Below are 72,089 nucleotides of genomic sequence, written 5' to 3' on the forward strand. Positions count from 1 at the left end.
TCATTCTACTTTGAATAATAATTGTCAGCGGGAATCTGCGTTATTCCCTGATCTATTAGATCATATTCTATCTATTCATACATATGTTACCTTTATAATTCGTCATTTATCGGCGCGGTTCATAGTTTTCCGTAATTTATCTCGATGTAGGTTGTTGTCAGCATGCTGTTCTCCGGTGCGTTGCTTGTGCTATATTTAACAGGGATTCCCCTGATTTACGTCATTACATTATCTAGGTCAATTTTACGCACATCTGTTTACGTTTATTATCGTAGTGACTTAGTGCTTTTACAAGTGTAAAGCGGTATTATTGGATGTGTTACATAAGTGAATTCAAGACTATACTGAAATATATTTAATCTGAGTAATGTGACATATCTATAGAAGTGAGTTTGTGAGACTATTCAATGGCCTATCACAAGGAGACTTAACACGAACATACCGCAGCCTCCCAAAACACACATACGCACTCACAACACGCATGCATGTCGCACGCACGGGAGGCCGTCCTTAAATGACCTTAGATGTTAATAGGACGTTAAACAAAATAAACCAAACCAAACCATTGAGTGAACGATAATTCATTGTATCCATTTATTACTATCATTCACGTTGGTCTGTGGTGTTTACAGTCAGCATATACTTATGTATGTTAATAAATACTTTATTGAACTGTTTATTCTGGCCTTTGTTGTAACTGTCACTGAGTGGTGCAATACTATATGAATCGGTAAGAGCCTTGAGGCAGAAGATTAACTCCGCTAACCAGGAGTTGAATTCTGGTACCAAGAGTTGTGGTCCGTTAACCAGGACCTTTTGAATATCCTTATTAGCTCACTCGGTCCGAAGGACCAAGGTGAGCTTATGCCATACCGTTGCGTCTGTCGTCCGTCCGTCCGTCCGTCCGTCAACAATTGACTTCTTCTTCATAACCACAGATCGAAATTTGACCAAATTTGGTCAAAAGCATCCCTATGGGGTGGGGACTCAAAATTGGACAAATGGTGAGGCTAACCCCCCCAGGGTCTTAGGGGCGGGGCCGAAAGGGGTCAATTTGGCTAAATTGATATAAACGACTTCTCCTCTGAAACTAAGCAATGGATATTGCTCATATTTGCCTGGTTGCATCCCCTTGGGGTAGGGATTCAAAATTGTACAAATGGTGGGGCTGACCCCCTGGGGGGCTGAGGGGCAGGGCCAAACAGTGTCAATTTGGCTAAATTGATATAAACAACTTCTTCTCTGAAACTAAGCAATGGATATCGCTCATATTTGCCTGGTAGCACCCTCATGAGATAAGGATTCAAAATAGTACAAATGACGGGGCTGACCCTCCTGAGGGCTGAGGGGCGGGGCTAAAAGGGGCCAGTTTGGCTAAATTGATATAAACAACTTCTTCTCTGAAACTAAGCAATGGATATCACTCATATTCGCCTGGTAGCATCCCCTTGGGGTAGGGATTCAAAATTGTACAAATGTTGGGGCTGACCCCGGGGGGCTGAGGGGCGGGGCCAAACGGGGTCAATTTGGCTAAATTAATATAAAAAACTTCTTCTCTCTAACTAAGCAATGGATATCGCTCATTATAACTCGCCTGGTAGCATTCCCTTGGGGGTAGGGATTCAAAATTGTACAAATGTTGGGGCTGACCCCCGGGGGGCTGAGGGGCGGGGCCAAACGGGGACAATTTGGCTAAATTAATATAAACAACTTCTCTAAAACTAAGCAATGGATATCGCTCATTATAATTCGCATTTTAGAATTTCAATAAAAGCAATGTTCATGTATCCATATTAAATGCATATGATATTTGGTTTGGTTTATTTTGTTTAACGTCCTATTAACAGCCAAGGTCATTTAAGGACGGCCTCCCGTGCGTGCGACATGCATGTGTGTGGTGGGTGCGTATGTGTTTTGGGAGGCTGTGGTATGTTCGTGTGAAGTCTCCTTGTGATAGGCCGGAACTTTTGCCGATTTAAAGTGCTATCTCACTGAAGCATACTGCCGAAGACACCCAGCATCACACCCCACCCGGTCACATTATACTGACATCGGGCCAACCAGTCGTCCCACTCCAAAATATGCTGAGCGATAAGCAGGAGTAGCAACTACCATTTTTATAGACTCTGGTATGTTTCGGCTAGGGGACAGAACCCAAAACCTTCCTCACAGCGGCGAACGCTCAACTAAAGGCCAAAAGTGAGGCATTGTCAAGGGAGACATTAGGAAGAAGAAAGTTATCAAGAAAGAAGAGAAAAGATAAGATCCCAAGTTTAGTCGCCTCTTACGATCATCATGCAATGGGGGCAGCAGGTACAATTCTGATATATTGACAGCAATACCAGTGACAAATATACTTAAGCATCATTCGTGTTTCATATCTAATGAAACCAGGTGATCCATACAGGCCCTCTGGGCCTCTTGTTTATTGAAAGGAGTTGAAGTCTATCAGACCGGTAGACCCGGCCACGTTACAATCTTATCTTTTCTCTTCTGCATTTTAGTAAATGGATAAACAGGCAAGGTAGAAAGCAGTGTGAACAATCTGCGATTGTGAACTTTAAAATACAACACATAGATATGTCACCAGAAATTAGGCCATCAACATTTACCATTTTTGATCATTTTCGAACAAATAAATGCAAAGAGAACTCAGCTGCCAATGAAACCAGAATATGCCATCACAATTAACAAATCATAGGGAATGACAATTACAAAACTCGTTATATAGGCCTATTCTGAAAACTGTTTCCAACCTGGTCAAATAGGACCAGAGATAGTCTGAGAGTGGTGAATTTAAAGAGCTCTCTTGCCAAAAAAACAGGCTCAAATGTAAGCAATAAACAAGTTGTTGACTTTTACTCTCGATTTCAATCGTATGTGTCTTCAAATGATAACATATTATTATTGTTACAGAATCCGGCCCTGGGGTGTTATATAGCAGTGTTTATTGGTAGCGTGAGGCCGTACCCAGCATCCAAGTCACAGATTCTCTCTTTCGCGCTGATTTATATTTAATACGTGGTTCAAGTCCAAACTATTGCTTCTCTGGAGACGACTAAGAAGACTCAAGCCAACAGTACAAGTTAAACAATATATATTACAACTGAGAAAGTCATGTGTTTAAATTACAGATTAACAAATGGAATATCTCACTTAAATATATATATACCTTCAACACCATGCTCATCCTAATATTCCATTGCCCTGCAAGTAGGGCGTAAGAATCGTTCCTGCTGCCCCCATTGCATGATCGTAAGAGGCGACTAAACTTGGGATCTTATCTTTTCTCTTCTTTCTGAACATCTTCCTAATGTCTCCCTTGACAATTCCTCACTTTTGACCTTTAGTTGAGCGTTCGCCCCTGTGAGGAAGGCTTTGGGTTATGTCCCGAGACATACCAGTGCGACTGCGTATGTGTGTTTTGGGAGAAAGCGGTATTTGGTTTTGTTAAGTTTGGTTTGGTTTATTTTGTTTAACGTCCTATTAACATCTAAGATCATTTAAGGACGGCCTCCCGTGCGTGCGGTATGTATGCGTGTGGTGAGTGCGTATGTGTGTTATGGGAGCCTGTGCTATGTTCGTGTTAAGTCTCCTTGTGATAGGCCGGAACTTTTGCCGATTTAAAGTGATATCTCACTGAAGCATACTGCCGAAGACACCCAGCAGCACACCACGTAAGAATTGTACCTGCTGCCCCCATTGCATGATCGTAAGAGGCGACTAAATTTGGGCAATGATCGTAAGAGGCGACTAAATTTGGGATCTTATCTTTTCTCTTAATAACTTTCTTCTTCCTAATGTCTCCCTTGACAATGCCTCACTTTTGGCCTTTAGTTGAGCGTTCGCCGCTGAGGAAGGTTTTGGGTTCTGTCCCCTAGCCGAGACATACCAGAGTCTTTAAAAATGGTAGTTGCTACTCCTGCTTAGCGCTCAGCATATTTGGAGTGGGACGACTGGTTGGCCCGTTGTCAGTATAATGTGACCAGGTGGGGTGTGCTGCTGGATGTCTTCGGCAGTATGCTTCATTGAGATAGCACTTTAAATCAGCCAAAATTCCGGCCTATCACACGAACGTACCGCAGCCTCCCAAAACACACATACGCACTCACCACACGCATACATGTCGCACGCATGGGAGGCCGTCCTTAAATGACCTTAGATGTTAATAGGACGTTAAACAAAATAAACCAAACTATTGCTACCCCACCCCATGTCCCAACTAGCCACCGCTCCATCATCAAGCACAATCCCTCCACCACCCAGCGCAACTAGCCTGCCCCCTTGGGCAAACGCTCCAAGGTTACCCATGGTGGACCTGAGCCAAAGAATAAAACTCAGACATTCAACCCAAGATTTATAGCTACTACACCTGACGATGTAGACGATTTTATAACAGAAAATGAAAATGCGAGCACAAAAAGAAAGACATCTGGTCATGTAAAGCTGCTCCGAGATTTTTTATCAACACAGGCAGAAACCCGTGAAATCTTAGATATTCCATATAGCGAGCACGATCAATTTATCGCTCAATTTTTCATGAGTGTTCGACAAAAAGATGGCTCGGAGTACGAGCCAACAAGTCTCAGAGGAATGTTAGGAAGCTTTGAAAGGGTACTTAAACAGAGGAAATACGGGGAAAGTTTGATAACATCTGTTTGTTTCTCAAAAACAAGGAACACATTAACCAGAGGGATCTTGATGCCCACCATTGATTGATCTTTATAGGTTCCATTTCAGATTGACCTTTTCTCTACTTTTCCTTTCCTCTAAGTCTTACTAATCTGTGTAAATTCAGAAACAGCCCTCTAGTACTTTTCAAACAAGGATAACCTATATATAAAATTGAAGATTTAGCGATAATGGCTGTCTGTTGTTTTCGGATTGGTCCCAAAATGCAACACCAGGGACCAAGGGGAACCTACATATGAAATTTGAAAAAGATCCCTTCAGTACCTTCTGTAAAATAGCGATAACAAACTTCAATTGTCAAAATACAAAATGGCTGACTGTCGGGCATGTTGTTTTCTGACTGGTTTCAAAATCCAATATGCATAACTAGGCACAGAGGGCAACCTACAAATGAAATTTCAGAAAGGTCTCTTCAGCAATTTCTGATAAATAGTGATAACAAACTTCAATTGTCAAAATCCAAGATGGCTGCCTGTCGGCCATGTTGTTTTCCTATTGGTCCCAAGATGCAATATGCAGAACTACAGACCAAGGGGAACTTACAACCAGAGGGATCTTGGCGCCCAACATTAAATGATCTTTATAGGTTCCATGTCAGATTGATCTTTTCTCTATTTTTTCCTTCCTTTTACTAATCTGTGTTAATTGAGAAACATCCCTCTAGTACTTTTCAAACAAGGGGAACCTACATATTTGAGAACGATCCCTTCAGTACTTTCTCAGAAATAGCGATAACAAACTTCAATTGTCAAAATCCAAGATGGCTGCCTGTCGTGTCATGTGGCCTCAGACTACAATTATACTTCCGTAGTACATATTGAAAGGACTGTTGCTAAATATTTTTTCCTGACTTAGCTGTTACAGATATGGACATAATTTTAGCATAGATTTATAGTGCAATATTTAATCTAGTGGCAGAATTTTGTTTTGACACCATTTCCATGTTTGTTTGTGAGGCAGGACACGGGGAGTTATAAGGCTTGAGTAGTAATATTTTGTGATTTTCCGGATTTTCCTACAATATAGTAGGGTGGTTACACTTAAATATAAATATCTTTGTTAAATGCCGGTCATGGGGTACTTTCCAGCTCACTGTTTGTTCAGCTTGAATAGTTATACACGTGATGTAAAAACCAGATTTTTTGCAAACTTCTGAAATTATTTTATTTCGATTTTTCTTTGGTAGAACAAAGAGGGAAATTAATTGTGGTCTGAGGCCTGCATAGAACGCAACTTTCCGATGTAAACATTCGCGCGTGGACTTAAAATTAGAAAGATCGCGAACTTTTAACATTTCCTGTGCAGTTGTGTGTATTTTACCTATATGCAGATGACATTTCACGTACTTTCTGTGAGTTTTTTTAATTAATGACAGCTTCATTTTAGTAACTACACCCCCAAAACACCTCGTTTCGATGATCGTTTCTATTGCGGATCCTTGTCTCAGATCACACTGGACATGTTTGTCGAGAAAACATGTTGGTATTTGTGTTTGCTACACATTTCTAGTATACGCTTTGAGGTTACTTTAAAGTTTCAGATGTGTACTAGCACTGTTTATGAAGATAAACGGTTTTGCGCTATATTTTGGTATAACTTTTAGGGTAAAAACCGTAATACTGTTAACCGCAGTTTTGCTCATTTCACTATTTACATGTACTGTACAAAGTCAGGGGCTCTATTTTCCAATAGTACATAGTGTGATGACATGTTAAATGACTGGCCACATAGCAAATGTAGATTATTTTGTAAAATTGTGATTGAAAAATCATGATTACTATTTGAATTAATCACAAAATCTTCTAAAATTTCACATTTTCTGTCAAAAATCTTTTCTACATGCGACAAAGCAGGTGCTGTTGTTATAAGCTGGGCATAAAGTGTAATATATGTATCTTGTGATGTACTGTAGTGGTTTAAATTAATTTTAATTCAAAATTTGAAAGAAAACAACACGATACTGTTTCCCCCTCCCAAATAATTGAATTTCATTCAATTTGCTATAGTGTATACATTCTAATTCACAATATTTCAACACATTTTTCTCAGAACAGGTTTTTCCTTTATTATTTCCTTCGTTCTATGTAAGCGAATGGTTTAAATATGTTTTTTGGCATTTTAAACACAGATCATTGAAAATTTGGCATTCATGCAAAAACAGATGATAGGATTTTGCCCTGTCCAAGGACATGGTCTCACAGAAGGACACAATTGTCATAATGTAGATGTACAGTGAATTTTTACATCAGACTTGTGAAACTTTAATTGATAATTAAACATTTCCTCTGTCACAAAGGGAATTTGTTCAATTCTGACCTTTGTTTTCAAGTATTCATGAGTTTAAATAGGTTCAAAGTTTGTCCGTTAAGCCACTCCAGATTTGGGTCTGAAAATTAGTCAAGTATGAGGCATACCTATGCACATTAAACTCACTGTAATTTCAATACTTGTGCAAATATATTAATTGTCTTTGCATATTTGAGTACAGCTTTAGTATCACTTTATATAATTGAAGTATTGGTACAAACATATCTCAGGTTATTATTTTGGGAATTTGATCACTAAATGAAATTAATATACTCAATATATTTTAGACAGTTTACTAATATATATTTAGTTGTGGATAATTTCTTATTGATTCCCACCATTCTAGATCCAGAAAAAAGTGTATAATGTATATGTACTTTATATTTGTGTTTATATAGCATGATTACTTATGTCATTTCAAGACAGCATGCGGTTATGAAATCCCATACAAGGGATGGGTGAATAATTATAAATTTATGCAATATATATATGTGTTTTGTTTTATTGTGCATTTATTAAGATTTTTTTTTCTGAAGGAGCTTATAAAAAACCTGGCCGCAATTTTTCAATTTCTCGTCAGATTTCAGTGTTTTATGAAAATTTCTGGAAGCAGTTTTCATATTTAAAGAAAATGAAAAATGTCATATTACTTTCTACACACAGTTTATTAAATTTCCTTTTTATTGAAATATAAATGCATCTCAATTATGAATTTCTGATGAACAATTTCTGGAAAAAGTCATTGTAGGGAAAAGCCGGGAGCTGGCCCCATGTTATGTGTCATCAGGTAAGTTTGTTTGTAGGATGTGTGTGTTTGTCCATGTGACTTGTATCTTGTTACACTTACTCAGTATAGTACTGAAAATAAACTTAGAGAAATGTTTATGTGCATTTTGTTATTCTTGAACTACCGAACGCCCAAGCCAGAACCTGGGCCAGGTGTGTAATAGGCAATACGCCTACACACTCAATATACAGGATGTGATTAGTATTGGAGAAGCCTCTTCGATCTTTTTGCGCTAGTAATTCTGTTACGAATAAAATGCTTCATGTGTTCCCATCTGTACTGCAATGCCTCATGCTCCCTCTTCTTCACCTCTAGGAGGAGGTCCTTCTCTTGTTACATATTTGAAAAGATGCTTCAGGACTGCCTTCTATTCACTGTGTGACCACATTTTTCTCTGATGTTTGCATAAAGCTGTAGGTTAGAAAAAGAATATATATATTGTTCTATGCACAATACTGCCACATACAATGAATAAATGTTCATGTATAATATATATAAGCCAGAAAAAAAGATAATCATTGTCTATGTAGTAGCGTGAAAACTGTTTATTTTCAAATGTAACTTAAATTTTAATGACGGTGTAGTCCCATATAAATGACAAAATATAGCCTAATGGCTCTATTCGTCATTCAGCTATACAAATGTATGCCTATGGTTATTTCGTAGAGGTTAAATAACTTGATTTGAGCACTAAGTACATTGAATTTCGTTTTAAAATTTCATGCTGCATCGATAACACCAGTATCATCATCCCCATTGTCAAAGAGAGAAGCAGCACCATCATCAACTTCATCCTCCTCCTCATCAGTGCTGTCTCCATCACTTTCTTCCTGTATGAAAGAGAGGGAATCCCAAATATTACAAATTAAAATATTATTAAGCAAGATACTTTTAAAAATAATTAGGTCGAAATTCTATCGTTATTTTTGTTTCGAAAAATCATCTGGTATAAGCATATTAATAAACTTTAGCCCATAAATCAGTTTGTGTTTCCGATTCCAACATACATGTATGATGATTATGATTTTTGACTGATTTTACAGCACTACTTTAAAAAAAAAGAACAGCACAGATCTCCTATTGCTGATGTATATTGCAAAGTTCAACAGAAAAACAGGGATAGTAAAAGTTTGATCAATTAAACCAAGTGTAATTAAGCTATTTTTCATCCCTAGAGTATGTAAGTATGGTTACGATAGCAGCCTATTGATTGTGGAGGTGGAGCACTTCAAAAACTTGCCCAGAAACTTTACCCTCCAACTTTGTTAAACTGCAGTAAACTTTATTTGAAAATATGGTTCAGAAAATTGCTTTTTAAAAATTAAGAGAAAAATGAGGCGTCAACAGAAACATAATCTGAACTCAAAATTGATTAAACGAAGGGGGAAATTATAACCATAAGGAAAGATTTACATAGAGTCTTGAAAAAGTACAAAAGAATAAGACCGGGTGTTCCAAACGAGTCATCCCCATTCTGCTTCATCAACGACACAGGACCGTTTATTATCCCCCGCGAAACGCGTTTGCAGGGGATATTAAATTGGGCTCCGTCGCTCCGTGCGTCCGTCCGTGCATCCGTCCGAGATTCTTTTCCGGGCTATAACTCCATAACCGTTCAACGCAGCTCCTTGAAACTTTCTGTATATATCAGACTAGTGCTCTAGTTGTGCCTTTTGCTATTGCAGACCTTCCATTTTCGGTATTTTTTCCGTCACCATGGAAACTTAGTCAAAAATACCAAATTACTGTTTCCTTTTGTTTCCGGGCTTTGCCCTGCAGGTAGGGCGTGAGAATTGTACCTGCTGTTCCCATTGCATGATCGTAAGAGGCGACTAAATTAGGGATCTTATCTTTTCTCTTCTTTCTGAACAACTTTCTTCTTCCTAATCTCTCCCTTGACAATGCCTCACTTTTGGCCTTTAGTTGAGCGTTCGCCGCTGTGAGGAAGGCTTTAGGTTTTGTCCCCTAGCCGAGACATACCAGTTTGGTTTGGTTTATTTTGTTTAACGTCCTATTAACAGCTAAGGTCATTTAAGGACGGCCTCCCGTGCGTGTGATGAGTGCGTATGTGTGTTTTGGGCGGCTGTGGTATGTTTGTGTTAAGTCTCCTTGTGATAGGCCGGATCTTTTGCCGATTAAGAGTGCTACCTCACTGAAGCATACTGCCGAAGACATCCAGCAGCACACCCCACCCGGTCACATTATACTGACAACGGGCCAACCAGTCGTCCCACTCCAAATATGCTGAGCGCTAAGCAGGAGTAGCAACTACCATTTTTAAAGACTCTGGTATGTCTCGGCTAGGGGACAGAACCCAAAACCTTCCTCACAGCGGCGAACGCTCAACTAAATGCCAAAAGTGAGGCATTGTCAAGGGATACATTAGGAAGAAGAAAGTTGTTCAAAAAGAAGAGAAAAGATAAGATCCCAAGTTTAGTCGCCTCTTACGATCATGCAATGGGGGCAGCAGGTACAATTCTTACGCCCTACCTGCAGGACAAAGACATACCAGAGTCATTAAAAATGGTAGTTGCTACTCCTGCTTAGCGCTCAACATATTTGGAGTGGGACGACTGGTTCGCCCGTTGACAGTATAATGTGACCGGGTGGGGTGTGCTGCTGGGTGGCTTCGGCAGGATGGTTCAGTGAGGTGTAAAATCAGCTAAAGTTCCGTCCTATCACAAGCAGACTTAACATAAACATACCGCAGCCTCTAAAAACACACATACGCAATCACCACACGCATGCATATCGCACGCATGAGAGGCCGCCCTTAAACGAACTTAGCTGTTAAACAAATAAAACCAAATCTAAAGGATCTTTTATTCAGCTATCGGTGGTAGTCGCCGACCGACATCCATTTCAGCACACACTGTAGTCGATGCCTCGTTTTCGTAAGTACATTCGGCAAATTGAGCGATCCGTAATATGGATCATCCAATCTACCAACCGTACAGCTGGGCGGTATTTATCGCATAGTTGTGCGGTTTGGATCGCACATCGCGAGGTCTGCACTGCAGTACGAGGAGGGTGATTTGGTACTCAAACGCTCACAGAGCGTTGATCCGCGCAGCCATCCGCTCAGAATTTGAGCGGGTTTGCAGCGGGATTGCCGCGAGATTTGGGCGGGCTTCGAGCGGGCTTGAGCGGGCTTCCAGTGGGTCCGCTACATGTCCGCTCAAGCCCTCTCGGATTGTAGCAGACTTGTAGCAGCCCCGCTCGAGCAGACATGTGTTCTGTCACTTTCATTAGATAATATCTTTGCCTATATTGATATTTACCCTATCAAAATATCTAACGAGCGTACTGTTTGTGCATTTCGCATAATCTGGTTTGTCTATATTTGCTTATGAATTGTTCCTTAATTTGAATTTCAACTTCATAGTATTTTAAAAATTCTCCGTTTTCATTCATTTAAAGAATTCAAAGTTTGATTTCAGTAGGAATTTTTGATGATATTTTAGTAAGTTCATGAATGATGACGGGAACTGGGGTATTGGTGTTCCTTTTAATATTTTACCAACATATAGCTTTTGAAGCATGACATTTTACATAAAGAATATCTAGATAAAAATATACAGTCGAACCCACTTAATTTGAAATCGGATATATTGAAATATCGTTTAATTTGAAGTGAAATAAAATCCCCGTCACAATGCCTTCTTTGTCTTTGTATTGTTTCATCGGTTATTTTGAAATCGGTTTATTTGAAATATCGCTTTATTTGAAAGGAAATTATTGCCCCTGGCAATGCTTAACCATTGTTTATGTACCGCTTAAATTGAAAGTCGCCACGACAAGCGTCCGATCAATAGATAGGTAAATATGAAATTCTAATTACACAATACAAATATATTGTGACTTTTAATCATTAAATGCATTTGTTATGAGCATGAATCTGTATTTGTTTATGAATATACATCGAGGGACACAGCTTATTTTGCCTTCTGCTACATATATACATCTAAATCGACTCTCATTTCACTACACGCGAGACAATTACAAACGACGAGGCCATTCTTAGGGATTCGACAGAAAATGAAAACAACGTAACCAGACCAGTGATTATGACAACGACCCTCAAACAATTCGTGAAAATCCATCAGCGCGGTACTGAAATATGCCGGCAAAAGGCTGGATCGCGGTTATATTGAAAACCGGTTAATTTGAAGTATTTTTTCATTCCCCGAGCATTTGAATATAACCGGGTTCGACTGTATATCTATCTCATAAGAGGGAGTGATTAAAAACAGCTAAATGCATATGTTATTCAGCAAAATTAATATCAAATATTATTATCAAAATTATTATTCTGAAATATGTGGGAAAAAATGTGCTTTTAAGTTCTATTGGCAGAATTATTTATCAGAAATCACACAGCATTTGAAGATATTCTATATCTTAATTACATGTACTTGTACATGTATAAAATGTACAATTTTGTAAATATGCTGTTCGAAATTACCGATTATTGTTTCTGTATTTATTTCCATTGACAATTATATGTTTGTACATTGAACATAATCGCGAAGTTTGATAAAATATATACGGTACATGTTTTTAAAAGTTAATTGAAAGCTTCAATATCTTGTAATTCCTGCGAATATCCCGTCTGCCAAGCGAGGGTTGTCCCACACGGCGGTTTATAAACATCTTGTACATGTACTGTACGTTGGAAGTTTATAGCGATGATTTTCCAGTGAGAACGAGATATGTTTACTACCGAAGAAAAGTACACACAACTGATCGATGTATTGATCCTATGTCCACAATCAAATCGTTCAGAACCCAATACAATCTTTTCAAAGTCGGATGTTGCAGAATAGTTAGAACCCATTTTAAATACGCCACATACGCACCAGTTCATCGTTTGATAAGATACGTTATTGTCGCGCCACATAGTCGAATATAACATTTACATGTAATTTATTCTATTTCACAATTATCTAAATATCAATCACCTACTGTACATGTACAATACGTTGGTCTTGTCTCTTTTTGTTTAACCTTCCAACAGGCAATCACGTGATAAATAACTCATAGGTTAAAGCGTTTTCGAGACAGTGATCAATCATGACGTCAATGACCAGTGTTTCTGTAGCCTCAACCTTCCACTCCGTGTGTGAGAATAAAGATAGTTTTTAATGATATCACATAGCTGAATCGGATATGTAAGAACAAATAGAAATGTCAGCATATAATACCTAGTTCAATTTCGTAGATACATCTTACTTGAGGATAGGTACTGAGTGTTACGTCATTTGATTTTACCGTCACGGGCTTGGTATCATGCTGGGTCACATAAGTCATTTGTCTGACTCAACATGCAATCTGTTCTATGTCGGTTCCTGTGTGGCATATGATTATTATTATTTGGTTGAAATCTATACACGTGATTAGTCCTCAAAAACTCGTGTAGACCTGTTATTCAGTTAGTATACCATGTACGATAACGAACTTTTGGACTCTACACGGAGAATAGTAGTAGAATATATGTCTCTAGTAGTAGTGGTGAATTTGAATTGAGACAACACGAGATGGCCGTAATCAGTTAACAATATTTAACACGCATGGACCTTAGTCTGAATCGATCCAACAACAACACTATATATAGCGGATCAGATAGTCAGAACCCTTCGGACTAACATGGACTTATGATAGATACTCATTAAATCAATTCGACATCGTAAACAATTTGTCTCACAATCACCTATCATGTTGTTGACTCATATTACGGTCATTACGGTTTATTTTGGAACCATATAATAAATCAATTATATGATAGGATATTAATTCTTCCAGGTACATATCACATTATATTCGCCAGCACTAAAGTCCATGATTGTAGATTGAACATAAATTGTTTAAACCATTTTTTAAATATGTTTCTTATCCTACAGTAATGATGTAACAAGAGTAACTGCATACCGAAATGACAAAACCAGAATAATGTCTGTGAAAACTTTAAAGAATAGAATCTGTACGGCCAACATTCATCTAAAATTCAATTTCGACCGGTGTTATTCGACGACACTTGTTTTGATTTGACTATTACATGTAGTTATCAAGTACAAAATATGGAAAATTTGTAGACAAAAATATAATAAAACAATAAATATCGGCCTTCTTCATTAAAGAAACAAATAAACATCAGAAAGACAAGTAAACAGATGGAGGTACACTTTATTAACATGAATATGCATAATAACAAATTATATATATTGAAATGATATCTTATCGATTTAGTAATTGATTATTAAGAGAAATAACTGGCTAACTCAATTTATAGGGAAAAGTAAAATTTCAGACAGAGGCAAAAAATCAGGACACATTTATAGATGAAGCTATTATTTAAATTCAATTTCACGTCGTATAGCTTATACAGACATAATCAATATAAATAAGGAACACGAAAAGACACATACACATATCAAAACAACATTAGAATATGACAAAAGAAATAAAATGAATTACATGCAAAAGTCGTTTCAGGTTTTTCTTTTTCTTAGATATATATTATGAATCTGATAAATCATGATTAAGCTATTTCTGGAAGAATACATGTGTAAACGATTGTCATTTTGAATGAAGATCATAAGATCATGGTTTCAAATTTTGAATTAAAATTGCGATATAACATATAAGTATAACAATATTTTCAGCAAAACAAAAAGAAAAATTACAAAAAAAAAACAAAAAAAAAAAAAAAAAAAAAACGACAAAGGACAATTAAGTTTATAGTCAATATAATGCATAAAGACTGTATGTAGTTTGTTAAGAAAAAAATATTTTCTAACACTGAAGAAATTGCATGGCATGTTTGTTGGTTCTATGCAAAAATTTAAAGTTTGTAATGTTATTGTTCCTACTAAAATTTCCAAGAAACACTACACTGGGGTTCATGTTTACTATGCACTATGCACTCATCACTCCTTCCTTTGGTTGCTTCGTCTCAGGTACTCGTTTATCTTGGGCACAACTTTTGATTTCCACATATCGGCGTCCTTCACATCCGGATGAAAATACAGAACATATCTAGCCAGGTAGCTTTTCCTGACATGATCCAGTTCCTTTTTCTGTAAGGGTCCACCACCGAAAAAGGAATATTGGTAGCGCAGGTTGTCTGGGCCAAATAATTCAGGGTAAAGTTTGATACATATATTCTTGGCGAAATTTCCTGGTCCAGTGCTGTGTAAGTTAATTTGCTTCAGCTCAATTAAGGAGAAGCGCCACTGAACAGGGATGTCCAAAAATTCATCGTCCGATACACTGGTTTGGGGGAGTGACTGGTTGTCCATATATTCCTCCTGGTGAATCGGAGAGGCAGCTGTAGTTGGGAATATCCGTAAAACCCTGTCTAACTTCTCTATTCGTCTCAGAGAAATCTCCATCCTGTCTTGTCGCCTGTTCATCGCATCCAGTTTCCTTCCAATCATCTCTGACATGCGTCTCTCACTCCGAACTGGCGATGGTATTTCAGCCTCGTCAGCAGGCGGGATGGATGGCGACGATGTCCGAGATGTATTAATTGTGGGTGAATAGATTGAGAAAGGTAGTGAAGAGGTTGTTAGAGGGACTGAGGCAGAGTTAGAAGAACGTACGGAAGTAGAATATGGGATAGACTGAGAAGATAGAGACTGGTCAACAGAGAAATATGGACAAAAGGCAGAGTTGGAGAAAGAATGTGAAGAGGATATAAGAGGGATGGAGGCAGCAGTAGAGAATGACACGGAGGTAGACAGTGGCCCAGCTCTGTTAGTTCAGGATAGTTAGAAGAATAGTATGGGCAGAAGGAAGAAGTGGAGGAAGAATGTGAAGAAGCTGGCAGAGGAGTGAAAGCAGAGGTAGAACAGGATACGGAGGTAGACGGTGGGTTCTGCGTTAGGTCTGGCTGGTTGTATGTTTTTGGAACGTTGTGCGTTCAAACAACTGTAATATCACAAGAAACCTGTGATTTATATTGTTTATTTCAATTGATTATAACTTTCATCCTAGCAAATATTGATTGATAAAAGTTGCTATTACTTTTTTCGCAATTGTTGTAAAATAAATAAAGTTTCCAAAATGCTCTACAAAAGAGTAAAGCACAATGAACAAAATTTGTTGGTTGTAAGAATGTTATCAAAGCTACATTAAATGAACTCTTCCTCAAAATAGCAATCTCTTTACTGTTTCACTGTATCTCTTGTTAGCGACAGGAAGAATTTCTATACAAAAAGTGTTTTAATCGATTTCCATATCTAAAAATTAATTTCTACATTGTCCATTAATCAATGTAGAATGCTGTGTACTGATGTCCTTAATTCAAAGTAAATAGTTCACTTTTTATACTTTCCACAAAACAGTTCTGACAAGGGATGGTTGTTATCTGTCAGGACCTTTTGTTATTAAGGACCATCATCATGATGGCATGCACTTGTATATCCATGTTAGGCTTGCACTACAGCATGATACAGTATGTTGTTGTTTTGTTCATGAGGACTGGTAGGTCAGATCTGATATGTATGTTGCTTGTGTTTTTTTTTTTTTTTTACTCTTTGGTCATAGGCGGCCGCGGTTTGTTTGTTTGTTTATGTTTTGCGGCCCATCGACAACTAAGGTCATTTTGGGCCAAACAATATACTAATATGTTTTATTTTTAATGTTAAAATCAGATTACATTTGTCATTTTTAAAAGCATCCGTATTGTATATTTAGATCATTATGATAAAAAAATTGGTTAAAAATGGTAAAATATGTATATGTACGAATAGATTATGTGAACTTTGTTATATAAATAGAACGTCAAAGACAGTAACGTAAAAGATATCAAAGTCTATAAAATAGATCGATTTCTTTCAAGTAGCTAATTATTGTTTTTGAATCCACGGAACTGAAAAGGGTTTTCATATGCGGGACTCCAAAGTATTTATCACGAATGTGTTTGAAATCGGAACATTCTATTAAAAAATGCTCCACTATGAATTGAGCATCACATGCATAACACGCCGGTGGATCCTCTCGTTTCAAAAGGAACGAATGAGTAGGATATGTGTGCCCGGTACGGAGCCGAGAGAGGACTATTTCCTCCCTACGATCCTTCCGACTTGGTTTTGATGTTTTAAGTTTTGGTTGTAGTTTAAAAAGTTTGTTGCTCGTCTCGAGAGACCAGCGTTGCTGCCATTTACTCTGTATGGCAGAACTAATTACAGGTTTGAAATCTGTATATGGTATTTTAATATTTGTTTGTTGCAGATTTAGAGCAAGTTTTGCTTGGCGGTCAACAAGTTCGTTGCCTTTAATTCCGACATGGCTCGGAATCCAAAGTAATGTTATTTTGCATTTTTTTAAGATACGAGATATTCGTAAAACAAGGTTTTCTATGAGTATATTCTTTGGATCTCGTGATTGTAAATTCTGAAGGACAGATAGAGAGTCGGAACAAAGTATTGCCTTTCTAATGCGTTGTTCTTCGATATGGTCGAGGGCCAAATCGATGGCACATGCTTCCGCAGAAAAGATAGAGGCATCATCTGGTAAGCGGATTGAAGAGCAATGGCGATCGGAATAGCATGCTGCGGAGACCTTTGCTCAATCTTTTGAGCCATCAGTGTAGATCTGAACGTGATCGGAAAAATCTTTAATGCATTCCCGAAAGGAGGATTTGTGTTCTTCGGGTAATGCACTCTATTTTGCCCTCACGTGTAGAGTAAGGTTAATATCAGGTGTTTCGACAAGCCATGGCGGTACATCCGATACGGTGTATTCGCCTGTGTTGTCTAAGCTTATGTTAAGTTCATGAAGAAAATTCGAAATTCTAATGCCAAATGTTGGTAAGAGTTTTTGGTTTTGAGTGAATATGTTTCGGTATTGCGGATTGACAACAAGATCAAAAGCCGGGTTTTTCGGGTTGGATTTCAATTGGGCGGCATATTGAAGCGTAAGTTTTTTCCTTCGGTCATTTAAAGATGGTTCATTTGCCTCTACATAAAGGCTCTGCACTGGTGTTGTTCGGAAAGCACCAAGTGCTAGACGTAATCCTTGATTATGGATAGGATCCAACATTTGCAGGTAAGAATTCCGTGCCGATCCATAAACGATGGACCCATAGTCGAGTTTTGATCGAATAAGTGCCCTATAAAGGAGCAAGAGCATTTCACGGTCCCCACCCAAGTCAGTGTGGGATAGTACGCGTAAAATATTCATTGCCTTTGAGCACTTATCCTTTAGGTGTTTAATATGTGGAACAAAGGAGAGTTTTGAATCGAAAATTAGTCCGAGGAATTTGGTTTGCTCTACAACTGGAATTTTGCTTCCATTTAATGTTAGATCGGGATCATTATGTGGCTTTCGTTTTTGGCAGAAGTGCATGCAGACAGTTTTTGATCTAGAAAATTTAAAGCCGTTTTCATCTGCCCATGTTTGTAGTTTGCCCAAACATTGTTGAAGTTGTCGTTCTATCGTGTGCATGTTCTTCGACCTATAGCAGATCAAGAAGTCATCAACAAATAGAGACCCTTCAGTTGACTTACCGAGACATTTAGTTATACTGTTGATTTTCAGACCGAAAAGAGTTACGGAAAGGATGCCACCCTGAGGGACTCCCATTTCCTGTTTAGCTGTTTCAGAATACGTTGAGCCAACGCGAACCTTAAAATGTCTGTCAGATATGTAGTTTTAAATGAACTTTGGGAGATTCCTACGTACACCAATTTCATGCAGGTCTTTCATAATACCATACTGCCATGTAGTATCGTATGCTTTCTCCAGATCAAAGAACACAGCAACAAGATGTTCCTTCTTTGCGAAAGCTTCTCGAATAAAGGTTTCTAATCTGACCAGGTGGTCTACTGTTCCTCTGCGGTTTCTGAACCCGCTTTGGAGTGGACTCAAAATATTATTGGATTCAAGGAACCAAACTAGTCTATTGTTTATCATCCGTTCAAGTGTTTTACAGATGCAGCTTGTTAGAGAGATAGGGCGATAATTATTTGGTTCATTGGCGTCCTTACCAGGTTTTGGAATCGGAATAATTGTTGATTCCTTCCAAGACTCAGGGATCTTACCGGAAGCGAATACTTGATTAAAAATATATAAGAGACATCGTAATGATGATTCTGGTAAATGTTTCAGGAATTGGTACGGAATTTCATCTGGCCCAGCTGCTGAATCGGTCGATCTTTTTAGCGATTCAAGCAAATCCTGTAGATCGAAAGGCTTGTTGTAACTTTCTGTGTTGGATGATTTAAAGTTAAGACGTTCCTTTTCTTTGTCTTTTTTGAAAGTTTGGAATTTTTTGGAGTGATTTTTGGCGGATGAGTTCTGAGCTATACTTTTAGCAAATGCATTTGCAATTTCAGATGTAGAAGAAAAGATTTGGTTACTGTTGATAAGATGGGATGCTGGTGCCGTTTTTCGTGTTCCACTTATTTTTCGTATCTGATCCCATATCGTTTTTGATGATGTGTTTGAAGATATTTTAGAAATGTATTCCTTCCAGCTATTCTTTTTGTCGGACTTAATAGATCGCCGAGGCTTCGCTCTCCAAATTTTAAAATTATTGTAATTTTCAGTTGTAGGGGAAGTCAGGAATCGTCTTAGAGCTGCCTTTCTGCCGGATCTATTGATAAAAGATTCTTCAGGTAAAAGGAACTTTGTAGGTTTTGGGACGGACTTTGGTATCGTTTTTGTGGCAATAGAAGTAATCGTTTCATTGAATGTTTTAATTGGGTGATCGAGGTTAGTGAATTTTTCTACAGTAAGCTTCTCGTTGCACAGGTGTTGGAATTGGCCCCAATCTGCTTTGTGCACATTCCATCGAGGAAGTGGTTTATCAAGAAGGTTCCCAATATTCTTAAGAAAAATAGCGAAGTGGTCACTCCCACATAGATCATCATTTACCCTCCAGTCATAATCGAGTAAAATGGATGGATGACATAATGATAGGTCTATGTGGGTACGGGAGCCTGTAGCAGGGTGTAGATATGTTGGGGTATTATTGTTAAAAAGACGCAGGTTGTTTTTATCTATAAATTCCTTAAAACATCATGTTAAACATCATTTGGGGAGGTCAATCATATTTTATATGAGTGAGATTGGTCTGACCCCTAGAGCCCGAGATGGGGAAATTCGGTGAATAATATTTTAAAACCTTACCCCTCCTAAACCATTGGGATGATTATACTCATAATTTGTATGAAACATCTTTGGGTAGGACAATCATGCTTTATATAAATGAGACTAGTGTGACCCATGGGGCCCGAGTGGCGGGCCCCAAAACGGCAATTCTGTGAATTTATTGTTTGACAACTCAACTCCTCCTAAACCTTGGGTGTAGCACATTCATATTGATTGTGAAACATCATTGGGGGAGGGCATTCATATTTTATATAACTGAGGCTAGTGTGATCTATAGGACCCGAGTGGTAGGGCCCAAAAATGGGAACTTGACTGAAATTTCACTTGACGATGCTACTCCTCTAAGCCAGGAAATAAAAAAAAAAACTAATTTGATCTCAAACACAACTGGCTGCTGCAATGTATGGTAATAATGCTGGATTGAGGGGTGTGTCTCTGCTGTTAGTGTTTGTCTCGGATGACTGTTAAGGCCCACGGGCCTCTTGTTGAATGATACATTGCTTATGAATCCAGTTGATGAATTGATTTTGTAATTATGTCATATATGCACTGATTTATAATAGTGTGTTAAATGTTAAACGACGACTGAACGTTGAATGAAGAAGTTATGAATATTGAATGATATATGAGATGTTAAATGAAAATTAAACTTCAAATTCAAAATGGACTGATTGATAATATTGTGAATGTTAGTTTAATTTGATTAAAGCGACTATTCGGGGAAACAAACTTAGTCTAGATGCATTATCTGGTCTTCCAAAAGTTCTATCACAGCAATGCGATGGTCAAGTTCTGCTTGCATTGTCCAGTTTTGACCACTTTAATTCGGGAAAAGCCCTGTCCTAATATAACACATATCTATTTTTATAAGTCACGTGGTATTTCGAAAACGAGGCAGTGAGAAAACGTCAACAGAAACACGTGAATTTTTAGAGATGTCCGATTCATCAAGCAGTCAAAGCAGTAACACGGTACGTAAACACTTAATTAACATGTCATATATGATGCATGTGTGGGACTTATGCCTAAAGATTGTTTTCATATGACTTAATACATGCAATAATAACAATAAAAACTGAAATCGGTGTGAATCGGCATCCGATGCAGAGATGGGGCCCAATGTGGGGTAATCTAATGTATGTCATCGTCACCGGTGATATCGTGATCAATTCATTTACACTAAATCAATAGTTGTGTAGGCATATATATATATATATATATATATATATTAGAAAACAATCAAGACATATTGTTATTGATTTAACAGGATATGAGTAGATGAGGTGAATGCTTACAGTAATTTAAACAATCAAATATCATGCATGTAGACCTACATGTATTTCTCGACAGAAGTGAAGCTTCGGGAAACGTTTCAATTACCAATATGTTATACATGTATACATGCACATGCACATAACGGCTATTGACAAAGCCTCTTAGCTCCAAGATTCTTACTTCCATGACGATATGTGTTTTGTTTTCTCATCAGTTTGAAGAACTTCATGTAATGAATTGCCAATTCAACCTCGAGCTCCCTGTTTAGGATGGAGATTCCAATTTTGGACAGCTCAATTTACTATTATCAATTAATAAAGCTAAACTATTTGTATATTTAAAGATCTATTGATTCTTTATAAAAGAAATACTCAAAATATGCCATTTTATATTGTTATTTTATTTGTCTCTATATATTGAATAAATTTCAATTATGTTTAATTTTGAATAATGAGTTCCCCCATGGAAAGTTGTAATAGTTTGCATAGTACTGCTGTATGTATAACATTATTTAAATTTTGCACTTGAAGAATTCTTTTGATACCAAAGTCTTACCCCCATCATTACCATTTAAAGGAATGCTGCTGTCATTGATCACCAAACATAATCAATATACCAAATAGAGCATATACGTATATAGCTATAGACTAATCATATTTTCATACCAGGCTTATGTGATCTTGTTAACTGAAGTGTATTAGAATACCTACTTTTGGTTGCTGAACATGCAAATTTCTTTAGTTTTCTATTGTTACACATATATAAATGAATTAGTATGTACATGTATACAAATATACATGTATATACAAATGTATTTATATTTTGTCTTCGATATGCATAGCAATATAAAATTCATCAGTAAACTTTTCTGTTGCATTGCATTGTAAACTTTTTCCTTCAGTTTTGCTCTTACAATAATTTCTTGCTTTCTCATCAGATAGATTATGAATATGCACAAGTCCATACATCCCCAAGGAGGGGGAGGGGATTAAGGAGGAGGGGAGGAACCTGTGGACGGCTAAGGGGTCGAGGAAGGGGTCTCGGGGCAGACAGCATTCCAAGGATGGAGAGGGCGAGGTAGAGGAAGGGGGCCAAGGGGTGCACGTGGTACAGTTGCTGTGCTGCAGCAGGAGGATCGGGCCAGGGTACTGACATTGCAACAGCAAAGGAGAAGGGATCTACATGAACCTTGCGCTCCTATCATACAAAGCTAATAATCATATTTTTGTAATATTAGTAGTGTGACTTTCTGTATGCTACTGTTTTATGAATGTTATCCACAATTTACTTCATCATTCAAATTATTTTGACTAGTTGATAATCAATTACAAAGTACTGTATTATTTCTTTTCATATCTTTTTTATTTTGATATTTCTTTGGCATGTACACAGACAAAAAGAACAGTAGACATTTTACCAAAGCATTCAGGAGACAATTTATACTATTACTCACTGAAAGTGTTAAATTTTACCAAAAATGCACAGACCCTCTCACACATCAAACATACTTCCCATATGTGTATGAACACCTAATTTTTAACCAACCAAGTGAATGGTATGGTTATAAGACCTGTTTCTCTAGGTAGGTATTTACATTACACATGGGGGTATTTCATTTTAGTTCACAGAATATTGAAAAAATATGCAACTAGACACTTGATTAACACATTTATCAGAATGAACCATCTATGAACACAATGTTATTATAAGTTAATAACAACTACACACAATGTTAGTACACACGTGCACCTCAAACACATTCTCACAAGTGAACACTTCGTATACACACTGATATAATTGAACACTTCCTACAAACTGATAGTGAACACTTCCTACACACACTGATAATTGAACACTTCCTGCAAACTGATAATTGAACACTTCCTACACACAATGTTGAAAGAACACCTGCATTTACTGTCAAGTGAACACTCTCAAAACACACACTAGTACTGAAATGTAAACACCTGCAATACACCATTAAGTGAACACCTACCTCCTACATGTTCTGAAATTGAACACCACATTTACACAATACTTACTTCCACAAACAATTATCAAAAAACGCATACATACCTTAAATAAAACCTTAGTAGAAAAATTTGGGATGAAATTTGAGGGAAAATAGATAAGTTATACAAGTGCATTAAAATTTATCAACTCAAAAACCAAAAATAAGGAAAAACAGTTATTTTTATACATTAGAATGCTACAGTACTCCCACCCACATGGATTTGTTCTATAATAATTGTTTGATGTATTAGGATATAATCAGAAGGATGGACCCAAAGCCACTGATAAATTTAGTTCTTCAGCTAGTGTATCGTCAGCCAGGCCTAGTTTTTGACCTTTGCGAAAATGTAGGTGAACCAGAGGATCCAGGACTAGAACCAAATGCTGCTCCTCCAATTCATTTCAACTGTACTGCACATCCAACATATCTCCATTGGAGAATGATATTTGCACCACATGCTTTTCTTTGACAAGTTGTGGGTATTCGAACTGACGTGAGTTACAACAGGGCACCTTGGAAGCATATGGATTTCCTTTCTTCAACACTATCATTTTGAGTGTCTGTTTCCACAATGTCTCCTTCATCCTCTGCAAGCTCATCATCAACATCAACCTCTTCCATTTCTATGGGATCTTCAGCCATTGGCAAGTGTTCAGGTTGATGTGTCTGAGGTATACTGGATAGTAAAAGATAATGTACAATGTAATTCATTTAAACAAGAGGCCCAATGAACCTGTATCGCTCACTTGGCTATACAGCAACTTTGAAGTTATCTCAGTTATTTCTGAAGATACTATGAAGATTACCGCTTTATCAAAATCACAGTAGGCTAGGTTTATCAATAACAATTAACTTCCAGCATACAATTAGGTTTCAGAGCCTCTGCTAGTGAGAAACCATTTTTTTTAAAGATTAAGCCTATATTTAACCCAAATTACATAGAATGAATGTCATTCATTTTGAACAAACTTGGTAGCCTTTTACACCAGCATGCTACAGGCCTAATATCAAGTCCCTGTGCCTCTTGGTTATTGAGAAAAAGTTGTTTAAAGTAAAACGTGGACACCGGACGGCCAGACAGAAAGACAGCGGGACAGACGTCGGATGCCGCCCCAGTACTCCTCCACAGCAGCATATTACAGTTATAATTATATGTTTCTTGGTTATTGACAAAAATGTCCTTTTAGTTTACTATTGAGGATGTTAGACCTGTGTGACCTTGAATGACATTGACAGCAAGGTCATCCATTTACAGACTGTGTGCAGGATGACAGGTGACAGAACATAATGTCCTGCGGGGAAATTGGGCGTACCAATACCTCTTTACTATATATACAAGTAAATGTATTATTATAGCAATAAGAACACACCATCAAAAATAACACAACATACTTACTCAATAAATGAGGTGTCATCCTCTTTAGCCTTCTGTTGGTAATGGGAAAGCAAGCTGGCATTAATGTGACTCTGGGAGTCTGATTGTAATGCTTCCACACAAGATAAATCAGACGAGTGTGATGACTGAGCTCTGAAATATTAAAATTATGAAAAATTACACAATTCTTTTAAAAACAAATATATATGCCTGAAATGGTGTATTATTTATTCATGACATGCAGTAGCAGAGCATGTTTATAATTACAGAATATAAATTTAGTATGTTTGACTGCTCACCCTACCATACAATATGGTGCTGGGTCTAACAGTTAAAATATGTTGTAAAAAACAAAATAGTAAAAACATTTATGGAATTACAATGTCATATATGTGTGACCTGCTACAGTTTACTTCAACACGGAACGATGAACACTGAATAAAAAAATTAAGATACATCAATGTATATTTTGAGGGGTTATAAATCCAACATAGTTAGATCCAAGAACTTACTCTATATCTGAGACATCGGAGGTCTATCTATAGCTATAGGTTCTTTATGGGCATGTGCAGGCGTAGATGTTACTGGTGTAGGGGTGCACACATGTGATGGCGGTCCCATAGAAGTTTCAGCTGGTGTCGGGATGTCTTCACCTGCATGAACTTCTTGTGTCAATGAAGTGCACTTGAAAAATATAAAAATAATTATGTACTGCATGCTAAGTTATAATGATAATCTTTTCCCCACAAATCGTAATTTTTACCACATTTCAAAGAATGGAACAAAACAGCACTTGTATTTGAAGCCATACACCAATATTATTTGCAAATCGTTTATATTATGAGTCAACTGTATATCTGAAACATATAGGCCTATATGCCTACATGTAATATGATAGTCGTCCTGGAAGTCCTACTGAACTTTACACATACACCATTTTGTATTTAATAAAGAAAACAGTAAGCTTGATAGGTCTGACATTAATCATCAGTCATACATCAATTTATAATTTTTCATAATTAAAATGATAGTGGCATAAATATAGCCTATAGCTGTGATATGCGAACAATAAAAAAAACCGTATAAATTACCCCTTACGGGGCCCCATAAAACGGAGGTGGAATGTGTCTATCTCTTCATTCTACACATCATTTTCCATTTATGTTGCTTGAAACTAATAACCATTACACTTAAGCAACATACTTTATGCATTGTTTGTCAACAAAATTAAGGACATTTACGAGTTACATTCTGATAACGATATAAAATGTGCGGCAATAGAATAGAACTGACCCTACGCAGGCTACGCCTACGGGCTTACCACTTATCCAGAAGAATCCGTGCTGCATGCTCGTTTGTAGAGAAACTATTTTCTTCATTGAATGTCTTCCACCTAGTGTGTTGTTTCCCTCAGTCGTATAATCGGGTTGACCTGTGACCATTTCTATTTACGTCGCTATGTTGCCGAACTCGTTACAATTCTAGGCCGACATCTCTTGGCTTCGGAAGCCATGTTTCTGCCGCTTATGTTTACGTTCTACTTGCCTAGATTCTTGCGCATGCGCCCAAAGCGGGAAATTTGCATTTTATCTCGTCATTCGACAGTGAGAGGATTCCCCAGAAAATTATTATTTTTTAATTCTAGGGGTTACATATCGCCAAAACTTCAATAAGAATTTTTCATAAGAGTGTATTTTCTTTATGGATTTGCCGTTTTTTCAACTTTGACCTATTTCTTCCCCGAATAGTCGCTTTAAAGCCAGTTAGAAACTCAAATCCACATACAACATTAGCCAAACGTAGAAATTGTTAACGAGAACAGAGAACGATATTGTTGTTTATATTTTCATTAATTAGTGTAATAATCAACGGAATATAGACATCAATGAATCCACCTGCGTTACACACTAATTAAATATCAATTGAAGGGACAAAGTACAGGAAATAGAAGAGACGTATAAGATGAATGATGATTACAAGTAATTTTCTATCATTAAAACAAAATGTCATATATCAAAGTATATGTATACTGCGTAATTCTAATGTTTAATGTAGCAAACAACTTAACAACTGCGTCATCAGCTAAAATTATGCTGGTTACTATCAATTGGCCATTTTTACAGTCGTCTGTCTAGTCAGCAAGGAGTCACCGCCAACGTAATGAAATATCGAAAAATACATACATTGTTACCTTTTGTTTATAATAATACAAGGAAGCGATACGGGACAGGCATATCATACACAAACTAGACCTCGACACACATATTTTTATGGGTGAAATGGAAACTCGCAAAAGAGATGTTGGTTTTGCTTAAGTGAAAGAAGTTTTTAATTTAAATGCATCTTAATGTACCAGGTAGACCAAGGATGTTGTCGTCTGCATACGTGCGTATCTTTATATCCTAATGTTGATTAGTCGCGAGGGAATAAATATTGTTTGCGTGAGGCGCAGCTGGTATTTTGTATTTCTGTTTTATCACCCAGGTTTATTACATCCACCATGTGTTTCCTATCAAGTAGAATCAGCAGAACGACCGTAAAGTTGAAATTCAATACAAAAGAGATATATATACAAACAACATTATACAATTTGTATAACTACCGATTGTCTGTGAACAAATAAAATATAGTTCTACTGCAGCGAACCCTAGTTGTTTACTTTGTAATCCATATTTGTTGTAATAAATGGGATTTCATCTTCGTGTTCTTGATATTTTGAAATTAGTTGTTTTTGTTATTGCGGGGTTTACGTCATTAATCTGTGGAATATCTTATTGCTGTTTTGTTATTACCTGTACTCGACTCTTCTTTAACATAAATATGCATACGAGGTTGGATGAACAGTCTTGTTATTGTGACTCCTTATGCAAATAAAACAACGAGTGCCGTTTTCATGCAGAAGATAAATTAGAATACAACAAAAACGCTTATATTTTATTAAGTCATCTAGCTAGCAATGGCACAATAGAATATAAAACCAAGGTAAAAAGGTTCATCTTGTTTCGAATCTTTTAGTGTTAAAGACGACATACAATATAAATGTGAAAACAATATATCTCGCGGAATCGTGTAACTGAAAATACGTTTAGTTACAAAATGGGTTGCATAATGGATGTCATATTTGTAAAACGGTAACCAAAGGATAAAAAAAAGACACCACCTGTTCCTATCTCGTGGTGCCGCATACGTTCATCATGTCAAATAGATTGGACATCTCGTAAAGACTATGTAAGTTCTTTCCAAATTATTATTATAAACAATATGTATTTACATGTTTTATTCTGTAGTGGTATACACTATAACATGTAAGGGGAGATAAATCCAATTTTATTTTATAACGTAAAATCAATTTATTATATCAATTGTCTTCATAGTATTGATGAAGATTGATTGGTGAACTGCCATGAATAACTTTTGGGGAAACGGGTCTTACAGTCTCTGTATAACACATCCGCCATATGCCAAACAGAAAAGCATGACTATTCATCAGTTACTCTGCGTTTTATAGTACTTCATATACGATATGTTTAGGTTACCTAACGTTTCGAGTTTACTTATACACAAAAAGTATAGAATAATTATAAATAAACATTAAAATCTACAATGCATTATTGTTGCCACACGATCCATCCGGTCCAGTCAGTAAAAAATTGATATTGTTGTTGAATTATAGTTTGCCTCATGATAGTGTTTAGGTTCATAATTCCACACAAACAATGGTTGGGTGTCATTTATACATGTTTAAGTTTTTGAGGTATATAACATATCATTTTTTTTAGTTTTGTATATATACATGTATATATATTACAATTGTTAAGCCTTGGGTAACAACTTCCTAGGGCTTCCCTGCTTCATCGGGACAATGATTTGACTGTTTCCCCAGTGTCAATGAAACAAATGATTTATTACCTGACTCTCTGGTAAGGGAACTTAATAACTTTCATTCCATTGTATATTAATGAGTGTATTTGAAAAATATTTGAAATCATGACGTATAACGAAATCAATATGTCCCTTTATCTCAGTGTTTCTGTAATCAATACCTTATTGAAAGACGCTACTTCTTGCTGTACAGATATCCTTCTTTCCTTCGCATAGCAAGAACAGCTGTATCCTGGACATGAACTCCGGCAGGCTACTAATGGGAGATCAGGTAATCCCTCTCACACCTTACAGGGAGAACTCACAGGAACCACCCATGGTGTCCACTGCTCAGACATTTTTCCCTCAAACTCAATAGGATTTTGTGATGTCAGCTGGAACGAGACCACCCGGCAGCCGGTCATGGTCCAGCCCAACTCCAGTGCGATGGGGCCATTATTTGGCAACACATCAGTATCCTCAGTGGTGGATCATGCCATTATGAAGGTGGTCAGTTACTTCAAAATTGCAAGCGGGAAGGACGTCATGAGATAGAGACAGTGGAGCCCCATATGCCCCTTCCTGTCAGGGAACCACACACTGAGCCCCTAGGAGAAGCCCATTCCAACAGAGACGTGTCATGGAAGACCCAGAATGATCCGGACCCAGGAGGTGGATCAGAGCTTCTTAAAAAGGTGTCGGTAGTACCCATACGCGAGAACGCGCTGAAGGGCCGCTATCCGCTGTGTCGTGGGATTTCGCGCCAACAGACCCAGGGTCCGCTGAGTATGTCCGTCAAACCATGGAAGATTGACCCTGGGGGTACCTACTCATGCAGTCTAGGGGAAGAATGGGGGCCCTATGACACTCTCCTATACAGGGAGACAAAAAATCCCCATAGGTTGGACATTAAGGTCCATTGGGAAGGGGAGATACAGGACTAGGGGGCAAGAAAACATCAGATACTGGGGTTGAATCTATTAGTGTTTAGCTCCCTTACCCCCGTCAGGCAATCATTCTGTTGCAGCATGGATTTCCAGTAAGAGGGGTTTGACGGCCTTCTGTGGGAGGTCGAGGGTTTGGCCTCAGCAAACACAAAACCTGATATCCACCTTGCCACCGCTTTCTAGGAGCTGGAGGTGACGGTGGAGCCCCTAATATCCAGAATAGAGAAATGCCTCCTAGGGTTCCAAATCATTTGTAGAACCTCAAGGGGGCAAGTCTTTAAAGTTTATGTAACCAGTTATGTGCACCGCGGGGTTCCAGTGGAACCTCAGCAGGCAACATCCCTGTTGATATATATATACTGGGATATTGGAATTCTCCAATTCTCGGAAGGAGGGTTTAGAGTTCAAGGCACTTTGGTGCTGTTGGAACTTCAAGTCCCTCAAGGGGGGCGTGCAATCGGCCAGAGATCTCTCCTCAGTTTGTGGATCGGAGAGCCTCTGGGGGTGTGCACGCTCCCACAACACCAACAGATTGATAAGGTGTGAGGTTCTATACCTCCACCACAAGTTCTCAAGGTCACCGCAGGCCCCTCCCTTGCGTATTCAGGCGGAAAGGGAGGAATCTGTGGAGACTAGTTGCATTAACAGGTATATAGCTTACCTGTGAGAACCACCCCTGAGAACTAATACATACATATAATTAAAAATCGATCAGGTTATCAGGTAGCCATTGTTCAAAGAGGCCACACCTCATCTTAAGAGAGGGGGTGATGAATGGAGTACACTTCTAATATAAGTAGTGTTTTTATCAAGAGTGCTCTCCAGTAAAAGGGGGGAGTACACTTCTAGTATAAGTAGTGTTTTATCAAGAGTGCTCTCCAAGAAAAGGGGGGAGGGAATGGAGTGACTACACTCCTAGTATTTTTGTCCTATGAAACTATCAGTTTTGGTTTAATTGGTTAAGATACATCTAATGTATATAGGATCAGTTATGGCTTAAGTACTAGTGTTGCCCATAGAACCGTCGGGTACTTGGACCTACCAATTAGTAGTGGAACCCTCATCCGAACTGGGGCTCAACCCTATAGCAACCTAAAGCCTTTCCTCAGATAGGGGAATGTAAATATTGTACATATATCAGTTGCACAGATAGTTATTCCTCATCTCAGCAGATATAATTTCGTAAAGTAAGTTGCATTAATCCACAATAACAATCCCTCCACATTGAACAGTAAATGGTTGTTCAAGGAACCCCTTGGTTTTCTCAGGTTGGGGCCTTCGGAACAACCCAAACTCCCTTAGGTTTGGATATTTAAATATATACTCAGTTATAGCTATAGGGTTAAATGTTAGGAAGTCTTGAGGTTTGACCCTCTGACCGTCGTCTAACACAGCAGTTATATAAATGGCTGCTAATAGGAAAACAAAAATAGAATCTTAGGAATTAGGATATCGGCTATTCTGAAAGAATATCCCATGTCAGTAACGGTTCCAAAGTGCACCGTTTTCAGTCATGGGAGTTAGACAACAAACATAGGATTAGATCTAGCTTAAGGAGGCCCACACCCTCGTCGTCCCTCGGAAGATCATTAAACCCTGGAATCTGGAGCCCTCCATGCCATTGGATCCATGAATGCTAGGACACCCACCAATTATTCCCAGGGAGTGTACAGAGTCCAGGAGGGGGCCTTCATAAAACAGGGAGGAGTGTAGTGAAAATCGGGGAGAGTTATCTCCCTTGGTTGGAACTCATTTCACACGTGAGCTAGTATTTAATCCCGCGGGGTGTCAGAGAGCGGCCTCTTTGATCCTGAACCCCGCAATGTATACATACAGCCACTACACGTGAGTACTTGTCACTACATTGTATGGGTTTTGGGATACGGAAGCATTCATTAGTCTTCTAGAGAAGGCTGGTGAGAACCCACACCAGTTTTCTCTACACTGGTTTAAAATATGTTGAAAATGTACTATCAGTTTTAATGTTAATTGTAAAAACTGCCTCAATAATTTCATGTTTGAGGATAAAACGATGTAATTGTAATAATTTGTTTTCACACACCTACATACGTTTACAACTGGTCAATCCCAGAAAAAAACAGTAAGTAAAACTACAGTGTAAAGTATCTATACGTACTGTATTCACTGTATGGGTATCCAAAAAGTGTCGTTCACATTAGGATTTACGCATAGCCAATAGTAAAAAGATATTGACATAGACCAACATTTTTTACATATTTGACAGAAAACTAACCTACTTACAATCCGTCACATAAACCTTGTTATTACCGGAAGTTTACATGTCAAAGCGAGGTTGTACTAAAACATTCTGAGCACCGTGAAAAACAACTCAACACCATGTGCACCTTGCTGCACAAAGAAAAAAAATAATAGGATGCTTCAGTACCTATGTCAGCTACAAACCAGTATTTTTTATAAGAAATGCATTAACATGTCCAGCCCCGTCGATCCTTGATACAGGCTACTAGTTTTTTCCCGTATATACAGTAGATATGTGCGTCATGTTACGAGGAAACTTCCATTGTTAAATCACAGTCTTCTTTTGTCATTCGGCCTCCGTCAAAAAATGACGATTACGGCTAATGGGAGGCGTTGCCAATGCTCTTAAAAGAAAAGGTGCAGGGATTCTTCAGTCCTACCTTATTTCGCCAACACTCAACACAGCGACTACTTACAACGAGTATGATATACTGATCTGTTATGTCAGATTTCCAATTAAGAAATCTACAAAAAATTTACAGAATGAGTGGACACATTCAAAACAGTAAAAACTTACTTTAATCGTCAAGGGATGATGGAACAGTCGGCTTCCGGAAGTTGCCCTGGTACATCGAGGTTGTACTAAAAATACTATGAGTATGGAGATACAGACCGACAACGACCATCCGGCATGCATCCACCGGTTCTTCCACCGTGCGTTTTCTTATTTCCACCGAATTTTATATTCCAAAAAATATATTATGAATATAACTGAAATATCAGACAATCATAGAAGAGTTTCTTTCGAAGATATATTTTGTCAGATGCAGTAATTACTAAGTGTGGGTTGTGAAAAAAAATAAAAAATAGCATACAATAACTAACATCAATGTACCGTGTCAGGTCAGAACATTTTGACTTTTCATACATTTTTACTGACATGTTACTGTTGGGATATAAGTATCTGTTAATAATGTGTCAACCTTCAAGATACACTTCAACTGAAAAAAATATATACAGTGGCCCAATTAAAATTGTAGTTGCACTTAATCAACTATACACTTCGACAGTTCATCCCTAGGACTACCAAAAGTTATCAAGTAAAAGTAAAAATATCAAAATTCCATAGATTTCTGTCCCGTCTCTTCGAAAATGTCACTGGTTTTTAACGCCTCTTTTTCCACTAAGTCTACAAATGGATACTCCTTCATATAGACTAGTTTGTATTTACTTTTCTCTTAGGGAGACATCCTCCAACGCTTCTCTAGTAAAATGGTCCGTCGTCGACTAACACTGTTAGGTAGATCTGGCACTACACTGAATCCGGAACCCCTAGGCAGTTTGAATGCGGCGTTCATTATGTCTTCACGATCAAGGCTACTGAGACGAATAATAATGTTCCGACTACTTTCGGAACCTCCAGGGAGCCGATGAACCGCTGTAAGGAGAACATTTTTGAAAATGATTCTTCCATTTTCAATGTTCTCCACAAAGAATCTTCTAACAACATTCTCAGTATTTCTGGGGGATTCCCATAGGTCGCCCCTAACTCCTCTTATTACCAAGTTCCAATTACGTCCCCACATATCCAGCTTAATTCTTTCATTATCAACAGTGTTTATTGTATCCTCTATATTTGGAATCGTTTTCTCATGTATTGTCATTAGACTGTCATTTGTGTGCTCAGCGAATTGCTCTAAATTAGAGACTGTTGTCTTGAGGTTACCGATCTCTTCTTGCACGCCTGTTATCTGTAGGTGCAGTTTCAGGAAATCATTTTCCAATGTCTTCAAAACCATTACACGAGTACATTCCGGCCACATCAGTTTGTTTCGCTATTTACGAATGTTGGACCAGGTTTACCACCACTCCCGTTGGGAGCCTCACCACTGAAGTCCATAGGTGAGTTGGCCCGGTCAGTCAGTGCTTTTTTACCTGTACCTGTCATTGTGACAGGAATTCACACGCGTACGTACAATATGTGGACAAAGACAAGTTCAAAATACACCACAATAACAACGGCAAAAATTCCGTTTGTAGTCAAAATATGATGAAACACTCAAAATAAACGACTGTTCAAAAACTGAGGTATATTCATCTAGATTTTTTCAATATAATCCTAGAAAAATACCGGAGCAGGTACACACACCGCTTCACTGGTCAGCCATTCAACCGGAAGTTCTATAATAATCCCAAACTTGTGTTCGATATCAAACTTTTATTGCAACGGTTTGGAACTTGGTAGTGCACATTTTCGCATTGAAACTAATCCACACCGGTGCGTCGACACTGACACCACGATGTAAACAATTAGTCATACTAGATCGTTTCTGGATAAAATGTATCAATCTATGTATCCAATGTATGGGCATTAACCCAGGGCATCGTTTTTCACTCATGTTCTGTGGAAATTTTGCAAAATTTGGTTTGGTTTGGTTTATTTTGTTTAACGTCCTATTAACAGCTAAGGTCATTTAAGGACGGCCTCCCGTGCGTTGGACATGCATGCGTGTGGTGAGTGTGTATGTGTGTTTTGGGAGGCTGCAAAATTAAACAGGATAAAGGCAAAAGTTTGGAAATGTCGGTAGGAATGCGCATCTCCTTGAAAGTAAATAGCAATATTGTATGTTTTATATGAAAAATCTGCATGAAAACACCGTACTTATATAAAGCTTAATACTTCATAAAACCGTGAGTTGAATATAGAGTTGTGACAACATGCGCATGATGTTAAAATAGCACTAGTTTGAACCTACTCTTTTGCTTCTTCTGTTTTGAGGCATATATACCGGAAACCGATTCAAACATCGTTGCCGTACTTGTTGCACTACAGAGATACCGCAAGTACGAATTTTCAAGAGGATGTTTACGACGATTTAAATGGAACACTCATTGATGCTTTCAGATGTGGTTTCCTATCTTTCAGGACATAATGATCTAAATATCAAACCGTTACTCCAGAGAACAGTATTCATCACAGGACAATCATCGTTTCTGTGTGCACATTGGTATCTCTGCTAGGCTTGCTGCTATATTGCATGGTACAGTATTCTATTGAATGAGGAATGGTAAATCAGATATGATTGAGTTCTTGAGCTTGTACTACGTGTCCAGAAAGGTTCCTTGATTTTGCCTCATCTTCACAGATAAAAAAAGGTTTGTGAATGGCTTGGTATGCTTCATTACTTTGTATGACTCCTTTGTATCTATGTCTGTGATTTTTTTTTGATTTTTTTTTTGCTTGCAGGAAAAAGTAATAAACGTAAAGACATTCATCAGACAGAAGAACATATTGAAGAAATATTGCCGTCGTTGTTTCATCTACAAAAACAAGAGTTTGTTTTTATCTCCGCTAGAGAACCGATATGGTGGAAAAGTATGTCCTACGTTTTTGCCTCATTAACTACTTTCGTTTTTCCGATATTATTGGTGATATATGGAAACATGCTTTTGTTTGCCTGCATGCTATATTATATATCATTAAATTGGTTTGGTTTGGTTTATTTTGTTTAACGTCCTATTAACAGCTAAGGTCATTTAAGGACGGCCTCCCGTGCGTGCGACATGCATGCGTGTGATGAGTGCGTATGTGTGTTTTGGGAGGCTGTGGTATGTTTGTGTTAAGTCTCCTTGTGATAGGCCGGAACTTTTGCCGATTTAGAGTGCTACCTCACTGAAGCATACTGCCGAAGACACCCAGCAGCACACCCCACCCGGTCACATTATACTGACAACGGGCCAACCAATCTTCCCACTCCTAATTTGCTGAGCGCTAAGCAGGAGCAGCAACTATCATTTTTAAAGACTCTGGTATGTCTCGGCCAGGGGACAGAACCCAAAGCCTTCCTCACAGGGGCGAACGCTCAACTAAAGGCCAACAGTGAGGCATTGTCAAGGGAGACATTAGGAAGAAGAAAGTTGTTAAGAAAGAAGAGAAAAGATAAGATCCCAAGTTTAGTCGCCTCTTACGATCATGCAATGCGGATATATCATTAAAAACTTATCAACTATATCAACTAGGATTCAAGATAAACGATCTTTGGAATGATTACGTTTTATCATACACTCATCGCCATTCAGAATACCACATCAATACATCAATTGTGATGATTTTTTCTTTGATTTTTTTCTCAAAATTTTCTTTAACTTTTACAAAATTATAGAATTCACACTTAAAGTTGAGTGATAGGGTAAATAGATGAATGTATTATTGATTCTGTAGATTTACGGTTATTCTGGCTGATGAAGGCGACAAAATACATTGTCAGCATTGACATCAATATCTATCATAAATTGAAACATGTAACTGTTATGTGATAATAACAGAAAGATGAAAACTAGCAGCTAAGTTCAAACATAATTTATTATTATTTACACAACTAGGAAGATACGGAGATAGTTTACAAGTACAATTAGTGTCGTACAAGTTGGCGTATTAATTCAATACGGTTAATTACTTATCTTGATTGTCCTTCAGTAATCCTTTCCTGTTTATGTATCACACAATTCACAGGTCAAGGCAATAAATAATCCAATATAATTCACATAGCTTTTCTTAGCAGTTGCGAATCAATTCTCCGTATCAGGCAATTAATAATCCAACAGAGTTCATATAGCTCTCCTTGACAATTGTAAAAAAGTTCTGAATAACAATTTGTCTTTCGTGGTATTTATACTATATTGCCGAATCTTTTAAGTAAATTCTTCAACCATATTTTTTCTACATTTTCTCAAACAAACCTCTTGTAAACAGCCACTTGTTAATACACACTTAGAAATTATATAATGTATATCCCGATTGTTCCAGGTAACGTATTACATCGTAAGAGGTATTAGATCGTAAGAGGTATTTTCCTTGAGTAAACTATATACATGCACATTACATTTCTGTAAGGGTTGTCTCCCTTAATCAATGGTATATCCATGTATATCATAACTCCCCATTTGATAGAATATATATCACCGGGTTCAATCGTACTGACCGGGCGCCGGTGCTTACACCTGGGCGTCGACAAATTTTACACCCGGGCAACGATAATTTCTATCAGGAAATGAACACCGAATACGGGACCGCAGGAGCTGTTATTGTATTTTTTCTTTTCTTTTATGTGATAATGCTGTCCTTGAAGGAAAATAACCCGACCACGGACAAGGATAATGGACAGGACGAACACTTTTTGCTAATTTACCCAAAGTGTAGGCGGATATGACAAAATTATGCCCCAATATACGAATTATGCAACATATACAGCAAAAACTGCGATCGATCTGACTAAATCTCACAGTTTATCGGAATTTTATATTTTGATATTATCAAGTCTTATAGAATTGATTGGTAAGAGTTAACTAGGAAAATTAGACATTTCCGTTCTTTACTCATGTGGTAACGAAGACGTTCTGGAGCTTCACATCCGGGCGCCGCAATTTGATGAAGATGTAGTGATGTAAAAAATACCAGAGTTGATCTTTTTAGTTTTGTGAAATTTTAGGAACACATCTCATATGGAGGCAGGAGCATTGATGTGTTTCACACATTCCTTGTAGTTTAACAGTAGTTAAATTGTCACTTGAAATGATTCCAGCTGTAACTGTGATATGCTATGGTAGATGGTCGGAAAGATCCCATAAGTATTCATGCAATGCTCTTGGTGGGGTAGCGGTAATAATTGGTGCAGAGGCTACTTCACATCGGTATCAGGAATAAACATTGTATCATATGTAGTAGAGCGGAATCACAGGGATGTAAATCCAAAGACCATGAATGTTTTAAGAATGTGACAGATTCTAGTCAGAGTATGGAATCCGATAAATTAAATAAATAAATGAAAATACGAAAAAAGGAGCCAATAATTATTTACATGTCTGGATAAATACACATGAATTATTTATGTGATTCAGAAACATATATATTTCTGTCTGTCCAGTGTCTGATCGCAGAATGTGTGAATAAATAATTTTCTTTTATAATAAGTGGGCTTATATTTAACAAAGAAATAGGATTTTTAGCCCACCATCATCAGATGGTGGGCTATTCAAATCGCCCTGCGTCCGTGGTCCGTCGTCCGTCCGTCCGTCCGTCCGTCCGTCCGTCCCTCCGTCCCTCCGTCCCTCCGTCCGTCCGTAAACAATTCTTGTTATCGCTATTTCTCAGAAAGTACTGAAGGGATCTTTCTCAAACTTCATATGTAGGTTCCCCTTGGTGCCTAGTTATGCATATTGCATTTTGAGACCAATCAGAAAACAACATGGCCGACAGGCAGCCATCTTGGATTTTGACAATTGAAGTTTGTTATCGCTAATTCTCAGAAAGCACTACAGAGATCTTTCTCAAATTTCATATATAGGTTCCTCTTGGTGCCTAGTTATGCATATTGCATTTTGAGACCAATCGGAAAACAACATGGCCGACAGGCAGCCATCTTGGATTTTGACAAATGCAGTTTGTTATCGCTAATTCTCAGAAAGCAATGAAGGGATCTTTCTCAAATTTTAAATATAGGTTCCCCTTGGTGCCTAGTTATGCATATTGCATTTTGAGACCAATCGGAAAACAACATGGCCGACAGGCAGCCATCTTGGATTTTGACAATTGATGTTTGTTATCGCTATTTCTCAGAAAATACTGAAGGGATCTTTCTCAAATTTCATATGTAGCTTCCCCTTGATGCTTAGTTATGCATATTGCATTTTGAGACTAATCGGAAAAACAACATGGCCGACAGGCAGCCATCTTGGATTTTGACAATTGAAGTTTGTTATCGCTATTTCATAGAAAGTACTGAAGGGATTTTTCTCAAATTTCATATGTAGGTTTCCCTTGATGCTTAGTTATGCATATTGCGTTTTGAGAATAATCGGAAAACAACATGGCCGACAGGCAGCCATCTTGGATTTTGACAATTGAAGTTTGTTATCGCTATTTCTAAGAAACTAATGAAGGGATCTTCCTGAAATTTTATATGTAGGTTCCCCTTAGTGCCTAGTTATGCATTTTACATTTTGAGACTAATCGGAAAACAACATGGCCGACAGGCAGCCATCTTGGATTTCGAAAATTGAAACTTGTTATCGCTATTTCTAAGAAACTGATGAAGGGATCTTCCTGAAATTTCATATGTAGGTTCCCCTCGGTGTCTAGTTATGCATATTGCATTTTGAGACCAATCGGAAAACAACATGGCCGACAGGTAGCCATCTTGGATTTTGACAATTGAAGTTTGTTATCGCTATTTCTAAGATAGTATTGAAGGGATCTTTTTGAAATTTCATATGTAGGTTCCCCTCGGTACCTAGTTATGCATATTGCATTTTGAGACAAATCGGAAAACAACATGGCCGACAGGCAGCCATCTTGGATTTTGACAATTGAAGTTTGTTATCGCTATTTCTCAGAAAGTACTGAAGGAATCTTTCTCAAATTCCATATATAGGCCCCCCTTGGTGCCTAAATCTTAAATGTTATATAGGTTTCCCTTGGTGCCTAAATCTTAAATTTTATATATAGGTTTCCCTTGTTTGAAAAGTACTAGAGGTTTCTTCTGAATTTACACAGATTAGTAAGACTTAGAAGAAGAGAAAAGTAGAGAAAAGATCAATCTGACATGGAACCAATGAAGAACATTCAATGGTGGGCGCCAAGATCCCTCTGGGATCTCTTGTTAAATTTTATCATAGAATGTCATTTTATACAACTAAATATCTAATTTTAATATATGGTTTGATTTATTTTGTTTAACGTCATATGAACAGCTAAGGTCATTTAATGACGGACAATACATAGAATTGAATGTAACCATTATTATATTAATGATTTGAACTCCATTTACAGATATTAATAAAGATTAAAATAATATATTTGTGTCAAATACTAATGTGATTTTTATTTTATTGAACAGAATGTCTGAGAAAGGCATGCGTATAAGAGCTGTAGCCGAACAAGTTTGTGTTGGTAGAACAAAGATCAATAGTATTTTTAAAAGATGTGTTGAGCGACTATGAAAACAATACAACATTAGACGAAAGATAGGAAGACGGGTAATGAAGGGATAAGACTCCACAGAACGATCAATGTGTGTATCTGGACATATACTTCGTGAGAAAGCTCTTATGTTTGCTCAAGACTTGGACATTGACTCATTTAAGGGATCAAATGGGTGGATGGATTGTTTTATCCATCGTCAAAATACCTTGTTTAAGACAATGAATGCTGAAAGTGGAGATGTAGATGCTATTGTTGTGAGTGACTGGAAAGCCAAACTGAAGGTTGTGTTCAATATGGATGAGACTGGTTTAATCTTTAGTGAACCGTCGATTGAGTTTTCGTCGTGTTTAAAACCACCTGTTACAAATGGCGCCCATGTAGATTGATAGACTATCTCTATGCCTCCAATTCCAATGAAGTTTACTACCAATTTTCCCGCCAGTCCGGAACTAGAGTCCGGAACCTTGAAGTTGACTCGATGACTACGCCATACATCACTACTTTCGAATCGTGTTTTGAAGTGTGTTTATCAACAATGACTTCTGTCCGTTCTGATGTGTTGCTGAACTTTCAAAAGTGTTTCCAGTAATTGTCATTTCTAGGATCCAAGGTGAATATTGTCATGACTACATAGACAATTCATTTGTTTATATTATACAGAGACTCTTGTCTATATTCGCATGTGGGTTAATGTTGCATTTATAATTAAAAAGAACAAAAAACGTCATGTTTAAATATAAATTCAATATTTAATGATTTCCCGGTTAGTTCTGTTTGTTTTCTTGATCGGATTTTAATGTTAGGTGTCCAACGTCTTTATCGGGATGTTTTCGTCGTTCATCGTGTTCTCGCGTGGTCACGTGACCGGCACGAAGGACTACATTAACACTTGGTCGGTAAATATGGCCAGAGCACCCGACTAACGTATTTTGTCGTACAGACAAATATGATACACTTATTCATCGTGCTAAGGAACCGAGAAAAAGTGCTGTACATTCTTCTATTATTCAAGTATTGTTACATAACGGCCGATTAATTGACTACTTTTTAAGTAATTTTGACGATGTTTGTCATTTTCGTAAGAATGTACAGCACTTTTCGTTGTTCTCATACAATTACCTTCACGCTCTTACCTGTTTCATAAGTATTGATTTAGGGTAGTCGGGTGCTCTAGGACGATTTATAGAGCAAGTGTTAATGTTCATTCTCCAATGTTGGAACTCTTCAGTGTTTTAAGTATCGAAATCGGCATATCGAAACGAACAAACGTTAATAAACGAATGCAATGGATCGTAATTAATTCAATTAATTATTTACAGATGATTTCCAAAGACATAAGGTATAGTAAGAAGTTTTTGGCTGTACACATGCAAGTTTGTAAATTCGTCATAGTGATAAAACCACCGTCCTCGTCGTTGCCATGACAGCCGATCTTTATTCCGATCTTGACATTTTTGTCCAAAATTGTAGTATAACAAGTTTGACACTACTTTTGTACTAGGCATGGCATGACGGGGCTACGGTCCAGCAGTCAGGTGTCGATGGCAATCCTCATTGCATGGATCCAAACTTCAGCGGGTGGTTTACAAGATCGGGGTACTAACAGTAGGGTATAGAAACAAGTTTTATCAATTTCGGACAATTATCCGAGAGTCACAGATAGCTGTATCTTTAAGTGGATTCGCAACATTAAAACTTTTGTCTTTCATATTGAAAGAAACTATTTCTGTTATTAATCTTGAAAATTGTTAAACATAAAAATTGCGCATATCCACATTTAATCATACGAAAAAGTAACTCTGGTAGCATGTAAATCGACATTTAAATTGAGATCAATATTGGTATGTAACAACCCATGCCCTGTAAAATAAAGGCTATACAAAGGGTAACCTCATTACCATGTTTGATTTCTTATTTCGTTTTCCTTTTAAAAAAAGCAGAATTCAATATGATACTGATAGATCCATATAGATACAGATATAGATATAGAATATGGATATTAGGTATAAAATATAGATATAGAATATGGATATTAGGTATAAAATATAGATATTATATATTAGATATAGATATTAGATATAGATATAATATATTAGATATAGATATTATATATTAGATATAAATATAGATACAGATACATAATCACTAGGAAAGATTTGATCCTAAAACATCATAGGATGGAAAATTTTGCGTTAATCTCCCCTGAATACGATCATGCGTGTTTACAATGTGCTGGTCATGGTGATGGATTTTCTTCGATATGGACGATGATGGCTTTAGCCAATGTTATTGATTCTCCAATCCAGTCTGTTTACCCGTGTGTTAATGGAGTAAAGGACTTTTATTTCACACAATTCAACAAACTCTTTACCCAAACAAGATTGAATCCAAAAAAGAAGCAATGAAGGTGTTGTGGACAAGCGTCTTCCCTCCCAGGCCTGGTCGGGAATGGTTTCCAAACCACTTCGTCCCCCTGCTACCCCCGGAACAAATTCACACACCACCAAATCTGACATCAACGCCTATATATGTACCGCATTTACCACCAATACAACCAAAAGAAAGAAAACCACCAGTGCCCAGACAAAATTATATAGAGGCATCATCTTCACAAACACAACGACCAAAACCAACAGATTTCCAGCATAAACGAAAAATGCAACTCCCCGAAAAAACAAAAACATCTCCCAAATGTTCTTTGGCACTGGAAACAAACATCAACAGAGATCCATTTGAAAGTCCCAACAGATTTCAAATTTTTGAAAGTGAAAGTGACGAAGAGCTGATATCCCCTGTTTCTAGTCCGTCTCCGCCAACAAGTCAACCCAAACCGAAAAGACGAAAGATTGTTAGAGTTTCAACTGAAGAGCCTATTTCCCCACCTCAAACTCCAGAGCCGACATCTCCCTTTAGACCAAACAGTAATACAACTTCACCTGCTACTCAACATACCCAACCAATACCATCTCCCGAAGCTGAGTCCGAGTGTCCCTCAAACTGTTTACCAAATCCAGGACATTTCATGCACAATAACGAAGTTTTAGACAATCTCTTGAAAAACCCCAAACCACTGAATTCAATTTCAGTTGGTACCAAAAACAATGTTTTCTTTGTAGTTGACAATTCTCGAAACGCTAACAAATCCAAATCAGACTTTCCTGATGATCGTGGTGTATGGTGTGCGTCTTCGGGAACAACAGCAAATCAATTATACGCTATTTCATACAACAAACAATTAACAACAGTTTTTGAAAAAGATGGTCTGCAGATTGTTGATAATTCATAGATATTACACAAATTTAAAAGGGGACAAACTGTACAAAAAAAGAATTACAACCATAACACAATGCCCCACAGATATGCAGGCAAGTTACGAATGCATGTTCTAAAAACAATTCTTGAGATCTTTCAGACCTCAGACAGGCTGGACTTCTTTATTTCTTTAAAGCTGTAGGGATCCCCACACTATAACCATATATAGCATTGCTTTTACAAATAAAACGACATTATTTTGACATTTGGTTTAATCTAACCAAGTGAGCTATACATGCCCCATGTGCCTCTTGTTTAACCCCTTAACTCCCAACTACGCCAAACTACGCCAATAGCACGTCGGTGTTAGGGAAATGGTCGTATCTCCCTTTTTTTTACCTATTGAGATATCGAATATACTTAGTAAAACAGAAGAAAATATCCAACAACATTTGTTCGTTGTAAAACTTTTTTTTCGACTATTTTGAATTGTTGACGTGTTTCAGCCGGCGTAATCGTCCAAGGGCGGATTCGATTTTGTATCTCACATAACTTAAAATATAGCGAGAAATAATGCCTGTAATTCACAATAGTGGTAGTCAATACTCTCAATATTATGTATATTCCACTATTTTTCGGAATCCTCCAAAAAGTGATGTTTTTTGTCAATAAAGTACATATGATGTATGGTTCTATACCGTACGCAGCACAAATCGACAAATTTTAATGATTTTTTGCATAAAAAATAGTAATCATTATATATACAATTGAAGCCAAGAAAAAAATGACCAAAATGCACAATTCTATCATTCATAACGTACCAAATAAATTATTAAAAATTTCCATAAATCCGTATTATTTTAACGAAACACCGCGGTAACTTGACGTCGTGCAAGAGCGAGTCGATAACGCAAGCACCTGCGCGAATATACGATCGACAACTTTTAGTTTCTGCTGTTTTCATAACGCAATATATGGTCTTGGTTTCATCAGGAAACATCACTTTTGTGGCACTTTTGTGATAGCACATATTTTGAATACAAATAATAAAAAAATGAATAAATAAAAATATAGCCGACGACAGTAAAATCTATTTATAGTAATCCGGTATTTCCTAGATGATCACTTTCGGTTTCTAAATGGTGGGATAGACATGTGCCTGGTGCCGATTGTTTTCGCGGACCGAACATATTACCGATACAAATCGTCAACCAAAACAATATGCAGTGACCACTGTCAACTCAACTAACAAACTGTGAAGTGACTCTGGGCATTATGAAGAGCTGCGGACGTACCCTGTATATGGACACAAACAGACAAACAATCATGTTCAGATAGGCCTACAGATGCACATAACGTAGGTAAGGTAAGTACATAAAGTGAAGTTCTATATACACGAGAATACAAAAAGTACCAGCAATATCTTATATGTATTTTTTACAAATGTATATCCATATCATATGTTTACATGAGTAACTGCATGTAATATTGCTGCTTTAATTTCATTTATTGCGTTACAAGATAGGGCTACATATTTGTATATTGGCTCCAAATGAAATATGACCAGTTAAAAAAATATTCACATTAAAATCAATGATTTAGTTCTTGTTTCATTTATTTTTTATTTCATTTTCTTTGTTTTTCTTTTTTCTTTGTTTGTTGAGGGTGTGGGGGATGTTACAATAAATTTCATCATTACTGTATTTTGTATCAGAATTATCAATATTTATCTCTATGGGTTTAATTTCTAATTTTACTTTACATCAGTATATTAAATATGTTTGTATGTACAAATAGTAAAAAGTTCTTGATGTTTTTGCCAAATTTCTGTACATGCATGTATCAACTAAAATTAAATGAATTTGCTTTTATAGCGTTTCACATAATGGAAAATACATGGGAGATGAAAAAGTGAGACTTATTAATAGAATTTCTGTTTTGCAACGGTGGTATATAAATTCAGAAAAAAAGTCGCATGGTATGGTTGATAAAACAGGTGATAGAGGATTACTGCAAATACCAAATAGCTGTTCTTGAGTTTAGCTGGTTGTGAATTCTACAATATTTGGATCATGGTGTGCTGATATAGGTTAGATTCTTATATATGTATTCATGTTAGGGCTCATATCCCTACCCCCATATATATATAAAGTGTTTTTATTGTTACTGTGCTTACTACAAATGGATGAGGACCAACATGTGACACACCCCAGCTTTTGTCCGAATTCAAGCATTATATGCTGGGTCAGACTTTTTTGATGTGAAGTAGACCGATACATGTATAAATGTATACAGTTGTAGAGATATATGTAGTTGTACATGTTTCAGTAAGTATTCTATGCCAGTAAAGGCTGGGAACATTGTTGAAAGCAAATACTTTGAATAAATCAAAGATAGACAGATACTTGTGTGGGCGGATATAATGCTGGTTAGCTAGTAATTATCATTTTATGCTTTATTATGATTAATCCTCTAAGGATGCACACAAGACAGAAAAATAGTAATTACAAGTTTTCACAGTGAGAAGTGGGACACTGAAGCAGGGTTATAACATGTATTTCTCTGTTTGAGAGTAACCCGAGTTTCCTCTGACCTAAACACCAAACATAAGACACTTAGAGAGATGTCCTTTATGAGACATAATGATATCAATCTTACCATCAAAATGTCTAATGTCTGGCAGTAGGGCACGAAAAAACTCATTGGTGTGCTTATTTGGATTTTCAGAACAATGTTACGAGTATTTGAAACGCAGACTTGGTTTGTGGGATGGGCAAGTTTGTTTAATTTTCTAAAAGTTCATTTCAAGGCTTTTTAAAATATTTCACGTTAATAATCTCTCAAGTTTTTTTTTTTTTTTTTTTTTTTTTTTTTTTGTATTTTTTAAACAGGACCATGTGAAACAAGCAATCAACAGCATTTGAATAAAGTTTATTTTGTATTTCAGGTATTCCCCTTACTTGTAAGGTCTGGAGCTGTCTCAATTGTACTAGCAAGCTTGGTGTACATAATTTAATGTGAACATTGGCTTATGGATGATTCTGCCTAATACATGACATCAAAGGTAAGCTAATAGATTTATCTGAATTACAAATTCATTTCAATTAAAATGTTTATTATCTTATAGCTTCTGAGGATATTTGGTTTTGTTTAAATTGATCATTATTTTCTGCTTTTCTATATGTATGTGAGCTCATTTCATATACTTCATTATTGACTGTTTCATTTGAAAGTTTGAAGTGAGCATTATAAATTACCATATTCTTCAGAATAAATCTGTAATGCCTTGCAAATAAGATATTTTATTAGTGTATATACATGTATCTGGATGCTTATGATATTGATTTTCTCCCATTTCAAATTTCAGGTACATCAGCTTTAGGACTATTTATATGGATATTTGTGGTGTGACCAATACTAGAAGATAAATGCCATCCCTGCCACCAGAGACAGCAGATTTAGGCATAGTTGCCATTTAGCTACCATCTCCCACTATTCTATGTCATTGATTAAAATTACATAACCTAATAGGATTAAAATTACATAACATAATATTTGTGTTGGTGTTGTTTTTCAACTGCTACCAAGTTGAATCATGTAATTTTGATCTTAAGTAAATTATTATTTTCAAAAACATGGTATATCAATATATCAGTTATACCAATTATGGCTTGCCTGGCCATCGTAATAAATATAGTTCAGAATTCTTTATAATCCATAATAAACATGTAACCGACCATGTTCAAGTGTTTATATCAATCAACTTGTTTGTCTGCCAAACTGGATTATTCAAATTTCATCAATAACATATGTTCATTTGGGGAACTTGGACTTTCTTCCCTTGTCTATATTTCTTCACATCTATTGTCTATGAATTAAGTCTAGGATTTCTCAACCAGGAAGACATACACACACAGAATGATGAGCAAAGATGATTATAACCATTTTATTTGCATGCCTTCAATAATTTTAATTTTTATCAGTAAATCTGTTTTTAGTATACTAGTAGTACCAGATGCTAGTTATTATGACCCTTTTGTTAATCATCCTATATCCGTGAACAAGTGGCTAATTATGATAAGTATTGAGAAACTTGAACAAATGCAACAAGTGAAGAAGATCTGAAACATCAAAATGGTCACCTGCTAAATTGGTAGCCATAGCAACCAAAAATAGATACAGAATGTACATAGATTCTACATGTTGAAGAGAGGAATTGCAATTTTACATTTTCTGCAATGTACATTTTACATTATGGTAAAATTCACATTGATAAAATCAGCTTCAATGTCATGATTTGGAGACCCATGTGAGCTGTTGACTAAAACCATAAAATAGGAAAGGAATAAATATAACTAAATATAACTTTTGAAAGATTGATTATTAATGTTAAAACCATGAAAACAACAACCTACTAATGCATATGATTAATGATTAACATTTATAATCCTATAATCCTACAGCAATCTAAGCTGCAAACAGTTTTACATTTTACATTTTTATTCAAATGGGAGCACATGCACATGTTTTTCCAAGTAAAATATCACATTTTTTACGTATTTTCACTTCTGGTTGCCATGGTTACGTTTAAACAAAAAAAAATTAGAAGTTTTGCCATAAAACCTGGATAGGTCCTCTTTACAAGATTCAATACATAGACTGCTGACTAAACCATTATGCCTGTAATATAAAATCAAATTTCTTACAATGAAGTCTAGGCAGATAAAACGGAAATAAAAACTTGTAACAAAAATCACTGCTTTTAATTTCAGTCAGTAACTATGACAACAACTGCAAATAAAAAGAAAATACTACTTTTTTGTGTTAATCCTCCTTCCTCAAGAGTCGTATGTATCATTGATTTTATAAACTAGCACTAAATTCACTCTCATTGGCTTAAAATGTATAAACATATGAAATAAGTAATTATTTTCATAAAATCATAAAATTTGGTTACCACGGTAACGTCAATAATGCAAAAACACCACTTTTGAAAAGGTTTTATTCTCAAGTTTCTAAATATATATGGGTTGTTTACCAAAAATATTGACGCAAAAGTGTGAAAAATCATGATGAACCAAAATGTCAGATTTTTTTCAGTTCCATTAAAAAATCCTGGGATTTAAGGGGTTAATGTATATGAATGCGTTTAATATTGTGGCTATTCGTTAAAACGATCTGAATTATGATTGATTAAGTTGATTGTAATTGAAATTATTAAAAGCCTAATTCGACATGAAAACGGGCATTGGAAACGCTGATTTGAAATCCTCAGATGGTAGGGAACCCGTAAGTTGGTACCAGGTAGGCCTTCTTAACTTGACGTTACGAACTACACGGCATCAGTGTAAGCATACTGTCAGTCCGTGGTGATGGCTTCATTGTAATTGCAGTCGACATCACTCAATAATACCTCGCTGATAATGGTTCCTAATTGAGGATTGCTTTAGTCGGCCATCCATATATTATGATATTGCAATAACGAAATGCTGAATGGCTTAATTTGTCGATATTGTACTTCATGAGAAGTTATAAGCTCGGTGCTATCATGAATATCGGTGTTTTGTCAGACCATGTATCTAAACTGCAATATACCGGCGTTATTATTTACATAAACATCAAATGTTTATGTGTAGAGCAATTCAAAAAATAAAAAAAAATGAATAAATACAATACAAAATGTCAAGTCTGAGGTCGGTATTAACCTTGATTAACCAGTTTGCCATAAAAACTTACTACCCGAATAAACCTATCTATACAATTGTAAGTAGGACGATGTCGTTTGTCTGTGTGGTTTGTTCTGTTGTTTAACGTCCTATTGACAGCCAGGGTCATTTCAGGACGTGCCAGGTTTTGGAGGTGGAGGAGAGCCGGAGTACCCGGAGAAAAAAACAACGACCTACATTCGGTACCTGCCAACTGCCCAAGGTTTCGAACTCACAACCCATAGGAGGAGGGCTAGTGACAAAGTGTCGGGATACCTCAACCACTCGGCCACCGCGGCCCCCTAGCTCGGCTGAGCAATATGATCGCGTTACTTCATCAGTACAAAGTGTTACTGTGGAATTATGAGAGACACTATAGTTAGTTCCGAGTATTTGATGTTGAGATGGATATATGAATATTCCTACATCATGGATGTGAACTAAAATGATTTCATTTTAACTTTTTCGTAGTAGTATTTCTACCATAATTATCTTCCATCCAACATTGATATTGACAGGATATCGTAACCGAGAAAAAGCTACAAATTATCCTTGAGTCGGTTCGTTATACTCTTTCTCTTATGGTCGTATTCCTCGCCGATGTCATTAACAAAACACAAGAACATCATATACGCTTGCACTAAATGCGTTGTTGCTGAACAAAAACAACACTTATTGTAATCCGGAACAGACTAGTTTATTTACTGTAAATGGCAACGACAATAACAGCATTTAAAATGAATATTGTTATTTTTACTTTGAATTGAAAAATCGAAAGCCGAAGTACTACAAGAAAACATATATTTGCGTGGGAACCTTTAAAAAGTACAACAGGACCAGAAGTTTCGTAATGGAGGCGTCTTCAACTTTATCGACGACTCTCACAATGCAAATCAGGATAGAATTAGATAAATACTGATAAATAAGCTGCGCATATATATTTTCATTAGGGACATTGTTATTGTACATACATCTATATATTACTTATATCTATCTATATATATAATATAACACATTAAAACTACGACAGGAACTTTAAATCTTTACCTTCGAAATAACAACACATATGATAAATTATGCTAATGGTTAGCATAAGACGAGACAATGTGTATTGATTTATACATATATACATTACTTATATAATCTTTATTAGGTACATATACATAGATTAAGTACATTATATATTAGTTATATATTTTAAGTTATATATTATATACCTACTATCATTACTTATATACTTGCATGCCTGAAAAAGAAGTAATTAAAATGAACCTGTCGTTAACATTTATCAACATCTGGTATTAAATATGGGCGTATTTGCACCTTAATTGTTCATCATTTAAAACTGCTTTAGTAAAATTAATAATTTGATGGTAGTTACTCGGAACTTCATACTTCAAAAAAGTCTATATATTGAGGAATAATTATCATTTCAATAGATTTGATAGATCATATAAATGTAAGCCCTTAAAATAACGAAATAGTTATACAATGATGACACTGTACAACAGGAACCAATGCTGACCATATTCGTTTGACAAATGTTTAAATACTATACTATACTACAGCGCCTCCAGCCTTTACACTGTCCGTCACAAAAATGTATAAAAACGGACCAATGAAATCAAAACTCTAATTTAACAACAATAGAATAAAATGATGATAAGTATGCTACCAATTTAAGCATTGTGAATATATCATTCATTCTCTACTAAATGGCATATTTTCAGGATACAAAACTAAAAACCGGAACATTGAACATCAGCTGTTACATCTTGCCATTAATTTGCCAGATATATCTACTATTTGAATCTGAAAGGGCTTTTTCCATTCATTGCTGGTAAGAAAGTTATTATTGTTTTTGTCAACTTACATATTTTTGTGATAAACAGATACGTGACTGTGCAATCAAGTAAAAAATATACCTTTTTGTATAAATGCCGTTAGGCATACACCTAAAACATTCATTTTTGTCTAGGTTTTATTCATTTTTTCCATTTCAAACATACGTTACTGTCTTAATTGCAGTATGCCATTTTTATTTCCAGTCATACACACTTCATTTGTGTAATTTGTTTTGTATATTTTATAAGTATATTGGCACTTTCTCAGTTAATAAATATCCATGAAATTATTTTCATGTTTTCTTTTCTAATACTCAAACTGCTGTTGTATTTTAATCTTTGTTTGTTAATAAATTTGATTTGCGAAGATTCAAAGTTGTTGTATAATACGTCAGAATCCAGAATAAAAAAGTAACGTTTCTGCTACAACAGATGTAGATCTGTGAATAAACAACATGACACAGTATCATGTCACTGAACATTTCTTCTTCGTAAATGCATCGGACATGTAGGTAAGAAAACATGTATTTCAGAAGTTTATACTTCCCTTTCTTATGCACATTTTTTACCGGAAATACGTTGATGTAACGTATCTGTTTTTATACGTAATGGAATCCTTATCCAGGTGAAAATAAAGGAATAAAAACAAGGATCCGTTTCAAAGCTTTCATTTTAACTAAAACATCAAATTATCAAACTTCAAATCTTAACTGTTAAATGTAACATTAAACAAAAGGTTCCAATGTTTGCGTCGTTATTGGTAACGTATCTGGCTATGAAACGTTTATGGCAATCCCCATCTCGCAAGGATTGTATCAGTGTCTAAATCACTTATTTGATAAAATCGGCCTGAACGACCAACAGGCAGAGGTTTTGATATTCCACACAATACTTTTGTCATTGGAATCAAGAGTTCGTCAGGCCTTGCTGGCCACCGGAAACTCAGCTGTCCTTTGTTGGAATATTTCGTCATAAAGGCAAGAGACAGTTCGTGATTATCGTCCTCACTTTCCTTGACTTGTCCAACGTACCAGTGTCCATCATACACGGCTGCTACAAATGAATCAACACTGTATGTGCTTGGAGTTGTGCATGGTTCTTCGTTTCATAGAGCTTCGGTATTGGTGTTTGTAGAGTTAGAGGGCAAAACCGACATAACGTCGCCATGTGATGTTTCTTGAACTCCGACCACTTCAGATATTTCTGTGCTGACTCGAACTTTGTGTTCCACCCATCCACCACATAAATTACCAGTCAGGCACTCGTCGCAGTAGCACGAAACCTCTCTTATTTTCATGTTTCCATCCTGAGTAGGATAGGCCGCATGTGCTTTCATAGTACCTGGAACTGGACGGGGAGCACATTCAGCAAGAAATTTGCTCGCGCTGTCATACTCAGCAGTGGAGTAGAAATGTGCAGCTATGGAGTTTTCATTTCCATGTGCCCAGGTATAAAACTCGGATGCATCTTGGATTACAGCTTTTCCCTGCTTTACTGCTTCCGCAGCCCTCCTTTTGCATGTTCCTCCTATCCCGTCACGGCCCTTTTCCGTGGCCAGCCTCAAAATAATCCCACCTAGCGCTTGTTCCGAATAACTCCATATGCCTGGTAAGTATATCAAATATGAAACGATTCCAGTATTGAGACTGTCCGTCCAGTAATGAACGGTTTTGGCTTGAGGGAAACTTTCTTTAATCACGGGAACAAGCTTGCGGAGTATTGTGAAGACCGCATTGGAGTTGTGATTGTTCACGTCTGATATAAACGCATAGTTATGAAGGCCGCCCTCCTCAGACTTCACGTAAGCAACTACAGGGTGAATGGTCACTGGCGTTGCATTCCAGTAGGCCGATTGGATTTCATCCATAGTCTGACAAGTAAAATTTTCTGCAAAGTCCATCTGAACTAAAACATGGCCTTCCGGGAGTTTTTCTTTCAGGTCTCTCAGTGCTTTGTACTGTGCAGAGACACGGCTGGTGTGCTCCAGGAAAATCTCGAATTGCTTAGTTGTGAAGCCGACAAAATCCCCCAAATTCCTGCAAACTTTAACAATCCTCATTTTCTTTTTTCCCCACCACTTCTGAATTTGGGGAAATGTCCATACCAAGGGATCGCAAGCACTTGAGTTTAAGTGCCATATTCTAATGGATAGTACAGAGACATGTATTCCGAGAAAGTAGCGATGTAACCTTTACATTCTTGGGTCGAAGTTTGCAAAAGGAAGACAAGGGAAGTTTCAAAGTGGTTTCTTCAGCGCAGAACCTTTCATACAAATTGGATAAGTAGTCGTTAAGAATTCGAACTTGCTTTATCTCTCCGTCCACTTTTGCTGCGTCTTTCTTCCCTGGCATACACCGACTTATGTCATCTCGCTCAAAGAACTCCGTAACGCATGTAACTAGTTTGTTTCGCTGAGCTGGTTGTCGCTGCCGTTTCTTTTGGTTTAGAGCTTTTGACACGGACTTAAGACCTGTATGTTTGAAGGGAATACCAAGTGTTTTACTAATGTAGGTCTTCTTCCTATATTTCTTCATAATTTTCCCAGAAATCATGGTCTTTTTTAGCCTTTTGGAATTTTGATTCCCATTCTCCGGATCTTCATGTGCAGCCTGTATTTCGGCAATCATTACATTGGCCGCTTCGAGCTTTCGCACCTCCGGTCTTGGTACTCTCTGCGGATCCATTCCAGCTTCTCTTAAGATCCTGTTTTGTTTTGGATCGCGGTGTTGTTGGTTCGCTTATCATGACTTCAGGAGTGGGACTTCTAAGTACCTTCGACTTATTGATGCTGTTTCTCTCAAACCGCTTTCTACATTTATTTGCCAACTTTTCTTTTGTCGATAGTTTTGATTTTAGTTCTAATATAGCAGACCTTGCTTTCCGCAAAGCTTTCGATCTCTTCTTAGAAGACATTGACTTGGTATGAAGAGGGAGACAGACCAACAATTTCTGACCACTGCTAGTTGACCGCGATGTCATGCTGGAGGTCACGTCAGTGGAGCTGGTCACATCTGAGGATGTAATAGTGCTCGAGACATCATTTACTTGTACTGTTTGTATTGCTTGTGCTGCCTGTATCTGTCCTTTTTTCTTTTGACGGTATTTTGCACAGTACACTTTATTTCTTTTCCTGTATTCGTTTTGTTTCTTTTTTGATCGTTCAGCTGCTGACTGTCTGTACGACACTTGCCTAAGCTTTTCCCTTGTAAGGAACAAAGGATCCATTTTTTTCTTTCTTTCTCTATATGCTCTTTGGATATCTGCTCTTGTTTTGGCCATGCCTGAGAAAAACAAGAGAAATAAATTGATTTGTGTAACACAAACAACTTTTTCTGATATTGCATATTATAAAAATATGTTTATGATAACACCAATAATTCAATTTTGATGGAAGTTGCACAAATGGACAGGTACGTTACCGAAAATGACATTTACGTTACCAAATCAACGGATACGTTACCACATGTTTATTAATCAAACTGCATCAATAGTATAATTATCGTTGTAATCACTTTTTATAATGACATGCACATGGATTATGTCATAAAACAGTAAATATGGCTGATAAATGGGGAGTTCAATAGAGTGGAAATTATAAGGTACATCAACAGATACGTGACGTTATATACCAGATACGTTACGATATTGATATGTAGATCAGACATATTCCCATTAATTATGTATACAATTATTTAATTTTTAAAGATAAATCCCACCAGAAATCACATGAATTCGTTGAAAAATGCATTTATATGTAACATTGTACATATATATTCGAATTGTAAATAAAGGCTTACCTTATTTCTAGGTTAAAAAAGGCCGGCAACACACCAAATCTTCCCGCTTGTCAACTGTTTACGAACTCTCAGACAGCTGCCACGTGGTTAAACTATTTTCAAAAGTATTACGTCACGTTTGAAAGTTTCTGCCGATGAAGATATTTTCCCGTAACGTATCTAGCGGTAACGTACTGTTTGACAATATACTCACTCATCATTAAAATGACACCATGGGACCCTTCCGTCAAAACAAAACCAAAGTGTTACTTAGTATTACATATATTTCAATATGTGGTATGCACTTATTACCGTGGGAAAGCGAAGGCTTGTATAATCGAGTAATCATTAGTAACGTACCTGTTGATGTTGTTGCGTACCATTCGTTTTTTCATCCCCAAACCGCACCAGTCTTTTGTACCGTAACGGGATATGTACGCACGTGAAAGGCATAAGCATGTATGCGTATTTACCTACTTTATAAAATACAATATGTGTATTTTTTATAATTTATTAGCTGTTTTAAGTGATTTTATTTGTGAGTAACGTATCTGCTAGCATATTTTGAGACAGTGACAAAATGAAAAAAAATCGAATATGTATGCATTCCATTTGTCAAAACGTGGTTTTGTTTAAGGTGTATGTTAATTTCTTCGATATAGGGAGGTAAAACACAATTTTTATCCCCTTATTCAGAAACAGTTGATGTATGGAAAAACATATCGTTTAGACGGACAATGGAAATTCGTCATGTTGAGCATGATTAGCGCGCAGTTGAGAAAAAATATTAGTAGATCTCGGGACTCCCGTTTAATGATTTTGAAGATCAATATATACACTTCAATTAAAAACAAAAATAAATAAATAACGTGGAATTTAAGTCCCGAACTAACTAAAGGACACATTTTAACCGAATTAGACCATTTAATGGAGAATGAACGATATAACAATACATTCAGTTAATCAAAACATATATGCATGTACGTTATGTTCTCGATGCACGAAAACATAGAAATCTACCTACAAATGGGATCGGCTACGTTATGCATCCAACAAAAAAGTCAACGCGACAGGTTGGTAGAGTTGGTATAGGCGGAACACGATATCATTTTTTATCTGGATGCAATTCATTTTTTTTTTCATTTTGAATTCAAAAGATACTAAGAAAAACTAAAAAGTTGCAAGAGTGAAAATATAAAAAAAAAGGTATTTAACATTGGGTTTCGTATGGAAATATACTACACCATACTCTTGTTTGAAATCAATCATGTTTGCTCTTCGGTGGCACTGTAGCATCTTTAATCAAACTCATAGAACAAGGGACACAGTTGAATCAGGAAGACAACTTTTTTTCCTACTGAAACAGCTATTAACATGGCAAACTTGGTATTAATGGTCGTAGATAATTCAATTCTGGAAATATAAACAACAATCACAGCAAACAATCATTGAGAAAATACACGTAAGGATCTATCTGCAGTATAATACATATATATAAACTACTTGGAAAGGTTAATACACTCTTTGAAAACCATATGAAAGTACATTGCAATACAGTCGAGAAATAACCTTGCGGTACTGACAATAGCCAGACCGTATCAACATGGATAAAACTGGTACAAATGCGTCAAGGTTAGATCATTGATGTTTTGTTTATTGGAAATGATTAGAAGTAACAATGAGAAGGAGTTTAAATTATTTCATCAGGTTCAATTCATTATAATACATTTGCTTTTGTCTCCTCATGTTTCTTTGGCTTAAATTAGGATATCGGCTATTCGGTAATCATGTATTTTATATACTTTAATATCAATTATGGAGCCATATAAACATCCTTGGATAGTTTGCTTGTAGTTTATAGAGAAAGCTGGAAATACTTCTTACTATAAGGATGAGATATATTGCAGCTGTGTATAATCTTACAATAACACGCCTTCAAAATGTATCTTAAGCAATCTGGCTTTGTTTTGGGCAGCATGTACAATTCTTACCTGCAGGGCATATAAGCACATTACTTGATAAAATACGTTAAACTAACACAAGTCCGGGAATAACAATGAACACAGACATGGAGTAGTATTGGTATAACTAACATAGTTGAAGCTTTAGTATTGTTGCTCATAAATGTGAGAATTTGAAGTAAAAATATAATATATCCCCTCAATATTGGTGCAGGAAGTTTAATCAAAATCGGTTTAAATGATGTATGCATTACATTTATGATTTTGGTAGAGACGTCTCGATTCGTTTGGTAAATCTGAAGCATCCGTTTTTGAGGAATTAATGTTTCAATTTTGATGAAATTTCCACCTCGCGTATCATAATGCCCCTATGACAGATGGACTTAAACTACCGTAAAGGTTTGGTTTAATATCGTTAAACGTCTAATTAACAGCCTAAGATACAGCCTCTCTGTGTGCGAGATACATGTGGTGATGAAGTATCTGTGTTTTGGGAAGTATGTTTGTGTTCGTCTGAAAGTGGCAGCGCGGAAATGATACCGACTTTAAATTGTTTCCTTATGATTACGGAAACATTCTGTCGTAGTCAATAACGTATGAAATTAAGTTAAATCAACGTTTGATTATTAACTTTACATTACCTATCCATATATTTCTCTTGTCAAAATCGTAATATGTTCGTATTTTTCGTTGAAGATGCACCCAAGTAAATCGTAATTTTGAATGTATGTTTAATACTTAGTATCAAATATTTGAGACTTAAAATATCATTCAGATATATTTTATCTAGTTGCAATTGACCTGTTGGGCATAACATGTAGGCATTTAATCATTCAAATTCAGCATATCATCTCAACTGGGGTATTATATCAGAGTTTAAGGGTCATCATATTTCACCCCATTACAAGCTCTGTGATACTTAAAATCACGATGTTTACTTGCAAAAATAAATGTTACTACCACTCCTTGAAGACTTAATATATTCTCAAATATCATGAGAATCGCTTCAGATTCGTCTATCAACACAACCATTCCGAAAATCCATATACACCCCATGAGCGTTGAAACTGTCATGAAAACAATAAGCTTGTGTTTAATATTATTTGATATAATTGATATTGGGTTTGTAGTTATATCATATATCATACTGGCAAACAAAATCATCTTACCATACACCAACAATGATATGGGTATAACGAAAGTAATTAGCACGACAAAAACATGCGAAATCAAACATATGCTTCCTCCATACCAGTTTTCTGACGGAGCTAAATACAAATTTGTGATTTTGGTAGATGACACACTTATAACAATGGTGCTTAAGCCGACACAGACATATTTCACTGTACTCAAAGTGTTCTCCAATCTGTTGCAAACCTTCATATTTCTTACTTCTTTATGTAAGCGAAAAGAGCATAGAAACATGAATACAAAAGATCCAAGCCATGCAAAGTGATGAAGCATACCAAGCCATTCACAGTACTGGTTGACTTTGTTAACATAAAGCATCAACAAGAAACATGTCTGAGCAAAGAATAAAAAGCAAAGCAACATGAATATTATATCTGATTTACCAGTCTTCATGAACGGAACAACTGAATACTGGACCATGCAGTAGAGCAAGCCTAGCATAAATACACAGGTACACACCGTTATGATGATCGTCCTGTCAGGAACACTGTTCTCTTGGGTTACGGTTTGATATCTAGAACGATAAGTCTCGATACAAAGGTAGTAACCATCATCAAAATATACAACATCTGAGGCATCGATAATTGTTCCATTCAAATCAAAGAATGCATCCCCTTTAGCTTGTGTGTTTAGAACCGTCCTACCGATACCATGGATATCTGAATTGTGTCTGAGAGAGTCCACTTTGACAGCAGGACATGGTAAACGATTTCCACTCCAATGTTGATCCTTAATGTACACAGGATTATCGAGAGTGATATTGGTCCGACATGATAAATTAATGATGTCATTCACATGATGAATTACGAATCCAGCGAAAAAAATCCTACTATAATGTACAGCAAAACTCATCACTAACTGTCTTTTGTATTCCGTGCTACAGTTGTTGTCGGTTCTCTTCTTTAGAGGATATCGTAATATAACCATATCGCAAATCTTGTCAGAATGTATTTGTTTCCCAGGGAAAACTGTCGCTGCCTCTCTTGGATTAACACTCCCTGTGTGGATTATACAACTGCTCAGTAATGACAAGATGTCACGTAGCACATCACTAAACAGCAATATCTTGTACGTTTCTTTTAAATGAAACTCACCATTAACTGCAAATAGTAGGTCCAATATTTTCCCATCAGTTGAGGATGTAACATTTCGGCACGTGCCACCATGAGGCTCCATGTTGATGGGACAGTACAGTCGCTGGCACATAACCTTAAAATTAATAAATTAAACTTGGTAACAATTAAACTATCGACAATAACACCGTGCATATCATGAAACACATCAATACTGACTGATTACAAGGATGTTTCAGTAAAGAGTGTGATATCCGTATGTGATAATCAGTTGGAATCAGTTATGAACCATAATTTATTACTTGTGACATCTGCTTTATAGATTTATATAACCCCGTTGTAACATAATCGCTACGCCAAAAAGAAGTAAGTCCAGAAACCGACCCTTCAAACTCCTTACCTTATCAATACCAGCCTAACAGAAGTAAATCGTGTATACATATCAAAGAGTATGTTCTTTGTCTTCGAAGACAAAATGGACATGGCGCATCAACCGATTATAACACATACCGTAAACCTGATCACTTTTCCCGGGGTTTGCCTTGGGGTTATGGGTTGGGGTGGGGGGATTTTCCCGACATATCATTCTTCGTTTTTAGTTCGAGATCACGAAAATTGATACTTAAATAACACGCATATTTTCGCGATCAAAGGGACTAAGCGTAAAACGTGTAAATTTTCCCTTTGCGTAAATTCCCACGTTTACAGTATACAATTTACTAACCACTCAAATGACTTCAATGAAAAGACATTGTTACATGACTTACACAATTACATATTTATACTGCAAAGAATAATGCTGAAATATAATAATACATTAAAATAAAACTGCTTATTACAATAATATCCTTGTCGTCCCGCAGACTGATAAAGGTATTTATATTTAATCAGTGTGTTAGCTTTGTATTCAAACCTTTTATTTTCAGGTACTGTTTCACTGTCAATATCGTCTAAGAGGATCTTCCTTGTTACTTCATGGTATATTTAAGCATAAAAATGTTACTCAATGGTAGTATACAATCGACCTTTAGTATTTTTTGTAACAGTAGAATATCGTCCTTTAGGGCGACATGAAATTCTTATCTGTCACCCAAAGTTATATATATCGACTGTATACTACCATTTGGCAGTACAGAACATTTACATCATTAAACGTGATATGTGCCTGTGGTGAAAATGCTTAATTAAAAAGCAAACTTAAAGCTAATATTTAGCAACAGACATTGGCTGATTAAAAATTAAATGAAACACACACTTATCTAATAGTACTTAGCAACTGCCCTGCAGGTAGGGCGTAAGAATTGTACCTGCTGCCCCCATTGCATGATCGTAAGAGGCGACTAAACGTGGGATCTTATCTTTTCTCTTCTTTCTTATCAACTTTCTTCTTCCTAATTTCTCCCTTGACAATGCCTCACTTTTGGCATTTAGTTGAGCGTTCGCCCCTGTGAGGAAGGCTTTGGGTTCTGTCCCCTGGCCGAGACATACCAGAGTCTTTAAAAATGGTAGTTGCTACTCCTGCTTAGCGCTCAGCATATTTGGAGTGGCACGACTGGTTCGCCCGTTGTCAGTATAATGTGACCGGGTGGGGTGTGCTGCTGGGTGTCTTTGGCAGTATGCTTCAGTGAGTCGGCAAAAGTTCCGGCCTACCACAAAGAGACTTCACACGAACATACCGCAGCCTCCCAAAACACACATACGCACTCATCACACACATGCATGTCGCACGCACGGGAGGCCGTCCTTAAATGACCTTGGCTGTTAATAGGACGTTAAACAAAATAAATCAAACCAAACCAATCGCCCGTTGTCAGTATAATGTGACCGGGTGGAAGTGCTGCTGGGTGTCTTCGGCAGTATGCTCCAGTGAGATAGCACTTTAAATCGGCAAAAGTTCCGGCCTATCACAAGGAGACTTATCACGAACATACCACAGCCTCCCATAACACACATACGCACTCGCCACACGCACACATACCGCACGCACGGGAGGCCGTCCTTAAATGACCTTTGATGTTAATAGGACGTTAAACAAAATAAACCAAACCAAACCAGTACTTAGCAAATAGCAGCAATTGTTTACATGTATACGAGGAATACTTGACATACAAACTCAGCACCCGTCAATTGATGATAAATTATTCATAACATTTTGATATGCCTACACAACTAGTAATACTTGGCACTTGACGATCGGTAATTAATCAATACAAAAAATTAACATGCATACACATCTAATAAAAAAAGCTGTATTTATTTTGTCCTCTGGACCTGTATGTATCTATTGTAGGTAATCTTGTACTGAAGAAATTTCATCCGAATCTACATTTGCCGTGTTATTGGTTGATTTGGTTTGGTTTATTTTGTTTAACGTCCTTTTAACACCTTAGGTCATTTAAGGGCGGCCTCCCGTGCGTGCGAGATGCATGCGTGTGGTGAATGCCTATGTGTGTTTTGGGAGGCTGCAGTATGTTCGCATTAAGTTTCCTTGTGATATGCCGATTTATAGTGCCATCTCACTGAAGCATACTGCCGAAGACACCCAGCAGCACACCCCACTCGGTCTTATTATACGACAACGGGCCAACCAGTCGTCTTACTCCAAATATACTGAGCGCTAAGCAGGAGTAGCAACTACCATTTTTAGCTCACCTGCCCAAAGGGCAAGTGAGCTTATGCCGTGGCGCGGCGTCCGTCGTCCGTCCGTCGTCCGTCCGGCGTCAACTTTCCATTCAAGCAACTTCTTCTCAATAACCAAAAGGCCTAGAGACCTAATATTGGGCCTGTAGCATGCTGGGGTGAAGGGCTACCAAGTTTGTTCAAATGAATGACCTTGACCTTCATTCAAGGTCACAGGAGTCAAAAAGGCTAAAATCTTCAAACGACTTCTCAACAACCAACAGTCCCAGGGAGTTGATATTGGGTCTGTAGCATGCTGGGGTAAAGGGCTACCAAGTTTGTTCAAATGAATGACCTTGACTTTCATTCAAGGTCACAGGAGTCAAAAAGGCTAAAAAAAAATTAGACGATTTCTTCTAAATAGCCAAAAGACCCAGGGACTTGATATTGGGTCTGTAGCATGCTGGGGTGAAGGGCTACCAAGTTTGTTCAAATGAATGACCTTGACCTTCATTCAAGGTCACAGGAGTCAAAAAGGCTAAAATCTTTAAACGACTTCTTCTCAATAACCAAGAGTCCCAGGGACTTGATATTGGGTCTGTAGCATGCTGGGGTGAAGGGCTACCAAGTTTGTTCAAATGAATGACCTTGACTTTCATTCAAGGTCACAGGAGTCAAAAAGGCTAAAATCTTTAAACGACTTCTTCTCAATAACCAAGAGTCCCAGGGAGTTGATATTGGGTCTGTAGCATGCTCGGGTGAAGGGCTACCAAGTTTGTTCAAATGAATGACCTTGACTTTCATTCAAGGTCACAGGGGTCAAAAAGGCTAAAATCTTTAAACGACTTCTTCTCAATAACCAAGAGTCCCAGGGAGTTGATATTGGGTCTGTAGCATGCTGGGGTGAAGGGCTACCAAGTTTGTTCAAATGAATGACCTTAACCGTCATTCAAGGTCACAGGAGTCAAAAAGGCTAAAATCTTTAAACGACTTCTTCTCAATAACCAAGAGTCCCAGAGGCCTAATATTTGGCCTGTAGCATGCTGGGGTGAAGGGCTCCCAAGTTTGTTCAAATGAATGACCTTGACTTTCATTCAAGGTCACAGGAGTCAAAAAGGCTAAAATCTTTAAACGACTTCTCAATAACCAAGAGTCCCAGAGACCTAATATTTGGCCTGTAGCATGCTGGGGTGAAGGGCTCCCAAGTTTGTTCAAATGAATGACCTTGACTTTCATTCAAGGTCACAGGAGTCAAAAAGGCTAAAATCTTTTAAACGACTTCTTCTCAATAACCAAGAGTCTCAGGGAGTTGATATTGGGTCTGTAGCATGCTGGGGTAAAGGGCTACCAAGTTTGTTCAAATGAATGACCTTGACTTTCATTCAAGGTCACAGGAGTCAAAAAGGCTAAAATCTTTAAACAACTTCTTCTCAATAACCAAGAGTCCCAGAGACCTAATATTTGGCCTGTAGCATGCTGGGGTGAAGGGCTACCAAGTTTGTTCAAATGAATGACCTTGACCTTCATTCAAGGTCACAGGGGTCAAAAAGGCTAAAATCTTCAAACGACTTCTTCTCAATAACCAACAGTCACAGGGAGTTGATATTGGGTCTGTAGCATGCTGGGATGAAGGGCTACCTAGTTTGTTCAAATGAATGGCCTTGACCTTCATTCAAGGTCACAGGGGCCAAAAAGGCTAAAATCTTTAAACGACTTCTTCTCGATAACCAACAGTCCCAGAGACCTAATATTTGGCCTGTAGCATGCTGGGGTAAAGGGCTACCAAGTTTGTTCAAATGAATGACCTTGACTTTCATTCAAGGTCACAGGAGTCAAAAAGGCTAAAATCTTTAAACGACTTCTTCTCAATAACCAAGAGTCCCAGAGAGTTGATATTGGGTCTGTAGCATGCTGGGGTAAAGGGCTACCAAGTTTGTTCAAATGAATGACCTTGACCTTCATTCAAGGTCACAGGGGTCAAAAAGGCTAAAATCTTTAAACAACTTCTTCTCAATAACCAAGAGTCCCAGGGAGTTGATATTGGGTCTGTAGCATGCTGGGGTAAAGGGCTACCAAGTTTGTTCAAATGAATGACCTTGACCTTCATTCAAGGTCACGTCGATCAAGTATGCTTAAATCTTTAAATGACTTTTAGTGAAAAGCCAAAGTGCAGAGAGACATTATATTGGTCCTGTAGCATGCTTTCAAATAACTGCAGGATCCATATATGAAAAGATCACTGCATTGCAGGTGAGCGATTTGGGCCCATTGGGCCCTTGTTTGAAGACTCTGATATGTCTCGGCAAGGGGACAGAACCAAACGCCCTCCTCGCAGAGGCGAACGCTCAACTAAAGGCCAGAAGTGAGGCACCGTCAAGGGAGACATTAGGAAGTTGTTCAGAAAGAATAGAAAAGATAAGATCCCAAGTTTAGTCGCCTCTTACGATCATGCAATGGGGGCAGCAAATACAATTCTTACGCCCTACCTGCAGGGCAGTTATTGGTTGATAGGGAATAGTGATTGAACTGTCTGATTTGTAAGTATACATGCATCAGGATGGCTATGTCTATCACTTTTCCTTATTGGTTGATAGGGAATAGTGATCGAATAGTGATAGACATAGCCATCCTGATACATGTATACCTACAAATCAGACAGCTCAAGCTCTGATATCAATAGTTTAGTACAACAATTATATTTATCAAATGTAATGACGAAGTATAATATTAATGAAAATCTTATAGATATTATTTTATGGGGGGATCAATCGCTAAAAACTAAGGACAATGAGTAATATTCATTTCTGTTGAGAAGTTTATTTGTCCATATGATTATTGTGTGTAAATGTCCATGATTCAACGCTGTAATCGTATTTTAGGAAAGGAATAAGTTTAAGTTTTTAGCTTGTTTTCCAATCCTATTTGTATATATGATTTGTTATCAGTTTAGTTACCTAGTACCAAGAAAAATAAGTGATACTTAGCCATATTGATAAGGGTTATCGGATAGTAGTAAATGGCCTGATGTGATTTTGTTGCACATTTTAATCATTTCAAACAGTGAAATATCTATAATATATGTTGTTTTACTATATATGTCTTCTGCAAATTTAGTTGATAAAAATGGCATATGGTATGTAAAAAATCATTTAAAAGTATCGAAATAGATGAATTCAAAGTTTGTGTAAAATAGAGGTAAAAACATGTTAAGTCAGAGAATACAGGTAAAATCCAGGAAAGGTGGGAGAACACAGGTAAAATCCGGGAGAAAGAACATACCTTTGTGGGGCCTCAGGGGCTAATTAAGGCTATGACAGTACGTGTATGAGCAGGTGACTCAGACAGGTGACCAGCACAGATGCATGCATAAGTGTGATATTTTACTGAAGTAAAAATTAAAGGCTTTAGTTTTAATTATGAAATACTGTAGAAGTGAAATGAATTTAGATTATACACTAAAAGTTTACTTTTATGAATATATCATTCCTTTGAATACACTGCATTCACACGATTTTATGATGAGTAAGTCATAGATTTTATGAGGGTAGATGAGTGCTTTATGGAGGTTTTACTTACAATTAAAACTTTATTCATAGAAGTGTAGTTTTGATATACAAAACCCTATATTAAAAGCAACCTAAAGGATAAAAGCCCCTTCATATATGGAGATATTTTTGTCAAGAAATTTTCTAATTAAAAAATGTTAAAAAGTAAGGCAAAACTTAAGAGAGACTACTTGCTGTAGATTCAATTCAAAACTGAACAATATTTTTAATTATGAAATGCAAACTTTACTTTCATATTTTCATATTTTTGAACAAATTCGAAAGTTAGATACTTTTTTTACCCATTGTAAAATTTTTAGAATTCCACCAATCTTTGATTATTGCATTGAAATAGGTTTTATAACAAAATAACAATTGCATTAGTAATTCCTGTTTGGAAATCAATTACATTTATTTATGATAACTATAGTGATCCTGTTTCCCAGTAAATAAATGCACCATTAAGAAACATCGCCAACTTTAATGAGGTTATTAAAAAAATAACAAAAAGCTGTGTACTAGATTTCGGAAACCCTACCACTGCCATGCCAGAATGGTTGGCAATTATTAATACATAGTCAGTGATAGAGACTGGGGAACTACGTGTTGTGTTTGCATTTAGAAGTCGGAAAACTGCCTGGTCAGGAATGAATGTTTTCGTCATATCGAGCAATGGCGCAACATGGACGTTGATCTTGATGAAAAAATGTAACCTTACAGTGATCCAAAAAAAGAGGCGATGGCCGAAAAGAAAACTGGTGAGTTCCTTTTATTTTAATCAGTATACTTAATTTGGTGATTGTATGATTTACATTTCATGCATTACGACCAATTCAACGGATACAAATAAATATATTAATGTACTTTGGTAGTAATATCATATATGTATGCACAGTTATATGTTAATCTCACATTACAATGTATTTAATTCAAGAAATTAATACTATCACATTATTAAATTGATATATCTGCTGATTTGTTTTAGTTGAAAGCAACAGTGATGTACAATGAATATACGTGTGTGTGTGTGTGTGCATATGATTACAAAACTAATACAGTATAATGTCATTGTGATGAACGCATATAATGATAATGAAAAACGCAAAAAGTATTCCATCTGCTTTCGATATCAGACCATGCAATTTAAAGTTATCAGAGCAAATTGAAAGGTTTTATTTGTGACATCACTGTTTGATATAGTAACAATGATAATGTAAATCACTAATTCATCATTTATGGATGTGTACAAATGTACCAATAAAGAATATATGAGTATTTTACAAAAAAAGAAAAGGAAATAAGCAAAATATAGGGTGGTGATACACATGTACTTTGTGGGAGTTGATAACAGTGTAATTATAAAGGGTATTATTAGTCAATATGTAACTTATTCGGGGGGGGGGGTATTTCATGTATTTTATGACAGGAGATATTACTTAATGGGTAGTGAAATGTGTATTATAGAGGGTAGGTCAGAATTTTATGGGGGTAGGTCAGTATTTTATGACAGGAAATTTTACTTAATTGTTAGTGATATGTATATTATAGAGGGTAGGTCAGAATTTTATGGCGGTATGTCAGTTTTTTATGGCAGGAGATATAACATAATCGGTATTGATATGTATGTTAAAGAGGGTAGGTCAGTATTTTATGGCAGGAGATATTACTTAATTAGTAGTGATATGTATATTATAGAGGGTAGGTCAGTATTTTTTTAGATCAGGAGATATTACTTAATTAGTAGTGATATGTATATTATAGAGGGTAGGTCAGTATTTTATGGGAATAGGTCAGTATTTTATGGAAGGAGATATTATTTAATTGGTAGTGAGATGTATATTATAGAGGGTAGGTCAGTATTTTATGGCAGGAGATATTACTTAATTAGTAGTGATATGTATATTATAGAGAGCAGGTCTGTATTTTAAGGCAGTCAATATTATTGAAACAATGAGGACATTATTATATATTTTATTATACATGTATATCATTGGAGATAGGCAGAGCATCCAGTACACCAATGAAAGGTATTTGTATTCTGAAATTTCTAAATCTCAATTTCTAACTTGATGCCCTGTGGTAGCTGGCCAGAACAACTTTCACCATTTAATCGACACACATCAACACTCACATCAGTATTATCAGGATCATCATCTTTGTCGCTGTGTCCAAATCATCATCATCTTATTCTATTTCATCGAAATAATCACTACAAATCACCACCATACTCATAATCATCAGTTAAATTATTATCATTATTTTACACTGTTCACAGTAATCACCAAAATCATCATCTCTTAATCATCATTTTCATTATCATCATTATAATCGGCATCTTATGCCATCATCATCATTATGACCTTAGCTGTTAATAGGACGTTAAACAAAATAAACCAAACCAAACCAAACATCACAACTCTTTTATCTTTCATTGATTCATCATCATCACCATCATCTTTGTCTCTGATCTTTCACTATTTCATCAAAATCATCACTCAACATCATTACGATACTCAGAATCATCAGTTAAATTCTGATCATCATCTTAAAATGTTCACAAAAATACTATCTCAAGAAATTTCATCATCATATTTTGTATCATCACAACTCTTATCTTTTATGGATTCATCATCATCATCATCATCATGAATAATCATCTATCAACATTATGACTACCGTCTTATGCCATCATGATCACCATCAACTCTTGTCTTTCATTTTACAACTTTTATCGATTCATCATCATCATCTTGAACAATTTTATCACTGTTTTGTATTAATGTTTTTCTTTAATTTCCAGAAATCCAACAACAATTCCAACTTCAGGAAATTGATAAGCACCTATTGTCTAAACGATGGGACCTTACACTACAGACACAAACAGCATGTTCCAGTTTGAGTTGTAAAGCCGGACGAGGTTAAGATCATACTTCGAGCATGTCAACGCGATCCTTTGTCAGGAAATCAAGGGGTTGATAAAATTTGGGAGGTCAAGAGCAGATACCACTGGACCTCTATGATGAAAGCTGTGGAAGAGTACATTTCCCATTGTGACGAATGTCAACGACAAAATCATCTGGCGAAGACCCCATCAACTTTGAATCCTATCCCAGTTAAGAACCAAGCATACCATATGTTAGGAATGGATTTGTTTGGACCACTAAGAACGACACATAATGGAAACAAATATATCGTTGTGCTGACTGACTATCTGACCAAGTGACCCGAGGTAAAGGCCATACCGTCCAAAGATTCACCACATATTTGCCAATTTATTATAGAAACCATATGTAGGCACGGAACTCCAGCAACAACCCTAACTGACAATGACAGAGAGTTCTGCAAGTCCTTAGGAATATCACATAGATTGGCAACACCCTATCACGCCCAAACTAAGGGCCACAAGATGAATGGGACCTTTATATCAACCGTATTGCCTTTGCAACAAGAACCTGCCAGCAAAAAACAACAAAAGTCCCTCTATTCTTTTTAACATATGGTCGGGAAGCTGTTCTCCCTTTCGAGTTGGACATACCAACAACCGTAGATGATCGTGATCTCACTGGCAATGATGACTTCCAGGAACTACTAAATGATAGAACTACATATGTACATCGTTTGCCACACTCTTGAAGGTCAACAAGATGCTGTAAAAAAAATAGGCAAGGCTCAGAACACACAGAAGAAATACTATGATTAAAAGCATTCCAATCAAGACTTAAGTGTTGGAGAGTAAGTTCTTGTCAAGAACTGTCGACGCATCAACAGACAAGGAGACAAAATCATGAGCAAGTGGGTAGGACCTTATACTATATCTGAATGTGAGGGGGACAGCGTGTAAAAGAAGAAAATGAACAGAAAGTCTCTCAAGAAATACAATGCACCAACAATATTACCATCTACACAAGCTTCAAGCAATTCCAATCAACCACCATCCAGTCCAAGACAAAACAGAGATTACTAGAGAGACATTCAAAGAGATTGCAAAACAGACAGGAACAGTCCTTGCCAGACAGACAGACATCGAGATTACCAGGCAAACAATCATGGAGAATACCAAGTAGAGAGACAAGCAGAATACCAGGTAGAAAGACACGCAGAATACCAAGTAGAGAGACACGCAGAATACAATTACAAAACAATGTCTTAAAGTAGACTTTATAAGATATAATGAAAGACTGTGTAGTCTCTATGAAATGCACTATATAATAATTCTTTGTTTTCTTTTTCCTTTCTCTTAATTTCTCTTTCGATCTTTGCTTTTCCTCTATTTATTTTTGGGATGGAACAAACTACATGTTATATTATGCTAATAATCAGGGACTAGGAGACAAAGGTAAACGTATATATGTATTTTCCTATCTAAAGTCGTCAAGTAGTAATGTCTTTTGCTTGCAAGATACACATTTTACTATAGGACAGGAACGTATTATAAGAAAAGAATGCGGTTTCCAGTGTTATTCTAATTCTTTTAAATCAAATGCTAGAGGTGTAGCGTTTCTTTTTAAAAATGATTTTGAATTTAAAGTGCACAAAGAAAAGACAGAAAACTCTGGCATTTTTTTTTAGCATTGGATATTCAAATAGAGACTTTTAGAATTACACTGATTAACTTGTATGACCCAAATAAAGATGGCCCTGACTTTTATAACATTCTAATTGAAACTATTTAAGATTTTGCAAAAAGATATATTACCATTTGTGGTGTTTAACCTGGTTTTAAATCCTAAATCTGACTCTGATAAGAACAAACTCATTATCAATCCTAAAGCTAGAGATAAAGTTTTGGAAATTATAGATGACTTCTCACTAGGTATTTTCACAGAACAAAATGAAGACTTAAGATACACACTGAGAAAAAGTACCCCACTTAAACAGACAAGCTTACTTTTTTAGTTTCTTAAAAACAAATTCTAGTACCGAAAAATTTAAAATAGAATTTGGCTATAGATCCGATCATTCTTTCCAAACCATATCCTTGAAACTTAATTAATTTATACCTTGTAAAGGAGTATGGAAATTCAACAATAGTTTCTACAGGATCTCGAATTCTTAGATATGATAAAAACTTGTATCAGTAAAACAAAAGTACAATACTGCATTCCTATTTATGATGTAGATAATTTAGTTAACATATCAGAAGCTGAGATTGAATTTGTGATAGATGATCAATTATTTCTTGAAACACTGCTTTTGCAAATTAGGGGTAAAACTATATCATATGCATCTTTTAGGAAAAAACAACAAAATATTCGATAAGACAATCTTAAGAGGGCAATTAAGGAACAAGATGAAATATATTTTGTTGATTTAGAAAGAAAAAAAGTTTAAAAAATATTAGGGAACAGAAAATTAAAGGTAGTATAGTTAGATTACATGCTAAGTGGATAGAAGAAGGGTAAAAGCCTACTTTTTATTTTTTAGTTTGGAAAGTAGAAATTTCAGCTCTGAAGTTATACCTAAATTGCAATAAGATAATAGAAAACCCTTTACAAATCAAACAGATATCATGAAAGAAGTTCAGAAATTCTATGACAATCTGTACGATTCAGATAGTGATATATTGAACATAAATTTGAATGATCTTTTGGAACCTTATAATGTAAATAAAATTAGTAAACAGGATTCTGAAAAGTTAGATGGCCTAATTACACTGGAAGAAGCTGGGAAAAACATTAAGACGTATGAAAAATAATAAAAGTCCAGGTATAGATTGGTTTACGGTACAATTGTTTAAGTGTTTTTGGAAATATGAAGGTAAATTTGTAGTTCGATCTATAAATCTAGGATATAAGAAGATTTCTATCAATTTCACAACGCCGAGGCATTATTTCATGTATTCCAAAAGGCGATAAACCGAGACATTTCATAAACAATTGGAGGCCTATCACTCTTCTGAATGTAGTTTATAAAATAGCTTCTGGTACAATAACATATAGAATAAAAACAGTTTTGGATGAAATCATTGATAAAGATCAGACAGGATTTTTAGAGGGTCGATATATAGGGGAAAACTCTAGATTGATATATGATGTAATGCAATATGCAGAAGAATATGATATTCCAGGTATGTTTTCAATGATTGATTTTGAAAAAGCATTGGATTCTGTGTCCTGGTCATTTATTAAAAAAGTTTTACTTTTTTTTTGGTTTCGGTAAAGGTATAACAGATTGGATAAAAACTTAACATAATAATGCTAGTGCTACTATTAATTAGGGAGGGAATATTTTCATGTTTTTTAAATAAAAAGGGGCTCTCGTCAAGGGGACCCGATTGTCCCATATTTATGTATTCTATGTGCTAAACTTTTAGCTATAAACCTCAGAAATAATCAGAAAATTAAGGATATTAATGTTGATAACTGTCCTATACTTATGTTACAATATGCATATGATACTTCACTTGCACTTGATGGCACGGAAAGATCACTACAGGAAGCTATTACTGAACTGAATGTTAATGCTACTATATCAGGATTAAAAATAAATATTTCAAAAACTTAAGTTGATTGGATTGGCAATAAAAAAAATTAGCTCGGATAACTTTCTCCCAGAACTGGAGTTGCAATGAGGTAGGGGAAAAAAATACACTTCTTGGCATTAAATTTCATGTTAATTTACACGAGATACCTAAACTGAACTTTGGATTAAAAAATACTTACAAAACTTATCAGATCATTGAATAGGATATTAACTTAACACCAATTGGTAAAAAAAAAAAAACACATAATAACATCAATTTTGGTTGAGCAATTTAATCATTTATTTCACTGTCAAACCACAAGGAAAAGTTTCTTTGTAAATTAAACTTCATGCTATATGAAGTCTTATGGAAAAGTAAAGTGAAAAGAGAAGTAGTTGTTCTGGAATATATAAATGGTGGGTAAAAATGATAAATATAAGAACGTTTATAGACTCACTCAAATAAAGTACATCTGAATGTTGGAAAATTGTGGCTCAGACTATATAGAGTTATGTGAAAGTAGATGCAAAAACAAGTTTTGGATTGATGTTTTGAAAGCTTGTAAAAAACTAAATCTTGCAAATGAAGTAAATATAAACAAAATTGAAACATACCTTAAGCCACCTTTATGGTTTAATGACAAAATTATTATTGTTGAAGGTCAATTTTCATGAAAGACTGGTATAAACAGTGAGTTGCTAATATATGTGACCTATTCAAAGACTATAACTTGTAAATTTTATACAATCCATTACTTTACTGAAATCTATCAAATACAGATTAATTTTCTCCAATATCACAGTGTTCTTTCTGAAGTGAAACATTTCAACTCCAAACTAGATTTTTCTAAATTGAGATTGACATGTCCCTTTATTCCTGTCAACATGGAACCATTCTTTTAACAGTCTAAAGGTTCATTTTATAGTATCCTGTTAAATAATAATGTAATTCCATCAGGTCAGAATAAATGGAATGGAGTCTTTGATTTTAGTAACTTATCTTTGGAACAGATATTTAAGCTTCCTTACTATAACTACCAACATAAAATTTCAGTGGTTCCAGTACAGAATAAATCAACATATTC

General features: G+C 36.5%; 1 protein-coding gene and 2 long non-coding RNA genes across 3 annotated transcripts; 1 reads left to right on the top strand and 2 right to left on the bottom strand.

Annotated features, from left to right (window-relative positions):
* Positions 1-14,712: 14,712 nt before the first annotated feature.
* On the bottom strand, positions 14,713-15,231 carry LOC117340535 (BEN domain-containing protein 3-like). The gene has a single exon (XM_033902294.1). It carries the CDS (start codon positions 15,229-15,231, stop codon positions 14,713-14,715), a length of 519 nt encoding a protein of 172 aa, XP_033758185.1.
* Positions 15,232-20,604: 5,373 nt separating this feature from the next.
* LOC117341038 lies at positions 20,605-22,521 on the top strand. Its single transcript, XR_004535539.1, has 2 exons — positions 20,605-20,874; positions 22,116-22,521. It is a non-coding gene; the product is annotated as an uncharacterized LOC117341038 (long non-coding RNA).
* On the bottom strand, positions 22,519-26,292 carry LOC117341037. Its single transcript, XR_004535538.1, has 4 exons — positions 25,889-26,292; positions 25,080-25,251; positions 24,589-24,720; positions 22,519-23,868 (listed from the first exon to the last, which is right to left on the bottom strand). It is a non-coding gene; the product is annotated as an uncharacterized LOC117341037 (long non-coding RNA).
* Positions 26,293-72,089: the final 45,797 nt, after the last annotated feature.

Source organism: Pecten maximus, chromosome 13, assembly GCF_902652985.1.
Source record: "Pecten maximus chromosome 13, xPecMax1.1, whole genome shotgun sequence".
In the NCBI taxonomy this organism is placed as follows: Eukaryota; Metazoa; Mollusca; class Bivalvia; order Pectinida; family Pectinidae; genus Pecten; species Pecten maximus.

Excerpts from the sequence above, each read along its gene's own strand:
- LOC117340535 (XM_033902294.1), bottom strand. The coding sequence starts at position 15,231 with ATGTCAGAGATGATTGGAAGGAAACTGGATGCGATGAACAGGCGACAA.